Here is a 60,948-nt window from a genome sequence, read left to right as displayed (position 1 = left end):
GACCTGCTGCCTTCCGTCCAAAACCTACGACTGTGCCCCTTTGCTTGTCCAGAACTCTTGCTTGGCTCCTCTCTTATTAAAACCAGGCGACATCTGAGTAACTGAGGGTCCTCCCGAGGCCAAAGGTGTCTGCTACAGGCAGAAGCGGAGCCGTGACCCTAGCACTTGTTCTGGATTTAGGGAGCCGAACGTGACACACACCTACTTCCTTTCAATATAATTAGCATTCCTCGTTAACTCAACTGTACATGTAGTAAAATGTAAAGTAAATCCTCCATTTCAGCAGAATATGTTTCACCTTGAATCAAATCAATGGTGAAGACTATTTTTTATTCTATATTACATACAGTATCTACTTTTTAACAGTTTGTTCCTCTGCAATGTTTTTTATATGTAATCATAGTGAATTATGCTAACAAGGCTAATCATTACAACTAAAAAAATGATACTTTAATTTACAGGTACATTATTATCAGATCCATGGCATATTTACTTTCAATTCATTCAAAGGAGCAGCATGAAATGAGAAGGAACTACAATTTCTAGTTGCAAATAGAACTGTTAAATCCCAGTCTCCTAAAGACACTCAAGCTTTAATACCTTTGTAAGTGGATTACTCATATTTAGTCTTTCAACTTCTGTTCTTCCCAAAACCACACTTGTACAGACTCTTCCTGACAGCACAGGTATGTAAATGTGCTTTCATACATCATAGATTTCTTTATAGATTTTTGGGAGATTATAAATGAATTTAACAGAGCAGAGATGTTTGCTTGGACTTTGGTTGTATCTATGCATTGTAATGCTTAGCACCTAGTTACACCCAAAAAGTACATAATGTTTGTCCTTTGTTGTTTGGTGAGTGTACCTATATGTTATCATATATCTATATTGGATAATATATACCTCAAAGTGGACATGCAAGATACTAGTTACAAGTGATGTGCGGGCCGACCCGATACCCGCGGGACCTGTGGGCTTACCCGCGGGTTGGGTGGGCACGGTCCGACCTCGCACTCTTCTTCGCGGGTGGCCACCGTCAAATGGCGGCTTCCGAGTTTATAGAGACTGCACCTGCTCGCCCACCCCTTTTATGACATCATCGGTGGGGTAGGCGGCACTGGTATATAAAAGGAACCCGGAAGTCGGGCTCGGGCGTGGGTGGAGCGAGGGCGGGTGGCGGGCGGGTGCAGGTCGGGGGAAATACCAACCCTCACATCACTATTAGTTACTATACCACATAGATAAGATGACTAGAGAAAAGGAAAAGATACATTTAGGGGATTATTTATCAAAATCCGAAAACATCTCATTATTTTCTGAAATCTACTCCGAGCAAATCCGCACGGGTTATTTCCCCTTATTTATCAATACATTTTCCTGAAAATTTCCTGTGCGGGAAAAATATTCAAATAAAATCTTAAAAAGCTTGAACCGTACAAATTTTTCTCATTTTCTGCCCTAAAACTCAGATTTTTTCATATTTTTGCCCAAAAACTACAAAATCTGATTATTATATGAAACTCAGCGCAGATCAGGATATCTTAGGGACCTCTCCCAATGACTTATATACAACCTCAGCAGGTTTGAGATGCTGGATTTTTGGATTCTCATTTTTTCCATCCACAGGGTATAATAAATTGTGAAAAATTCTAGGTTTTTTTTTCACTAAAAATTTGGATTCTATAGTCAAAACAACTCCAATTTTTCAAGTTTTTGGCATTCAGACTTTAATAAATAACCCCCATAGTCTGTTTGTATACATTCCAAGTTCCCTTTAACAGATTTTCAAGCCCTCTGTGGCCTAAGCACATATCAACACCTATATGAAATGTTTCAACAAGTTTTAATCTGAACATGAATTTCTATTACCATCGAATAGAATGCATTAAATCTGGGAGAGAGGGCAACATATGTACAAATATTGGTTTCAAGTTCTTCCGCAGCTGCTAGTGTAACTTCCCCTTTTATGTATTACTATAAGTTTTGGTTTATGGAAGAAATACTGGTATTTTTATGTGTTTATTATGGTAGAGTCCCAGTCGTTATCCTGAAATGCGAATTCTGGTTTTATTATCTATTCTTTATGTACGGTATCTATGCAGTTTACTGTGTATGGTCTTTCCATTGGCAGCAGGGCAATGGGGATTATCTAGGAGGGAGCTTTATGTTGCCTGCAGCTCTGTGATTATGGCTTCCAAGTCATTAGCTGCTATGGAAATAGAAGGTGGGATTATATTCTCTCTGTCTCTCTCTCTCTCTCTCTCTCTCTCTCTCTGTTCCAGCTGACCATAAGCCTCCAGGATGTGCGATCAAACTTTTTTATCTGTACTATTTGGGCCATGTGCCAAATGCAAGAGAGAAAGACCCTTGAGGACAATTTACGTCAAAGCGGAGCCAGTAACGTACTGTTCACTATGCGTGGAACTGGTAATGTCTGAGAGCTTATCATGCAATGTAATAAGCATTGCATGATAACAGATGTAAAAGAATATGTATTTGCTAAAGAGGTTAAGATGTATGAAACAAAAGAGATCTATGGCATCAGCTTTGCACACACACTAGCACATTCACATCTAATATTAATGACCCTGCAGTGCACACTATTACATTTAGGGGAAGATTCATCAAGAGAAACTCACTCACTTTCTATTCCACTCCTTTTCAGAATCGTAATAATCAATCGAGTTCACCATTTGATAAATATGCTTTTGAAAATCCCATAAGGATGAATAGAAAGAATTCAACTGCATTAATGCTTTAAAAGCATTTTGGTCATATCTCCTTTATTCGAAAAGAATGCATAATCTCTCTTTGAATAAACGATACCCCATTTTGGGTAATGTAATCATTTTGCATGAGGTGGTCTCCTTGCTCTTTGGCAGATGTAATACTGCTGCAAAATTATTCATATTTTATGGCTGGTTTACTGCTTCTTCTTGACTTGAAGCAATCTTACACAAGGAGAGTACTGTATGGGTCATTCCTGCTTAAATTGTCCATAAAGTCCATAACCAAGCTATGGGTCAAATGTTAGTATATGGAAAGTTACAAACACATTTAATAAAACATGCCTATGCATAGGCTATACAAGGACAGTTGTCTATTCCAGTTACAATGAGATGTATTTTTATAATTCCTCAACTGACATCAGTATCTATAAAAGAAATAACATTTCATACAATTACAATTCCATTGTTCGTTCAACCCTTAGGATCGACCATATCTAGAGCCAATAACCAGTAGGCTTTCTATCTTTGTAATACTTTTTACATTTCCAATCCTTCTGGTTTATTTACCACCTCCAATATCTGCCACCTAAGTCAATGAGTCAAAGTATAGTGTGTATGACTCCTGTAGTTTACAAATTAAACAATAATTTAAGGTAAGACTAGTAAATACCACAAGGGATTTCTGGTTCAAGGAACTCTTCTGTGCATCTTCCAGTCTTACCCGTCTTTCCCCAACATGTTGGAATGGTAGTTTAAATGGGGTTAAACCCCATGGGGTTTAAAAAGGGAAAGCCATTCTCTAGACAAATAACTCAATACATCTAGTCAGAGCTGTTCAGATCTGCAGAACTCCATTCAGCAAATTATAGTAAGGTGGCCTTGTCTACATAGAGATGGTAGCTGTTAGTTTGGAATTTGCCAAACCTCCACCCAAAACATTTTCAGACATTTTAGGCTCTATGCACATTTAAAATTCACAAAGCAATAACAGTTACCAGTGCCAGCAATCCAGGCAGCTACCTCGCCTCCCCCTTAGTACATGCATGTGAACGTGTGTGCGCATGTGTGGAATAGAGCATTCACATTCTGATGATCGCATTGATGTAAGAGCTGTCGAGCTGGGGGGGACACAAGAGCCTGAACTAAGTGAAGTTGGTAAAAGAGGTATGTGCCTGGCTGGCACCCTAGGTACGTGCCTCTTCTGCCTACCCTTAGTTCTGTCCCTGACAGTCCCAATCACACCTCAACCTCTGCATCTGAGGCTGATAACCAGATATCTGGCAACTGGAGCTCCCTAGCTTTTTTACATGCATAGTGTCGGCGAACCCTTCTGCGGTAGACAGCTTGAGAAGAATTTAATGCAGTTCAGTGCGATTTTACTAGTTAAGTAGCTGTACAACCATTCATTTGAGATTATGCATGTAAATTACGAAAATGCTTGATTTGTACCCAGCATTATGTTTGATGATTTTTCTGGTCTGTGAAGGTGAACCACACCTTTAAATAAAAAAAAACCTAACTAATGAAATACCCTAACTTGTGTATTAGGATGTGACCAGAATTCACAAAAAAAGGTACAACCATTCATTTGAGATTATGCATGTAAATTACTTAAATGCTTGATTTGTGCCCAGCATTATGTTTGATGATTTTTCTGTGAAGGTGAACCACACCTTTAAATAAAAAAAAAACCTAACTAATGAAATACCCTAACTTGTATATTAGGATGTGACCAGAATTCACAAAAAAAGGTCTCATTAAGTTAGCCAATATCAGACTTTTAGGATTTGGTTCTGAAGATTTGCCCAAATGCAAACTGAATCTTGGATTTGTATGGAAAACGTAAAGGGTCGCTATCACATAAATTTGCCCTTTTATTTTGAAAAATAAAACAAAAACAACAGTAAGGCCTGCAGAACACAGGGCATAGTCTCAGTAAGCATTTTTTTATCCAACAGACTGAAAAATGTAATTTAAATGAATGGTATTTACCTGGATTTTGCCCACAAAAAATTAAGCTGCTGTATATTCTAGCACTGTCAAGCCTGTTCTGCAGATACACTGGCAGCAGGGCCAGGGTGGATTTGAGTGGGCAGCAGAACAATTGCAATTGCCACGTGCCATCGCATAGCTCCCAACTTTCCCGTTTTCTGTGGGACAGTCCCGATTTTGAAAAGTCCAGAGTTTCTCTTTGATCTCCTGCACTAACGCCAGAAAAAGAAAACGTTTCTGAAAACGTTTCTGAAACTTAATTAAAATAAGAGGCTTTTGGCAGAGATCCCAGAACACTGAGAAGCTGCATGAGAAGCTGATGCATTTGTAACAATTTAATATACAAAGATAAAGCAAAGATACAATTGTAACTAATGTCGCCAAATGAGCGGATCTCCCTCCAATATGCCCACCTTGAGGGGGGCAATATCGGGCTGAACCGATCGTGGGCCCTAGGGGCGGTCGGATCGCAGGACCGCATCAACGAATAGATGCGACGCGATCTGACGGGATTTTTTGTCCCATCCGATTGAGATCTGGCCGACTTTCGGGCAGATCTCGATCGGTGAAGCCCCTCGGGGGGGCCCCATACACGGGCCAATAAGCTGCCGACATGGTCTGTCGGCAGCTTTTATCGGCCCGTTTATGGCCACCTTAACTTAATTGACTTTTATACATAAAATCTGTGGTTTCCATGCAGAGATTTTCAGAGCTTTATCAAGTCATGTAAAGGTTTATGTGGCAAATCATTGCCTTGAAAAGTGACATTTGTGTCACTTGATGGCTGACTCATGGGTTTTGTCTTCCTGAATAACACAAACACATGTATCATTGTCTGGAGTATTAACCTCTGTTTATTTTATCTAACCACCAGTGTTGCCATCTGGCCAGTGTTTACACACACACACATACACACCAGTCCCCGCACACACACATCACGTATAAGGGTTAGTTATGTTATTTGAATTGCATAAATACATTTTTGTTAGATCGGTGCATTCTGTTATGTATAAAATGCTGCTGTTTGCTGCTAAATAAAGCTGTCCTTGTTTATGTAGGAAAAAAAGGCTTTCTGGTTGCGCTTCAGTCAGATAGTGAGCGGTGCAGCAGCATCCCTGATTGTGCAGCCATCCCATCATCATAGGCTGATCCACTCCCACCTCCCAGTCCTGCTTCAACCTCTGTTTCTCTCTGTCTCATTCTCTGTCATTTCTCTCAAGATGGCAACCGAAGGGCTGCAAGAGAATGAAACCTTGGCAACTCTCAAGAATGAAGCAGAAAGCCTGAAGGAGAAGCTGGAGGAAGAGAGGGCTAAACTGCATGATGTGGAATGTGAGTATTTGTGTGTATGTGTGTGTAGATCTGGAGAGGGGCCACAGCTGGGGAGGGAGCGGATATCAGCTGGGGAGGAGGGAGGATTCACTTGTAAACAAACCTGCAGCTGCCCTCGGCTGTGCAACCTTATTTCCATCATATTTAGTATTAGCCTCTATCAGTATTATTATTATAAACAGCTATTTATACAGCAGCAACATATTTAACAACACAATACAATAGGTGGGTGTATACAGCAAACATAAAAATGACATACAAATATTGATCCATACAGGAGACAAAGAGGGCCCTGCTCGCTGGAGCTCAAAAGCTTTGCCATTTATGTGTACCTTTCTGGCTATAAGCACCTGCCAGGGTATGCCATCAGTTCCACATACATTCACATTAACTAGGTTTAATGTACTCTAAAGGGACTATACATAGTGAAAAAACAATAATTCCTTCCTATTATATTTTGCTATATTAATAACATTGGCATGATGTATTTTCTATACCAACCACACTAGTAACATATTGGCTAGGTGGCAACCACTAACCATGCAGTGCTAAATAGGTTGCTGTTTGTTCTGGAAAGCTGTGAGCTGCCCTGTGTCTTTCAGAACTATACACAGGTATGGGACCTTCTATCCAAAAAGCTTTGGAAATGGAGTTTTCGAGATAAATGATCTTTCTGTAATTTGGATCTTCACACCACTATAAAATCATGCAAACATTTAACAAACCCAATAGGCTGGCTTTGCTTCCAATAATTACTGTATATCTTGGTTTGGATCAAGTACAAGGTACTGTTTTATTATTACAGAGAAAACTGAAATAATTTTTAAGTAATGGAGTCTATGGGAGATGGCCTTTCCATAATTGGGAAATTTCTGGTTAACTTAACAGATTTCCTGATAATGGAATAACATCCTCACGTTATTTTACACTTTTTGGAATGTAGAAAACAGACAACTGGGAACCGTAAATAGGTTACATGATTATATGATGAGAGCATGGACAAACAACTTTGGATTTGCAGTCAGACCTTAGGGCTCATTTGCTACTGCAAGCACACCTGGAAAGCACTACTTTTGCATGCAACACCACAAGTACCAACACCAATGTAGCGTGTGGTTATAAATTGGGCACAACTCTGTGCATGGATGCTACCAGATTCTGGAAGTACTGCTAGCCTAGACCTGCCAGTAATCCCAATGTTCTCCTAGCAGGTTTCATCCATGGTCTCAACTAAATTGTGCTTAGCAAATTGGGTGACATGGATGTTAATAATACTGCACTAACATTGTAATCCCCACTACTAGAATGCTGGGGGGGGAAACGCTGTATTGCACAAGAAAAAAACTAGCTGTAAAGGAGACATATAGGATAAATGGAAACCCACCTAATTTTGTAGTCAATACTGTATAATATATGGTATTGATTTTACTTTTAGTTGTAAATTTAATTGTCTTCTTTATTAGAGCTCCCCATAGATGTTCTCTGGTCTCTGTCCGAGTTTCAAATAAGGGGTGGGCGTGTCCTAACGGTACCTGCCAGAAGCACAGTAGGAGAGGGGCAGCCAATCAGAGGCCTGCAGTCACACAAAGACCGGCTTCAGTTCCCTACAGGCCCAGGCCAAACCAGCCGGGCGCCCAAGGCAACCTGACCGGCTGCTTTGCCCCCTTGCTGGCACGGCCTCGAGTGCACATGCGTACCCGTCCAGAAATGTGCACGCGCACCTAATATTTCAGTTCATGGAGGGGGAAGAGAGCATGCACAGAAGCTCGCTGGAGAGTGCCGGTGGGATAGAAAGGGTCTGGACCAGGCGTAGGCTGAAAGCAGATGTACGTGCTTGTGCCCCAACTTCGTTGTGCCCTAGGCACGTGCCTCCCATAGTTCTGGCCCTGGTTCCCTATCAGGTCCTGCTAGCTGCTGATTGGTTCCTATCCTACAGTGCAGTGAGCCGAGTCCCGCCGACTCCCTGCACAGCCAGAGAATTCAGGGAGCAGGAAGTGGAAGAGAAGGGAGGGATTATTAGGGTTTAAGTAGAAATATTCAATAAATCAGCTTGAAACACTACTTTTTAAAGCACATTCTTTCTATATTTAAAAGAGTTTAATGCACTTCTTACATTCTTACATTCTTGTTTTGTACACAAAATGTCTCTTGTAATGATTCAGTTTCACTTTCATAATGTAACTTTTAGGGTTATAAAAGAACTTTGCTGGGTCAGGAAAAACCCAACCCACACTCAGCCCTAACATGCAAAACCTTAACCCACACGCGACACTAACCCACAAAATGTTGCCATTGAAGTACCTGTGCCAACCCTTTCGCGTCTTCTCACGCTGTTCGCTACTTTTGTGTGTACCTCTGGTTTAAAAACAGGGAATCTTTCGGAGTGTACTTCCCCAGTCTGACTCATACCCAACCCTAACCTACAATGGTTGGCCAAATTTATACCAGAACCCACCCAACCGGTGGTTAACCCACAGGTCACCATGGGTTTCGGGGTCAACCCCACACATCAGTAATGTACAACTAGTATTGGATTGTTACAGCATTTCAGTATCATGTAATGTAATGTAAAAAGAGTGTTTTTATTTGTGTTGCTGCAAATACAAAAATAAACAAAATTGTTCTGGGTATAAAACCCTTATATTCTAAATGTGGATGTATATGAGCAGCCGTATTAGTTGCTGTGCTGGGGTAAAATCAATTACCTTAGAAACTATAAAACAAATGTTCTGCTTTAATCAAACTGTTATTAGAAGAATGCTTGCCTAGTTTTGTGAATAGTTAAACTAATACTAATACTATAAGAGCATGTCTCCAACACATGGAAGTAGCCTTGTTTTATTCAGGATAAAGAAACGTGCAGTCATCATATTTTTATATACAGCTTGTGGCCTGCTGGGAATTTTGAATTTCAACAATTGCCAGTGGGCCAGCGGCAGCACATCCATGACCTAGAAAAAGAGAAAAAAATTAGGTCAGCACTTCCATACAGAGACGCAGCAGCCATTGAAGTCAAATGTGCTTGCAGAAGATGATAAAAGCAAATCCGAGGCCCAGATTTAGTCCAATAGCTGCAGGAGGCACTGCTCTTCCCAAATCCCTGCTGAATTGGTCACAGGATGAGTCAGTGCTACCAGTCAGTGCATGAACTGAAATGGTCCTGGATTTAATTGATATAATTTGTGTACTATAAAAGGATACCAAAAATAAAACCTCATATACACATTGTTTTTTATAGGAAAGGGTTTCTTAGCAATTAATTCATTCTCATGATTATGGAAATGGTAAAAGCAGAATCTGCAGACACCTGCAGTTTTATTTACTAAATGGGGTTTTATTTACTAAAAACACAAAGGTTATTGACCTAGAGATTAGACTGGATAATTGAGCCATTTCAAATCTGGGTTCCCAGTTACAGTGGGAAGATATTCCCATGTATCTACCTAAATTTAATTTGCATTCATTTCTCCAGTTGCACAAGACCACCATTAGCAACCCCCAAACTATTTACTCAAAGGGGCTGGGATTATTAGCTCACTGTCCACACTCACCCCAGGGTCAAGGGCCCTGACAACTAAGTGAAATGGTGCCCCATTAAAAAAAAAAAAAAAAAAAAAATTGTCTAAATAGACCATATCTCCAATCACCTTGTACATCTGTTCTACTGAATACGGCCAGACACCAAGGGGTATATTTATCAAAGAGTGAAGTTAATAGTGAAGTTCCGCCACTAGAGTGAAATTCCGCCACTTTCCATTCATTTCTATGGGATTTTAAAAGGCGTATTTATCAAAGGGTGAACTTTCACTTTCACCCATTGATAAATATGCCTTTCAAAATCCCATAGAAATGAATTGTGAGCTGCGGAATTTCACTCTAGCGGCGGAACTTCGTTCTTTGATAAATTTACCCCCAAGGGGCAGATTTATCAAGGCTTCAATTGAAAATTCGAATTTAAATTTTTATTTTAGTGTAATTCGACTAGGGAATAGTCCAAATTCGATTTGAGTTTAAAAAAAATTCTAAATTCAAATTACGAAATTTATCATGTACTGTCCCTTTAAGAATTTGTATTCAACTATTCGCCATCAAAATCCTGCTGAATTGGTGTTTTAGCCTATGGGGGACCTCTTACAATCAATTTGGAGTGGTTTGGTGGGCTTTTGATAATCAATTTTGAAAATCACACTTTTTAAAAAAAAAAAATCGAATCAAATTAGATTTGAGATTGCGGGTCGATCCTATTCTCCCGAATTTAAAAAATTTAATTTTTTCAATGTTGGTCAATTGGTCTTTTTTTTTTAATTTTGAGTTTATGGGAGTTTTTATAAACTCCCATAAACTCTAAATTCGACCCTTGATAAATATGCCCCCAAGTCTCTGATACTATAGAAATAAATCTCTTTATATTTGCAGTGCATCAAGTTGCTGAGCGTGTGGAGTCACTTGGCCAATTTGTGATGAAGACAAGAAGAACTTTAAAAGGTCACGGCAATAAAGTCCTCTGCATGGACTGGTGCAAAGACAAAAGAAGGATTGTCAGCTCATCCCAAGTAGGTGAAATGCATTCCTCTCCCACCAGAGACTATGGCTCCATGTGCAAAAAAGAACAAATTATGTAATTTCCACATACAGGTCTGTTAATTAGCTGGCTACTGGAATATTGTCTAAGGGTTAGTCCATACTAGCAGATTCGGGGAGATTTAGTCGCCTAACGACTAATCGCTTCTTCTTCTGGGCGACAATATCCCCGAACTGCCTGTGCGTGTCTTCCGTCCACTATAATGAAAAGTCGCCTGCACTAAAGCACACGCAGCACTTTGTTTTCTGAAGTCGCCAGGCGACTAAATCTCCCCGAATCTACTCGCGTCGACTAACCCTAAGTATTCAGAATCATCAGTGCAGAGAGTAGCAATGGGGAGATATATTCTGCATTCACTTGCACTTTATATTTAAATAATTAAACAATTCTAATGAAAATATATTGGAAAGTTGATTAGAAGTATAGTTTCTTTCAATAGGCAACATTTCTATTTTGGTTTACAACCTCTTTAAAGTAATTGTTCAGTGTAAAAATAAAAACTGGCTAAATAGTTAGGCTGTGCAAAATAAAAATGTTTATAATATAGTTAGTGAGCCAAAAATGTAATGTATAAAGGCTGGAGTGATTTGATGTATAACATGTCAGTCAGATCGCTACTTCCTGCTTTTCAGCTCTCTTGGTTTACACTGACTGGTTACCCTGGCTACCAGGCAGTAACCAATCAGAGACTTGAGGGGGGGCACATGGTCATTTCTGGTGCTTTTGAATCTGAGCTGAATGCTGAGGATCAATTACAAACTCACTGAACAGAAATGTACCATGTGGCTCCCCTTCAAGTCGCTGACTAACTCAGAGTTATAGAGCTGAAAAGCAGGAAGTTGGATTCTGGCTGTTTTATTAGACATCTGTTCACTCCAGCCTTTATATATTACATATTTGGCTAACTAACTATATTAGAAACATTTTTTATTTTGCACAGCCTATCTATTTACCCAGTTTTTATTTTCACACTGAACTGTTCCTTTAAAGTCAGGAGCAAATTGAGAAAAGTCTAATTCTTTAATACACATCTGCAGCAAGATCACCTTCCAATAGCTGCCCATAGTTGTTCTGTTTTCTACACTCATTCAATCAGTTCTTTGTAAATAGATCTGGGTAGGTTAGAAAAGATGGAGTTGCGTTCCAAAGTGAAACATTAGCTCTGCACTCCATTTTTAACCAGTGTCGGACTGGGACACCAGGGGCCCACCCAAAAGCCATTGACTAGGGGCCCACCAATTAATCCTAGACCAGGGACCCACTCTTAGTACTATTATTCTTCCTCTCCTCACTCAACCTCTATTCTCCTAGTCTCTTTTCTTTACATACTATAATACTATAACCTGTTATTCCATCTATTTAGCCACTTTGTTCTCGTAAAAATAAGGAATGGCCATGAAATGGGCCAAATGTTTAGCAGTATGAGGGCCCACTGACGCCTTGGCCCACCGGGACTTTTCCTGGTATCATGGTGGGCCAGTCCGACACTGTTTGGAACAGATCAACATTGTTATTTGTCAGATCTTTAACCCAATTATTTCCCAATGTTGGAGGTTTGGCAGTGGTTCTCAACTGATACTCAATTTCCATACCTCTATGTGTGACCTGGGGGCAGACAACGAAACCAATACTTTTTCAGTACAGCATGGGCTACACTGACTTTGTTCCTACAGGCAGGCTTCTCAGCAATGATACAGCAAATCTGTGGTTTTGTCTGTGCTACCAGTAGAGGAGCTGACATCGGGGCTAATGTATATTTCACATTTACAATACTACTTGACACAATTTTCTGCTAATAGTATCTAATGATGATATGTTGTTCTTCTAAAACTTGATCTGTGGGCCGTTTAAGTACTTAAATGGAGGAAAGTACAAAGAACAGGGCTCATTCATATCTCCCAGAAGATATATATATATATATATATATATATATATACATATAATCACTACAGAAAATCAGACAGCAAAAACATAATGTGATGTAAAATTCTACTGTACAATAATATGTGCACAGTGTTACAAAAAGAGGTAAAAATTATAGAACTGCATTGTCTCTCAAAACTGAAGATACAAATAGTCCTCTTACTCTCAGGGGAAAACTAGAAGTTTTCTGGGATCCATCTGAAAGAATTGAATGTTATTTCCATTATGTCAGAAAAGCTCATTTCTGTGCCAGTGAGCTATTTGTACATTTTTTAATGACAAACTCTACAAGCGCAATTTACAAAAGTGGAGGAAGCATTTTTTGGAGTAAAAGTGATGTTAAAACTAGTGTAAATATAATCTCCATATTCACAAACTTCGCTCATTGGAGTCTATGAGTGTACTAGTACACAGCCCACCCAACCCCTCATGCCCAGAACTACAGAGCCGCCCAGTAGTGTTGGCCCCACATTTAGCTGTGTCACTTCTGTTCCCAGCAGCCACCATTTTGATCAGTGAGCAGTCATAAACACTGGAAGCTAAACTGGGATCTTGCATTACTGCACATGTTCCTAGATGAGATAAATAAAGGCAACGGATATGTGATAAAGCGTGTATTCTGCCATATTGAATGTCAGTGAATCTCTCCTCGGAAGGGCACAATCATTAGTATGAGGCAAATTTACAGCTGAGAGGCACCTAATAACAGACTGGTAGGTTTAGGAAGAGCTAAAGGCAAATTTTAAAAAATTCAGTAAAATGTTGCTTGAAATGTCATGTGAAAGGCAAAATCTGTTAACTGTTCTGCTTAAAAGACAGCTATCAAAGTGGCATTAAATCTAATTTACATTCTTAATGACATACAGTATCTCCCAAATTGGCAGGTCCTTGATTTTAATCAGATTGACTATCTCTATAACATGAGGAATTAAGATTGTAGAGCAGAGAACCACACATTGATCTTGGGAGGACTCACTTGGCAGACTACACTACTTAATATCCTGTTGCTGCCCATCTAGTCAATAGCCAACAAAAAACATTAAGTATTTCTCCAGTTAGAGCATAATGTAACTTAGCAAACATTGCCTGCAATATTTACCAGCAAATGCCTAATCTGAATTCACTGACTGATCTACAGCCTTGTACTACCTTTTACCTTGCAGATGGGACCTTCAATGTGTAAAAGATAAAGGCAGATTTTCTGATCATTGACTGTGGTGCTAAAGCTTTTATTTAAAATCATGTTTACTCTTTAAATACACCAGACACATGTTTCATACTCTTTCTTTTACTCTTGCAGGATGGAAAAGTGATTGTCTGGGACGCTTTTACCACCAACAAGGTATGCAACATCTCCACATTTTATTGATTTCCATTATAATTTCTCATCAGAAGTTAAAAACATGTTAACAAAAGATAATCTATGAAATAAGCAGAAGCTGCATGTCCATGATGATGCCATAACTATGGTGCTGACTTTCAGAAGGCAGGTAGCTGTACTTTAGTTACTGTTGGATGCTCGATTCAAGACTGAGAAGAGTAGTGTTTAAGCTTTTTTATGCTGAGTAACAATGATATATATATATATATATATATATATATATATATATTGCCTAGGAAAAAAATCATTTATAGAGTTTACTCACAGATATGGACCATGTTGTTCCTTGTAATGTTGCCTCTGACATTTATCTCCACTTAATGAATATACATAGTTATATATGGTCACTTACTTTACAAAATATACTTCCAGATAGAAGTTACATTAGAAATGTATTACAAGCTTAGACATGATACATATTCATTTGCAAGTAGAGCTTGGATGGGATTGGTCATTTGGGAGTTGTTGGGAATGTTTTATAGTGCTAAATGTTTTATGCTTCATTCCAGGAACATGCTGTTACCATGCCTTGTACCTGGGTAATGGCCTGTGCTTACGCTCCATCTGGATGTGCAATTGCATGTGGGTAAGTGCTACATGTTAAAGGCTATATGCTTTTTTCCCCGACTGTATATATTTGAGCACAGTTTACCCTTTGATACCAGCCCTGTTCAAAAATCCTGTTCAGATAAGCAGAGACCTGTGTTGTTCCCTTTCTGTCTAACAGTGGTTGTACAGTTGCACAGGGGTGGTCTAACAGCCCCACGTAAGAAGTTATGGGGGGTTGGACATGTTAGTCCACCGGCAACTGTGCCATGCAAATGTTTTATTGTTCTTTTATGTGCTTCACTCTTGTTCCACTTGCTTGTTCTCTACAGGGGTTTAGACAATAAATGTTCAGTATACCCTTTGACATTTGATAAGAATGAAAACATGGCTGCAAAGAAAAAGTCTGTGGCGATGCACACCAACTACCTCTCTGCCTGCAGCTTCACTAACTCTGACATGCAGGTAAGATATTCAGGGAGTAGAATAGAGAAAGTAATAAGAGCAGTGACTCCTAAATTGTGAGCAGTGGAAAGCAAATTAGGGGTACATTTTTAGGCAATCTTACACTGGACAACCAAGTATAGTATTCAACTGACTGACCCATAATTCAACTGGATGGATACTTACAAAGGGCCATACAAAACAGGGACACATTATTTTGTTCTACTTGTTCCAAGCAATAGGAACAGCAGAAGTGAAGAGGAGCTGTGGCTCTTCTTCAATTCCACTCTTGCCAATGCCCCATACACTAGAAGATATAATTCAATGATAGATATGATACTTTCACCTAAAGCTGCTGCTTGCATTTTAGCATAGTTGCACTCAGTGCCACTGGTCCCTTCCCATGTCTTCTTGTGCATTACACATAGTTCACCTATTCATGCATGAATTAGATACAGCAATTAAAGTAATTACACTTGTTTTAAAAACAATGATTACACTATACAAGTACTTTAGAGGACATTATAGACAAATAGCAGGGCACCTTTTTACCCATAAAGAGGATCACCGCATCAGAGGCCATCCCTTCAGACTAGAAGAAAAGAACTGTGGTTTGCATGATTTCTTATACAAGCATAATATCAAAGGCTATTGTGATACTAAACTCTATAGTTAGTATAGATATGGGTATATATCATTTATGTGAAGGTATGGAGGGGTGTATGTATGGATGCTGGGTTTTCATTTGGAGGGTTTGAACTTGATGGACTTCGTCTTTTTTCAACCCGATTTAACTATGTAACTATTTAATCAGTTTTAGACTGGTGGGCCCGGGCCCACCAGGCCTGCAGCCTCAGGGCCCCCCCACACTGTTCCCCGTGCCCCCCAGTTGCAAACTATTCTGTGCCACCGATACCTCCTGCACCACCTCTACATGCGCACGCTCGTAAGTTTTTCCGGCGTTGTAGCGGATAGAAGAGGGAGTGCAGGATTGGGTCCGGGCTGGGCCTGGTGATCGAGAATGCTGCAGTACGCTTAACAGAAAGCAGCTCAGCCAAACCTCTACTGATGCATATGTGCTGGGGAACATGCAGATGGGGAGCATTACGTGCATATTCAGGCACGTAACATACACAGGCAGGCAAGCCATCGGCGTCAAACATCTACACCAACACCACCACTCTGCTCTTCAATGAGTACAGTCAGGACTGGCGGGTAGTGTCCTGTTGCAAGTTCCTACACTACTTGAGCGATGTGGGTGCTGGTGGGTCAACTGCCCAAATCATCGCTCACTTGTACTAATATAGGTAGAGGGCCCTGGGGGCCCACCAAAGCCGGGGACCCACCGGGTTTTTACGTAATACCCTAGCAGGCCAGTCTGACCCTGTATTTAACTATCTGCCATTGCGTCAGGTGCATCACTATGTTGAGGCCACCATTATAATGGAATTAAGGGGAAATACTGTATTGTGGATACAAAAACATGGCACTATGCACACTGCAGTAGTGTTTGTAACTAACCCGTCATACTGTGTGAACTAAACATGAATCCAAGTAAACCCATTAATATTTCAAGGTAGTAATAACTATAAAGCAGTTATGTGTTTCAAATGCATAGCAAATGTGTTGGCAAAGACACATAATATTGTCAAGATATCAACTGACCCCAGTAGTGCTGCTACCAGACACCAGCACATTTGCCCTGAACAGGTGCACCTGTTCATTTTCGGGCCAAAATCCACCTGTTCAGACTTATTTCCATTTTAATGAATGACAGGTGGGTTACGGCTGCAGTCAGGCATTTACCAAAAGGAGAGAAGATGCCACGTGTACTGTGAGCCTTAGAGCCATAGCACACAAGTCTTTTTGATGGCTGTTATGCTCATAGGAACTGCAGTTAACAAATCAACTTCCCCACAGAACATTCTCATTTATAAAGTATATAGATGAGTAACTTCCTTTGCCTAAGGCGTTCTTCAGAAAGTTCAATATCACCATTTGTTAATAGCCTTGGAAAATTATGCGTCATTCTGAAAGAGTTACAGGTGTTAATGGTTGGTGTTTGTGAGGCATGGGGCTTGAGTTGAAGTATTTGTGCCCTAAATCTGAACATCAACAGTAGGAACACATTAGGGACTATGGTTTGGACAATTTGGAATTAGGATTTGCTTGCTAGAAAAAAACCCACAAGGGGGCAGTGCAGGGTCTCCAAATTTTCTGTTGAAAATGTATTTGTATTTCCTTAAAAAATATATTTTCTAACTGTAGACAAACCTACATCATGGGGCATATTTATCAAGTGTCAAATTTAGAGTTTATGGGAGTTTATAAAAACTCCCATAAACTCGAAATTATGTAAAAAATTTGAATATTTAAAATCGGGTGAATAGGATTGACCCGCAAACTCAAATCAGAGTTCTTATCCCCCCCCAAAAAAAAAACAATTTAAAAAACCAAATGATTCCAAATTGATTGTAGGCTAAAACACCAATTCGGCAGGTTTTAGAAGGCGAATAGTCGACTTCGAATTCTTAAAGGGACAGTACATGATAAACTTCAAAATTCGAATTTCGAATTTTTTTTAAACTCAAATTGAATTTGGACTATTACCTAGTCGGATTACACTAAAATAAACTCGAAATTCAAATTTAAAAATTTCAACCCTTGATAAGTCTGCCCCTATATGTTTGTTTTAATACTAAAAAGAAAATCAAGTAAGAGGAAGATTAACTACAGTTTCTGTGTTTTTCAAATTAGATCCTGACAGCCAGTGGAGATGGTACATGTGCTCTGTGGGATGTGGAGAGTGGACAGCTACTCCAGAGCTTTCATGGACACGGTGCTGATGTTTTGTGCCTGGATCTGGCACCTTCTGAAACAGGAAATACCTTTGTGTCTGGGGTAAGGGCTGGAAACCTTTCAGTTCCATGACATCACATAGGAATTAACCAGAGTACAAATGCAGAATTGGAAACTTAAAGTGGGATGAGGGAACTTAAATGCATGTGTCTCAGTTAACCTCTTTCATTTTTGAAGGGCCTACAAAGTCTGTGTAAATAGATTTTACTTACAATAATATTGCTTTTTTTAGGGATGCACCAAGTCGACTATTTTAGGATTCGACTGAATCCTTTACAAAAGATTCGGCCGAATACTGAAGCGAATCCAAATCCAAATTTGTATATGCAAAAAAAGCAGGCAATATATATGTATATGGAAAAAAGGGGCAAATGGAATCCCACATGCAGCGCACAACTTTTACTTGTGTGACGAAAAGTCACATGCTTTTTAGGATTTGGATTTGGTTCAGCCAGGCAGTGAAAATCTGAATCCCGAATCGAATCCTGGATTTGGTGCATCCCACTTTTTTTATTTATAAAGCAGCAGCATGTTGCATAGTTCACTGCAAAACAGCACTGAATGGTAAAGTACATAAAGGTGTAAGCAAAACATGATCTCTTTCATGCTGCGGCATATTTACTAAAAGGCTAAATTTAGATTGGGTACATTTTGGCCAAAAATGAAAATTCACCATCTGCATTGCGACTACCACCAGTTTACACTGTCGCACGTTTCCAAGTAAATTTCTTTAAAGACATTACTTAATGTGAAAAGTGTAAATTCACGAGCAGAGTTTCCCTACTAGAACTGTATGGGGAAATTCACTTGAATTTTTGCAGAGGATTTACACCCACAAAATTCCTCTTTCAACACATTCCTCTTTCAATGGCGTACGATTTTAAATAGGCTGAGTTATAGAGTATAGTTCAATAACTTCAGGAGATTCCAGTAATCAATTTAATGATAATGCTCACCATGAAAAACACAAAAAGATAAATGTTTAAAAAGCACTGAAAATTCATCAGTGAGTAAAGTACATAGAATAAGTTCAGAGGTATTTGACATAGTTATTCAAAAGGCTGAACGAGTGACTGAGGTCAGGAGAATAAAGTGGGTCATATCTGGTGTTCCATCTTTTGATGATCAATAGGTTTACAATTGTTTCTGAATGTGTAGCACCATATAGGCAGAGAGTGCTTCATTCAGGGGAAGAGTTTGTGCCTTACCCCATAGGAACCACTAAGGGGCACATTTACTTAGCTAGAGTGAAGGAATAGAATAAAAAATACTTCGAATTTCTAAGTATTTTTTTGGCTACTTCGACCATCGAATTGGCTACTTCGACTTTTGACTACGACTTCGAAGTACAAACGACTCGAAGTAAAAATCGTTCGACTATTCGACCATTCGATAGTCGAAGTACTGTCTCTTTAAAAAAAAAATTCGACCACCTACTTCGCCACCTAAAACCTACCGAGCATCAATGTTAGCCTATGGGGAAGGTCCTTTCTAGCCAATTTCTGATCGAAGGAAAATCGTTCGATCGATGGATTAAAATCCTTCGAATCGTTCGATTTGAAGGATTTAATCGTTCGATCAAACGATTATTCCTTAGATCGAACGAATAGCGCCAAATCCTTCGACTTCGATATTCAAAGTCGAAGGATTTAACTTCGACGGTCGAATAGCGAGGGTTAATTAACCCTCGATATTCGACCCTAAGTAAATGTGCCCCTTAGTATTTGTGTTGCCTTAAAGCATCTGATTGTTTGCAATGTGTTACTTTGGCTGACTTTATATTATCACATGCTTATCTGAACATATTCAGAAGTGCCTTCTTCTCACAAGGGCACCACTGGGCACATTTGCCAAGTAGCAGTAACCCATGACAACCAACCAAAAACGGTTGCTTTTATTTAATTTTACCTTCAGCTGTCTGAAAATGCAAAACACTGATTGGTTGCTATGGGTTACTGCCCACAGACAAATTTGCCCAATGTTGATACATGAACCCCTGTGTGCCACTGGACTATCCACATATGCTTGTGATACTTATTTACCTGTCTCCCTTTGCCATTACATGTTAAAATAATTGTTCAGTGTAAAAATAAAAACTGGGTAAATAGATAGGCTGTGCAAAATTAAAAATGTTTCTATTATAAATGTAATGCATAAAGGCTGGAAGCTACACTCTCTGATTAATATCTTATCCAGGCCTCTTCAGTAAGGGCTATAATGCTAGGTATTTATTGTTAAACATAATATGTATTAATATATTCTGCCTATTTTCTGGTTTCAATATTCCTATTTCTTTGCTATTTATGTACCTGTTGGTTTAAACAGGTCTTATTTCAACAGAATCAAAGGAATATAAGAAAAACTGGCTAGTGTACCTTTAAACAACAAAATTTATTTCTCAGTTAATTCTGTTTCTGTGACTCGCCACCCTGTCATTGTTCTCTAATCTATAATTTTGCTTTTTATTAAGTTTCACCGAGCCCAGACAGTCTTCCCTCTCACAGTGGGAATATTCCCCCCTTATTTTTAGACTGGGAAAAAGTTTCTGTTTTTGTAGTAATTAGTATAGTTAGCCTTCTATGTGGAAACTGGAGGCAAATGAATTCCTGTAATATGTTATTTGCTATAAACCTAGTGTAGCAGATGTTCTCCACAAATATCAACCTAAATTATCTTCATGTTGGTCCTTCTCTAATATCTAGAAGATCAAATACATATCCTCCCCAAATCTTAATGAAACTGACCTTCAGGCTGGGCCTCCTTGCTACTTGCCAGCCACAGTTTAGTTACCACTATGTTAACGGCACTAAATCCCATATTAATGTATATAATAGGGTATAGAATCTATGAACTCTGGCTTTCAGATAGAATAATGGGCTTCATATATTTTTTAGTTTAAAAAACAAAAACAAAAGAAAACATTGCTGTGGCAAATCAGCAAAAATCCATAAATATGAAGCAACTGTGATTTTGTTCCATTCAAACCATAATTGTCCACTGTGGTCACATCTGCAAAATATTCACTTGACATTTATTTACTCTGTCCTAGATGTAAAAAAATGGTTTATTTTTTTCTTTTTAAACATATTTTGTAAAAAAATGTGCACAAATGTTCAATGGGTAGAGGGGAGGTGCCTGAAACATCCCACAAGGCTACTAGTTCAGTGGTATGAAAACCCCTCTTCTGTTACTGTTCTAAGGAGAACATCTTGGCCAACGTCATACTGTACTGCAGCTCTGTAGCAATGTACTTGTATCATGTCTCGGGGGAAAGTCTACTTATAAATATGGTATGTTTGTCCATTAGTGTGTTTCCCCTGGGGTTGTGTGAATGTTCATGTCAGTACGTCCGTCAGTGAAGAGGTGTTGGCGTTCCTGTTACAGAACAGCACTTGGAGACTGGATCCAGATGATTTTTCTCTTTACAGTTGTTTGTGTGTCCTTTTCTATTTAGGGCTGTGACAAAAAGGCAATGGTATGGGACATGCGGACAGGGCAGTGCATCCAATCGTTTGAAACCCACGAGTCTGACATAAACAGTGTCAGGTCAGTCCTTAACCATGCTCTGTGTTTGCTTTGTCTAAGTATAAATTCAGCTTATTCCTGCTATACATAGTTTCAGGTATCAGAACAGGTTTCTGCTATACATTTATCATACAGAGGGGAAAGTACCACGAAGCTATTTCCCCTTAAGCACACAATCAGTTAGTAAGGCATAGTTTATGTCATGCTGGGTATGTGCATACTTCTCTTTCTTTGCATTTACACATGAGTGGGAGATTCCATGTCACTCACCTAAATACAAACACATGGAGGATTATTTAATAAAGTTCAGATTTTAGTGGCATTCAGTGGTTTTTGAAACCATGATGAAACTCACATACTCTAAAACCACAACTGTGTTTGAATGTATTAAAAGATCCAAATATAAAAAGTGCGCAGGAAACAAAATAAAATACAAATAACTCGAAATCCTCTAAAATTTTGGTTTTTCGGACCATTCCTATCCAAAAACCTCTAAGAGGCTGATTTTGATTTAAAGCCGTCCAATAAGATCAGCGCATCTCCCATCGACTTCTATACAACCTCGACAACTTTAACTTGGTCGAAGCTTTCTATTAGAGGTTTTCGTGATTTCTACACCTAATAAATCTAAATTTTTAGAGCTTTTTAGAAATATAGGAAAAATTGCAATTTCGGCTGTTAGTAAATCGGCCCCATGTTGTTGCAACATAGCTACATGTTATATCAATGGAAATACTGTGTACACATAACCCTATTACTACTCATAGGCAAGGAGAATGACAAATTTAAAATCCAGCTTGTTTGTGTTATAACCCTTTTAATATCTAATAAACTAATCAAAAGCAGATATCCCAGCAGACAGCAGTCAATTAGAAATGGAGGTACAGGTATGGGATTCGCTATCCGGAAAACCGTTATCCAGAAAGTTCCGAATTACGGAAAGGCTGTCTCCCATATACTCCATTATAATCAAATAATCCAGATTTTTTAAAAATGGTTTCCTTTTTCTCTGTAATAATAAAACAGTAGCGTGTACTTTATCCAAACTAAGATATAATTAATCTTTATTTGAAGCAAAACCATCTTATTGGATTTATTTAATGTTTAATGTTTTTTTTTAATGTTATAATGATTTTTAGTGTTGGGCACCCCGCTAAATTCACGAAACGGTCAAAAATATGCGAAACGTATTGAAGTCAATGGGCATCAAAATTATTTTGGCGCATGGACAATTTTTATACGTGTAACTGTTTGGTCCAAATGCATTAAAGTCAATGGCAGTCCGAATAATTATGATGCACGAAAACTTTTTTGTGGCGGATTTTTTGCCGCAAATTCGTGTCTATGATTTTCTAGTTGGTATGAAGATCCAAATCAAAGATCTGTTATCCAGAAAACCCCAGGTCCGAAGCATTCTTGATAACAGGTCCCATACCTGTAGTAATCGTAGTATGGTTGTATTCTTGCAGGAAATAAGCTATATTGGATAAACAAGACCCATTCTATCATGTGGCACAAGGCTCCACTATAAAACTGGGTTTAGGACAGTGTGTGTAACTTGGCTTTGATGCTAAATAGATTATTTAACAGCAATATGTTCTATATTCCTTCTATAATGTATATCACTTTATGGACCATGAATGAATACGTATGATTGATTAGTCATTTGAAAACAGAAGTATAAGGGCTCTTACACACAAGCGTTTGTTGTGCAGTCCCTATGCCGGATCTACTGCAGGGGAATGCAGAAAGAACCCCTTGTGTTTACAGGAGAAGGAAAGTCATCTTGCACTTGGGGGGGCACCCCAAGTGATTGTATTTACTTACCTGAAACCCCGGGCCGGTGCTCCTATCAGCAGAAAACTGCACCGGCCCTGGGTTCTTCCAGCGAGCACCACGGAGCGATCCTCTTCAGGCTTCTTCAGCTTTAGAAATGTGTGCCATTGTGTTTATGGACAGGGATCCAAATGTGCAGCTAGTAAAGCACAAGATGGGTTCATTAAAATCCTATGTCTCCATGCTATGGTTACTATCAAAGTATGCAGTCTGATCAGATGGCATTGATACTAAGCTCTATAAAGATCTTGTACTGCTTTCTTAAATGAATTCTTAATGACTAATAATATTTGCTCTTTCTGCCCAGATACTACCCAAGTGGAGATGCATTTGCTTCTGGTTCAGATGATGCCTCGGTAGGTTCCAACATCTCTACAGTGCTTAATATGTTGGTATTAGGGTTGTGTCCATATGGGGGCCAATTTCATAACATTTAGTAATTTTTAGAGAATAGTAATGATGGTTACAGCGCTGTTTAAAATTATAAAACGTTTTGTTAGGTTTAACAATCTTTTTTTTCTGGAACGATTCTTTGATTTTTAAGCTCATTCTTGAAATTTGCATTGGGGATTGATGATTGAGTGAGGTTGTTTTACTGCGCTAGGCCACACAATTTGTTCAAGGTAAAGGTGGTGATCTGTACAGCTGAAGAGGAATTGAATGTTCTGCTTCCAATTAAGTTGCTCTGTGCCAACAACTCAACTGTAAATCAAAATAATAATAAAGGAAGATACCCTTTATCAAGTGTACAAAGACCATTACCATGTCTTCGCAATGCTTCCACTGCAGGCAGATATTTGTCCACTTTATTACTTTTGTAATATGCATTACTTGTGTCAGAAGCATCTGAATAGTCACGCTAGCTGAACTCCGGCCAAGGATTGCAAAGAAGTACATGATAATAGGCAGTGGGAGATTAAAAGATGAGGAAATAGGGGTGGCAGAAGGAAATTATAATACAGTAAAGTAAAGGTGGGGGACAAGAAGAAGCCACTGATGCAAAGGGATAAGGTTATTATTTTCATGCAGAGGCCTCAAAGAACACAATTCATCCAGTTCTCCATAACAGGTACATTTTCATCTCTCCTGTTGCCACTCCACTGTGCAGAAGGAGACATTGCTCTTCTTATAGACTCCCCTTTCCCCATCCAATTCTACTGGAGATTTCACAAACACCCACTGTAACCTTTAGCTGCCTATGGAACAGATTTTTTTTATCTTATGTCATCTCTGTGATAAAATGAAGAAACTAAATGACAGGGATGGATCCGATTACTGGAAGAAAGTAGGCAGGAGGGGATGCTTATTTCCGTTCAGTTGCAGATGACCTTTGCACCTATGTCCTATACTGTATTTGCTCTCATTTCCACAGACTCGGATCTGACGCTTTACACAGTTATTCTTGCAATTGTATAAAATATGGTTTTATTGGTTAAATTGCAATTCCAAAGGAAAAAAAATAAAGCTGTCACAGGGTGACTGATAAATGGATATGGTCATGTTTGATTAAAAATAATGAGTGGTAATTCAAAATGATGAATTTTGCTGAGTAGTTTAACATTAGGGAAAACAATAGGTTAAAAAACTGCGCTCAGTCCGAAGTAGCTGTAAAACTAAGAGCTGCACCAGTATTCACAAAGTGGATCCACTTGTCCACATCTCACAAGAAATCAGGAGGGTAGGAAGGTGCGCTGAATGAGGTTCCTATAGGTAAAAAGAAAGGCTCGCTGGTGTATTAACCTTAATACAGGGTTCTGGTAAATAGCGTCGGATCTACTCACAATTGTAGGTGTCAATCGTGTTTTGCAAAGTGTAGTCCTGAAAATCGTCTAATCACGGTCACCCTTATGCCTGTTGGAGGTATTGCGCTTACCTGGTGATAGAATATAATTGCTGTTAGATGCAGTGGTCTTCTTCACAATGCCGGTCTCCGTAGAAGCGGCTCCTTTTGTGGTAAAAGCCGGTTTGTGCAGAGAGGTCTCTACGGGTGCAAATCTGCGTCGGTATTGGTGTGGCCCCTCTTCACGTTCTCGACTGGATTTTCTTGGTACTCCAAACAGTCGGCGTGTTTCTCCTCATGGTAAGCAGCCGTGGGTGGACACGGTTCCTTATTCGTTCACAACAGGCTAAATTCGCAAATGTAACAATTGCTATAGAGAAACTTGCTCTCTGCTGTTGACAGACCTTGAGGAGTGGACTTTGCCAGATGTCAGAATAGTTATTTATATCAGTCACATATTTCTAACTTCCCTAACCACAAATGTAAGTGCTAGATACTGTAATTAAGCAGTTAATAAACATTGTTATGCAAAACTCTTTTTAAAAGACTGGGCCAGACTGGCTGCTTCTTAGTCAATCTGGCCCAATACTGAGGTCAGTCAGAGGTTCCGGCATCATATGGAAGTCTCTAGAAGTGTGCAACTAGAGGGAGTTTAGCAATGAAAATATGGGGACCCGCCCCTACCTGCTCCCTGGACCCAAATCTGTTGCTTCTATAACTAGCTCCTAAGAGGACATAATCATTGTTGCTATATTTGGCAGTGCTAAAAGATTTGACCCTCACAAGACTGCCTACTTCATAACAGGACAGTTGCAAGGGAGATAGTGAGGTCATAAATCAACAACAATAATGGTGCATCTTTTAGGCAACTATGACTAGCATGAATGTGTGATAAGCTATGGGTGCTTTCCCAGTAAATGCAGACTGCTCAATGTGGGCAACATCAGATTGGCTTACTAATATTCACATTTCACATTGTGGTAGATTGTTGGACTTTAGGGCATGGTTTCTCCAGACCTTGGTGACTGCACACAGGCCAAGCTTTAAAAGAGATTTTAAAATGCAAGTTCACATGTAGTTTGATGCCACTAAAGTGAAAAGCAAAAATGAACAAAGTGAACAACAATCCACTGCAGAGCATGCAGGTACAGTTTCTGTGTAGTTTATGTAGAGATGCATTACACTGATGCAACACTGAAGAACCATTGCCTGAATTCTGTAAGGCAGCTTAAAGTTCAATGTTTGTATGTAACTTGCCACAGAAAAGTTGTCCAGTAAACAAGTATTCTTACAGGGTAGACAGAACAGTAGGTGAATTGCTGAGACTATAATGTTGCTTAATGGTGTTGTACTTGCAGTGCCGACTGTACGATCTTCGGGCTGATAGAGAAGTGGCCATTTATTCCAAAGAAAGCATCATTTTTGGAGCATCCAGCGTTGATTTCTCTCTTAGTGGTAAGTCAAAAGTGTTATGTCAATAACATAATATGTTCAACCTGCATCCCTCACACTGTTGTTGGACACAGATCCATACCTTTTGGCTATTGATGAATGGTGGAAGTTGTAGTTTAACAGCAGTATAAGAGACACAATGTATGGTGTTCAATATCATGTCTGTAATTCACACGAGTACTTTTAGTATACCATTACATTAATGTCATCTTGTTGTTCTCCCTATACAGACTTTTTACTTTTCATGTGTTAACTACTCAGTAATTAAAAACATGATAATATGTAGAATAGCCCTGTTTGTACCAGAGAACACACTACAGGGAACCCAGTGCCATTTCTGTTAGTAACAGTGCTTCCCCTGTATAAATTGGAATGTGCAAGCTCTTTAATTTGCTCTGCTTGAAACTGACAACAGCAATTAAGCTTTATTTGTCAGCACAGTCTGCTGTGCCACGGCTTGTTTTGCCATATTCCTGCCCACTTGACTTTTCTGCTTTGAGATCATCACTCAGTAAACCTAACCTTAGTATTTGCTGCCAGTCAGCACTTCTGCTCCAGATATGAAAACAGCTGTCAACAGGACTGCTCCTAAAGTAATGTAGCCACAGCATGGGCAGCACCCTGTATACACTGCTTTAAACTCACTGTCACCTCATGGACATATCTCAGAGCTGCTTACACTTTGTCTATCACTCTGCTTAAACATCATTAAAGGGAAAATATACTATCTGCAACAGGGCACCGTTCATTAAATGGCTGAAATATTCCCTCTCTGCATACTTCCCATTGTACAAATGAGTGGGCACTGCCATATTTCTAATATTCACAGAGGCTCTAATAAAAAAAGTAAATTTTTCATGATCGCAGCGAGTATTAAAGTTATTGCAGCAATATGGCTCATGTATAGATCTGAAAAGAAGGGGTGCACTTTCACACTGCTGGCTATTCCCTTATGCTCTTAGTCTAAAACAAATAGATTTAAATGAGACCCATCATTTCAAGGCACTGTATAAACCCTTGGCATTGTCAAAAACTTCAATGTAACTGTATGTCATTGGTGATTATAGATGCGTGAGCTAACCCAATAATGGGCTGAAGCCTACGCATTACACCTAGAGGTTGGGTGTGGTGGGGTGTTGCTTCTCAGTTTTCAGGAGAAAGTCTATTTTCTCTGCAAAATACACCAAAAAGCCTGGCTTGAAGGTCAGTTAGGGTAAGATTTGGTGTGAAAATGTATTTGCCATCCTTATATTCTTGGAATTATCGCTGCATTTTCCTGTAAAGATGTGCAAGTTAGAGCCGGACAGGAGGAAGATGTGGGAACGACTATGTGCCTACCCCTCCCTTGTCCCTCTTAAATTGTGCAGTCAGCACTCAATCCGCAGGGCATGGCTCGCTGGTCTCTACACTGTAAAAAAGCCTACACAAAAAAATGCTTACAGCCAGGGGAGCTGCTGCCAAGAAGTGAGAAGAGAAATTCAAGTTCGGAATATCAGTTTAGAATTTCAGCTCTGCACTTGCTTTTGTGCTCTCTGCACGCTTGGAAAGGTAAGCACGGGGTTTGGGTAGGGCAGTATAGAAAGGCTGCCTCTGGGTGGCCCTGTGCCTAGAAACGCCTCTGCCTGCAGAAAGTTACAAAATGCAGGACACAGCCTAATTGCAGCCTTTTTTTGCATTTTGCAGACTGCCTCTTGCATTGTAAATGATGACACATCTTAATCATGAAGAAGAATAGGAATTAAATGATCGTTATCTCCCTAATGACATAGTGTTAAGCTGGCCATACACATACAGATCCGCTTGTTTTGGCGATTTCGCTAAATGATCAGATCTCTCCCTGATATGCCCACCTTGAGGTGGCTGATATTGGGCTGATCCCTAGGGCCCAACGATCATCGGATCATAAGGGTGGTCAGATCCGACCTGAATTTTTACCCCCAGACCGACTTTCGGCCAGATATTGATCGGGGAAGGCCATCGAAGGGCCCCACACACGGGTCAATAAGCTGCCGACTCGGTCTGTCGGCAGCTTTTATCAGCCCGTGTGTGGTCACCTTAAGTTGACATCTTTGCACTGATACATGCAGCCTTTGTGCTGATGTGCATTAAAGATTGTGCCTTGTTATAAACATTGCAACTGCATCATTTTAGTTCATGATCCCCTAGTGAATGATGCAATTACTGAAGTAATTATAACCCACAGCAAGTTAACTGCAATTAGCCATGTTCAGTGAATATAGAGGTATAAAAGCAGAAGTCTCATTTTGGATTAAAATTTACAGCTGTTTTTAATTCCACCATCTAAAGTGGAGAGAAGGGGATTATTGCTGTATTATTGAATCATGGGAACAGTAAACTTCACAGGCTATTATTAAATGAAAATGGATCTGTATAGTCTATAATAAAATTCTTTCCGACCTACCTCACCCAGTGTAACCATGCCATCATCATATTTCCATGCTGTATGTGATTTGGACAATAGCAGGAAGAAGTAATTCCTTATTTGCCAGGATTTTTTTTTTCTTGGAATTCTTTAATATTTTGTTTCAGTGAACTTTTTTTTTTTTTGAAAGCAGAAGTGAGAATGACTTAAATGATTTAAATATAAATATTGAGTCATAATGTTTTAATAATTAATACATCAAATTGCATTTGGGTAGTCTCTCAACATTTAAAGGGGAATTAAAGACACAGGAAACATTCTATTGGAATTGTGATCCAAATATTGGAAAGCACCACATCTAGAGTACTGTACTCCATCATCAATAACAAGTGTAGACCACAAACCTGCACCCCCTGTAGCTCCACTCTGGAAATACTCCATCCAGGGTGCAGATGCTCAGACAGATAAGGTCACAAAAAATGTAATTTTCACAGAGATTAAGATAGATGTGGCAGCTGTATCTATAAAACACTATAGTGGTTTCTAAGGTTTGGGCTCTCAAAGAAGGTAGAAGTCATGCAGCAAGAACTTGTTTGTATTGAAATTATGCAGTGAACACTTACTACTTTCTTCGATTTTTTTCAGGCCGTTTGCTGTTTGCGGGATATAATGATTACACAATAAATGTGTGGGACGTTCTTAAAGGAACACGAGTGTCTATTTTATTTGGCCATGAAAACAGAGTAAGCACCTTGCGTGTGTCACCAGATGGAACTGCTTTCTGTTCAGGATCATGGGATCATACTTTAAGGGTAAGTGAGAAAATATATAATCTGAATGAATGCTCCTACCTGTCTACCCCAATCTGAATAGTGATCAGAGAGCAGTAACATGTCCAGTAACCAGTGAACACTATTCGCTCATTGCCAACAGTTAAAGGGAGGTCTATGCATTGGGATTAAAACTGGGGCAGTGGAGGTTTAGTTCTATCTTACGACTACCATTGCAATATTACTTTACGCCTATTTTATGAATCACCCCCTGAACTAACATGTTATAGTAGAATCTTGCTTATACAGCAGTACTTAGAATCAAGCCTTTCAATTATAGGAAATCACCTGGATGAGATAAGTTCCACCCACAGTCACATCAATAACCTCCAATGTTATATAAGTATTTATCAAAATTGGCAGTGGTATGCTCTCTTAAAGGAACAGTTCAGTGTAAAAATAAAAACTGTATAAAATAAAAAATGTTTCTAATATAGTTAGTTAGCCAAAAATGTAATCTATAAAGCAGGGATCTCCAACCTTTTTTTTACCTGTGAGCAACATTCAGGTGTAAAAGGATTTTGGGAGCAACAGAAGTGTGAAAAAAGTCCTGGGGGTGCCAAATAAGGGCTGTGATTGGCCATTAGGTGGTGCTTATGTAGAACGGCAGCCTACAGGAGACTCTGTTTGGCAGAAAACCAATTATTAAAATGAGTGGTTGTTTTTTTGCACAAAATACATTGAACTCATTGGATGTTTTAATTGATGTGTCTATTTCCACACAAAATGTAGTTTGGATGTTTTTTTTACAGCATCTTTTTTGCGCTGTGTTTTTTTTCTGTGTTTTTCCACCACAAATAAATGCCTGTCAAAAAAATGTTTTCATCACAAACAGGAAATCATAGCAGAAGGCTAGTAATAATAAACTAACCGACTAACTAAGCTTGAAGATAAAGGATGTTCAAATTTTCAGGGGTTCTTTTTCTAGTTTCAGTGATTTTAAGCTTGGGGCAGATAGTACATAGTGTACATACATAGCAATGCGGATACACATGCATGTGAAATAAGGTCTATTTTGATAGTAAAAAATGTAAAGTATGTCAGGAAGGTAATACAATGGGTACAGGTGTTCTCACTATGGGAAAGCAATGATGCAATGATGAATTATGCAGTTCAGGTAACAAAATAATGAATGTTATCCTTACATGTAAAGCCTGTGGTCAACAAACTGTTTCTGTAAGTGATTTCTCTGTGTGGGCATGCCTGATTTACAAGGGCCATTTACTTGCAGTTCAGCCCTCACTGTTCGCAATTTGGTTACTTGTTCCCAATAATTAATAAGGATCGAACAAGTGATAGAAGGCATTCAGAATGACATCTTGGACAGGTGGCATCCACACTCTATGTAAGATGTAAAACTGAATGGTGTGTCCCCTTACATATGGGGAAGCAAAAACTTATGTTTGTTTGCACGAGACCTATAGAGTGCTGTACTTGGAATATACTTGGGACTATATATATATATATATATATATATATATATATATACTGACTGAGCAACCAAAAAACTGAATGACTACAAGACTTAATTTTAACTGTTATTCTCTTTTATGGCTTACATACAATTTTCCTGTAACAAACTCACCTGCCCATATGCTATGTGAATATTCTCATTTTATAGTGCAATAAATTATCCTTTCAGGATGTTCTGCCATGTGTGCTAGATAAGAACCATGAAAAGCGGTGGGAAAGTGCATTTTCTACTGGACATAAAAAAATAAACTTACAATTGTCCATTACTGCTAGCAGGATTTATAAATGGGCTGTTGTGGGTTAATACTCTGTTGCTGTCCAGCAGTGAAAGTGGAAATACGGGTAGGTTGTGTAAGAAAACTTACCTGGCGTCCCAAGATGGCGTGTCCCAATAAGGCGGCATCTTCCATGTGGTTCCTCCTGATCGCAGCTCGTGACATCACGCCAGCGTCAAACTCAGCGCCGAAGTGTCAGCGTCAGAATTGACGCCTGCGGCGAAAATGCATTCGTGAGGATGCCATTGTCATGACGTCACTGCGTCTAATTTTGCCGCCAAAGGAGGCCTATAAAAGACGCTGAGACACTGCTCACCTTGTCCTACAATAGGTTCTTCCTTGTGAGTTCCTGGGTGCGCTTCTAGTGTTATAGTCTTGATTCTGTGTCTTGAACCTTGCCTGTTCCTGTTTACTGAACCCTTGCTGCCTGAACCAACCATATTGCCTGAACTTGATCACTCTTATTCTAAATCCTTTCCTGTACCTCGAACTGTTGCACTGGTGCTTCCTCCTAGGTCCACTACTCCTGTCTGAGCCTTCGGGCCCCTTACAGTTTGAAACTTAGAGGGAGGCATAGAAACACTCAGAGATGCAGACATGTATAGGAAATAAGCACTGTATTCAACTCCCCATTTCTTAACAATAAATTGTGTGTGTTTTTTATTATCTCTACAGATCTGGGCTTGAGCCTCGTGACCTCGTTCACAAGAAGCAAAACACAAAGGATGTGATATATTTATTGCTGTAGATTATATACACTGTCAAGGCAAATATACTGCAGGGCACAGATGATGAAATGCTGCTGGTTTCTCTAACATATGAGCTTGGTATCTCTGTCGTAAAATACAATTGTTGCAATACTACCTACTAACATTTAATTACAGATGGCAGGAGATTGGTTTGTCCCTTTTGAACCAAAAATTAATTTACTGGGCATTTGTTTTGTCTGTCTCAAAGTGTTACCATTTTCCAACCTTTTTGCAGCGGGCAGTTATTAGCTCTACTCCAGACTGTATATAGAGTGACACTTGTACTTTCTTTACATTTCTGTGTCATTTTCAAAGGTAAATACATATATGTGATTCTAATGTGTATAAGATGTGTGATATGGCTTAGCATAGCGAGCTACATTGCTATAGTTTATAGTATGAATACACACAGAACATGTTAGTGATGGAAAGTTTGAACATTGTACTGTGAATGTAGTGAAGAAGCTCAGCAGTACAACATGTTGCTACATCTGTAATAAGAAGAGCCAGACTCATAAACAAATGAATGGCTCTCCAGATTCTCTAGTAGGCTCTAGTTCTGTTATGGGTCTGTTATCAGTGTTATTGATAGCAGCCATTAAAGCAGAGATGTCAGACTTGGAGTTATATTGGTCATGCCCATAAAATATTAAATATATTTATTCCCATGCACTTAATTACTATCTGTACATACTTGCCCTTCTTTAACCGCAAAATACACTGTGTCTGTGGGGTCCACAGCATTTCATGTCATGCATTATGACACAACACAATCGGCTAATAGACATGCTCAGTGAACCACTGCACTTAATTCTTTTCTTAACACACATAAGACCCATGGCTGATTGTTCAGGCTCAATGTTTATATAAAGCACACCAAGCTCTGCACACTGCATTTTCTTTATCATCCCTATTTCAAGTTGAATGGTTAAAGGTATGGTGTCAGTCATCAGAATTGCATGATTTAAGATATTGTAATAATTCTGACAAGTAAAGAGCTGCTGACAGTGCCCCCTGTGCAAATGTTCTCTATTAAGGGTACTGCTCCGTAGCATAACTAAGCTGTACTGAGCCCTCATTTTTTCTTGCAGCCTTGAAACGTCTATCCTATTATCATTATTTTTATTATGACTCTGCTCTATAACGTTAGTGCAAAGAGTGAAGGCCTGGGATGCAAGTATCTGCAAGGGTCTGTTTTCAACCCCTAGACTTGAATAGCCAGTTATATATACATTTTACTCTAAGGAGAGATAATGGAACTCAGGAGTGACTGGAGTGCATTACTGCCTTTACAATTAGAAAGTAACTTAACAGCTACATTTGCACTAGACTGAACTCTTAAGTTGTTTTTTTTTCTTTCTTTCGTCTCACCACTGTTGTATAAAGTAGGGATGCACCAAATCCACTTTTTTGGATTTGGCCGAACCCCCGAATCCTTCATGAAAAATTCGGCCGAATACCGAACCGAACCATAATTTGCATATGCAAATCAGCGAGGGGTAGGGGAAAATAGTGCCACTCACGAAGTGCGCAGCTAAAAAAAATTTTACTTCCATCATTTGTGACAAAAAGTCACATGATTTTAAGGATTTGGATTCGGTTCGGCCAGGCTCAAGGATTTGGCTGAATCCGAATCCTGCTGAAAATGGCCGAATCTTGGCTGAATACCGAAGCGAATCCTGGATTCAGAGCATCCCTAGTATAAAGTAGGTCTTTGGGATATATTGATTCATTCTGATATTTATTTTAAAGCTATTATATGTTATGCTAGATGGAGAAATGTACAAATAAATATTTTACAACAGTGAGTAGATGTGGTTGCATCTTTTAAATCAATCTGATTTTTATGCTGGAGAGAAAGTTCAAGAACTGCTCAAAGGTAACAGGTCGACCCACTTGTCCTAGGAGTATGTGTCATACAGACAGCCTATGTTTCCTGACAATTGTTTTCTAAGCAATACCTTGCATAGGAACTTTAGAATCTGAATTTCAAGCAAAATATGCTTATCACCAACACTGCATAATCATAGCCAAAGTACCTCACATTATGCTCAACATGGTGACCCCAATACCTTGGCTTTGTAATCATACTTTATAATGAACAAGCACTGCCCAAAGGTACATCAAAGTACACTGTATAGCCAAAAGTGCCACCAAAGATGCGTAACATATATCACTGCTCTGAAGCATACGTTGTTTAGTACCAAATGTACACACATTGTTTTACACTTAAATATATTTTTCATCAACGTTTCAGTTTGTGGTCCAAAACCTTTCACAAGATGCATTACCATACAAAATTATTAACAATAAAGTTACAAAATGTAAAATCATCATTGGCTGGCCTCACTGGTGACCTCATTTCTCCTCAACTACCCAGGCACAGTACCGCTGCCATAGCAACCAGCCATACCTGGGTTCAAGAGGAAAATTACCTAGGACTTTGTAAAAAAGGTAAATAATGAACTCACAAATATTTCTAAATTCAAACGTCAAAATGCTTCACATGCTGATTCAGCCCTTATCTAAATAGCAGCAAAATGATGAAAAAAGTAATGAAAATATCATGTACTGTTGCCCTGCACTGGTAAAACTGGTGTGTTTGCTTCAGAAACATTACTATAGTTCATATAAACAAGCTGCTGTGTAGCTATGGCAGAAATTGAAAAATGGCTATATAGCACAGGTTAAATAGTGGATAACAGATAACATTATGTTCTACAGAGCTTATCTGCTATCTGCTGTGTAACCTGAGCCTTTTCTCCTTTGAATGGCTGCCCCCATTGCTACACAGCAGCTTATTTACATAAACAATAGTAGTGTTTCTAAAGCAAACGCAGCAGTTTTACCAGTGCAGGGCAACACTGCATTATATTTTTATTATTTTAAAAAAATTTCATTTTGTGATGTTACTGGTCCTTTAATTGCAGGAGTCTGGCTAATGAACCTCCATAGACTGATATAGAACAGTACCAGTGTCGCCCAGTGGGGGGCAGTTGGATAAGTTGCAGGGTATAACCAATGCAGAGTTGCCAGGTTGTCCGTTTTCCAGCCAAATTGGGCTACTAGTTTAAAGCACAGGCTGGTTTGTAAACTTTGGAAACCAGCCAAATGTTTTCCTTGCCTTAATGTGCCTAGCCTATGTCTCCCAATGCATGTTGGGAAATGTAGTTTCTGTTTAACAATTTGTCAAGCTTAATGTAATACTACAATACCCAGCATGCAATGGGACTGACTTGTGTAGAAGTTGGGAGTTACCAGATTTTGGGCTCTGTACCCCAGTCTCCCGTCCCATTCTTGCATTTTCCAGTGACTTTCCTAAATTTTGGGGCAAAAATCTGTTGGCCACCAAAATGTCCAGAGGTTGACCTGTTTTACCAATATTTATGGAAATCGTATATGTATTAGGGCCTTAGGGTCAGGCCACACGAGCAGATTCAGGGAGATTAGTCGCCCCAGCAACAAATCTCTTCTTCGGGCGACAATTTCCACGAACTGCCTTCCTCCTACACTCTAAAATGAAAATCACCTGGAGGAAGGCACATGCGGTGCTTTGTTTTTTTGAAGTCGCCCAAAGTTGCTTCATGAGGAAACTTCGGGCGAATTTGGAAAACGAAGCGCCGCGTGTGCCTTCCCCCAGGTGATTCTCATTCTGGGCGACTAATCTCCCCGAATCTGCTCGTGTGGCCTGACCCTTATGGGTCCCCTATACCTCCAGGACCCACCTCTGTAGTTACTTCTGTGATGACGGGCGAATCTGGCTTCATGGAAAAATTTGCAAAACAGTGAAAATTTGAAAAAGGCAACCCTTTTTTACTTTTTTTTGTAAGTCCTTCAAATAAATAGGCGGTGTGACAGCTGTGCATTAGAGCCGTTACTGCTCCTATAATCAGAGTAGTGGTAATAACGCAGCCCTCACTTTCTTATAAGCCTTTGGGCTGGTACAACATCTCACTGTGGGGGGGGGGGGGGTTGTACTGTTCTCTCAACTGGGGTGACGTCAGCAAAACGAAGGGAAGCACCGAGAGTACAACCGGTCCCCTACGGAGGATCAGGGCACTTCCCTCAGCAGATGATAGAAATCGGACATTCCAGTGGGCGCGCCATTAAAGAGGAAATGAGTGCGCGAGATAAGACGCTGGGCTGAGCGGATCACAGCACAAGAGCACAGGGATCGCACGAGGAGAGACGAGGAGCAGCTTTTCCTTCCAATCGCTGTGTCCCTGTGTCAGACACGATCCCCAGCAGGGGCGGTGCCTGTTGTACAGTATATGTATGGAGAGATGCCATTGAGTTCTTCTCAGCATGTCTGAGCAGCTGGAAGAGGAGACCCGTGCGCTGCTGGAGGAATATCTCCAACACTGTGTCAGTCCGCACGATGAGACGGCGCTCAGCCCCGCGGCACAGACCCTGCTGAGGGCGGTCAACGAGCTCATGGAGCCTTCTCGGTCCCTCATTGAAAGTCGCTGCGATCGGATCACTGCAAATCCTGCCATTGTTCTACGGACTGTAGCGGCGCAGATGCTTCTGGACGGAGGACTGAACTGTGGCCGAGCGGTGGCTCTGATTTGCTTCGCCGGGTTCTTGACGCAGCAGAGAGGGAAGCGCAGGGCTGGGACCCCTGAGGAGCTGACCGAGGTGCTGACCCACTTCCTGGCAGTGGAGCACAGGGACTGGCTGCAGAGTAGCGGAGGCTGGGTAATGACCGATTCATCTCTCATCCTGACTGATGATGATGAGGGTGAAGAGCATAAGGATTTGGGGGGTGCAGAGAATTGCAGATGTTGTAAGGCTAATGAATGGCTTATTCCACTTCTGGAATAACTTCTGCCTTATTCCACTTTATTGAAGTGACCAGGCACCTTTCATTTCCTACATATGACCATTCATCCTCTAGTTATTCAAATTCATCCATCAGTAATTCTCAGAATGACAAATCAGGATTGTGGTGCTGCCCTACCAGTGTCGGACTGGGACACCAGGGGCCCACCAAAAAACCTTAGACCAGGGGCCTACTGTCAGTACTATTTTCTTCCTCTCCTCACTCAACCTCTATTCTCCTAGTCTCTTTTTCTTTACATACTTTAATCTATTATTCCATCTATTTATCCACTTTGTTCTCATAGAAATAGTGAAAGGCCATGAAATAGGCCAAACGTTTAGCAGCATGAGGGCCCCCTGACACCTGGGCCCACCGGGAGTTTTCGTGGTACCCGGTGGGCCAGTCCGACACTGTGCCCTACTGCATCCCATGGGGGCAGAGCAAGGGGATGAATGAGGGGGGCACTGGCACTTCAATAGCACTGTCCTAGAAGCAGCCAGCACAAATAACTGCTGCCTCTGTTCATCAGATATATGTCAGTGATTGGCAGTGTGCAATTCATATACAGCTGTGTGTCTACAGGCACGTTATCTGGATTCTTTCTTCATTGATTAGATTAGATATTGTTTAATCTGTATAAATGTGACTTTCCCACTAAAGGCTGGGAAAGTACAGTATTTTGTCACAGACCAATAGTGTAAAATTTCCATGCCATAGAGAGTGGGTGAAAGATACAGGTGCCTGGTTCTGCTCTATGCGGCTGGGTTTTGACATGTAGTAGCCCACAGAGCAGGGAAGTGACTAATACAGGGCATGAGTCACATGACTTCCAGCTCTTTCCAGACTTTAACATAATGCTGAGCTCTCTGCTCTTAGTTCAGTGGAACACAAAATAAAAACAAAGAGCTTGGGAGAAAATTGCTCATTGTGTGTCCATAGTAACCATACAAAAACATTTGGGTGTATTTAGTACTGGAAAAAATGTACAGCCAGACAAAGAGAATGCTAACAGCTATTTTATATTAGGAGCCTTTCAATCTATGCTAATGTAATAGCAATTAAATTCCATTCCGTCCTTGCACGTCCTACTAGTTCTCAAAGAAGCTCTGTGTAGTTCTGCAATCTTGGGATATTTAATGTATTATCATATGATAATGATAACAATGTAAAATCCTTTACTAGAAATGGAAAATTTTACTTTGAGCAGCCAACAAAAATTCCCTTTCTCTGTTTTCTCTGAACTACAATTTCCATGGTTCTTGGGGGCTGTAGATCAGTTTCAGAATGAGATCCTTGACTTAAAGGGCCAATATGGTGCCTAAACTCTAGCAGCATTAAAGTATAAATCAATATGCCTTTTTATTTTTTATGGGTTTTGTACTCAGGTCATAACTTTATTAATTTCAAACCAGTGGTTCTGAGACAGGACAATTATGCCTGCATTCAGAGTTGCAGATAAACATGAGCTAGAGTGTCAGTTCCTAAAGCTAAACCTTTTTAGTACTAAATAGCAATAGGGTTGTGCACCCTAAAATGAATTCTAATATGATGCACACACATGAATTCTAAAAAAAAATGTGATTGGTCGAACATTTTGGTTTTGTTTTTTGTAGTTTTTCATTGTTAGCACTTTGTTGTGCTGTTGTCAAAATTCAAATTTATATCTGGTTGCTTGGGGTTAGTTATCCTTGAACCCGAGAAAGAGTGTTGCAATTGAAAGATGAATAGCAGAGCAATGAGGGAAAAAAGGCTTCACAGTCCCTGTTTTTTGGTTGCCAGGGTTAGTTACCAGACAGCTACGACCAGACAGCAAGACTAATAATTAGAAAAAATATACAAAATGAATAATAAAGGCAATGGAAAATATGTTTAAATATCCATCCATCTGCAGCATACTAAAAGTTAATCTAAAAATTAACTTCTCCTTTCATTTTGTGATTTTTTAATACAACATATGATTTGGCATATACTTTCCCACACACGTTCCCTTATGCAGAATTCTAGTTTGCCACCAGTCTCACAATCCATGAACTGTGCAGCATAAACTGTGTCCAGACCTCCTAAGATTGGTTTAGGGGGCTATATATCCACTGAGGAACGAGGGACTACCATTTTCCCTTGCCCGAGAGGTCCAAATTCATGCCCATCAGTGACTGCTGAGCCAGAACAGAAGGTCAGGTGAAAGTTTCAATGAAACTTCAGTTGCACTACAAAGTGACCATCCCAACTAGTGCTCTGTTTACAGTTTTTGCTAAAATACAAGGCTGCATATGAAAATATATGTAAGGAGGTATTTGCTTCCCAGTTTGGTAAGGAAGCAGTTAAACTGCCAGGCATGAAATGTATGTTTGCACAAATAATTGTAAAGAGCAGGGTTCCGGAAGGTATTGAGGGTATAAATATGTTTGCACAGTCATCTGGCAAGCCAATTTAAACATAGCCATCTGGAGCCGGCATCATTCATAGCTGATTCTGCTAAACTGAGATCTGCTACAACTTCAGCACTTTTTATTCAGTGCAGTAAGCTAAAGCAGGGATGTCTAAACTTGCAGCCCTCCGACTCCATCGCTTTTCTAAAATCAGCCTCGTTTTTACAGATATTGCCTGAAATGTTGCCTAATGAAAGAAAACATAATTCAAAGCAGTATCTGAATCCTTGCTTTTCTCTGCATTCACTGCTGGTTCTGACTATTGAATAACATAGTAGAACTGCGTGTTGATGTTGTCTCAACAGAAAATCCATCTCTTAATTTGGAATACATTTTAAAATTACTCTCTGGTGTTCAAGATATTAGGTTAGCCATGACTGAAATATCTTAGCCATGTCTGACTATTGCTTTAATAAATTATTTAGCCTTAAAAGATGAAAGTTTAAGGGATACTGTCATGGGAAAAAACATTTTTTTCAAAATGAATCAGTTAATAGTGCTGCTCCAGCAGAATTTTGCACTGAAATCCATTTCTCAAAAGAGCAAACAGATTTTTTTTATATTCAATTTTGAAATCTGACATGGGGCTAGACATATTGTCAATTTCCCAGCTGCCCCAAGTCATGTGACTTGTGCTCTGATAAACTTCAATCACTCTTTACTGCTGTACTGCAAGTTAGAGTGAAATCACCCCCCTCCCTTCCCCCCCCCCCCAGCAGGCAAACAAAAGAACAATGGGAAGGTAACCAGATAACAGCTCCCTAACACAAGATAACAGCTGCCTGGTAGATCTAAAAACAACACTCAGTAAAAACCAATGTCCCACTGAGACACATTCAGTTACATTGAGAAGGAAAAACAGCAGCCTGCCAGAAAGCATTTCTCTCCTAAAGTGCAGGCACAAGTCACATGACTGGGGGCAGCTGGGAAATTGACAAAATGTCTAGCCCCATGTCAAATTTCAAAATTGAATATAAAAAAATCTGTTTGCTCTTTTGAGAAATGGATTTCAGTGCAGAATTCTGCTGGAGTAGCACTATTAACTGATGCGTTTTGAAAAAAAAATATATGTTTTCCGATGACAGGATCCCTTTAAGGAAATTTCATTGTGTAATGTTCCCTATAAAATATCCAGTACACAGTGTTGGGCTGCCGATTTCATCACAGCCCTGCACAATGTATTTATTCCTTAGAATCCATACTGAAAAGGGGATGTTGGCAGGCACTGAACGTTTTATCATAGCACCCTTATCCATTTGTTTTCATTGTGTTCTATATTTTGTTTTATAATTGTAAAATATGATGTTAAAATGAATATCCCTCTATTCTATAGGACGGTTTCTTCAAAAACTTTTCTAAAAAGAGGACTCAGCGGGCACAGGAGAACAGTACCATTTCCAATGCTTTAATGGCAGCAGCTGGCTTTGGCCTTGCAGGATTAGCCTTCATCTTGTCTGTACGGTGAAGACTGAACTAAAGACGGAATGAATTTCATTGTGGACTTTTATCCATGAGCAGCTGTAAATGACAGACACATCAAGTGGAAAGTTACTTAAGAACACTGTCATATTCCTTGTAATAGTGTCCCTGTGTTCTTTTATTAAATATAAAAAAAAACCCAGAATTCATGGTTCTAAAAAGACAAACCAATGAACTGTTTTTCTAGATCGACATCAAACACAACTCATACCAGTAATAGGTGTAGTTACCAAAGACTCTAGAGTTCAATGGAGAAAGAGAAGTTTCCTTGCACTGCCTGGGAAGTAGGTAGGTCTGTAGGTGGGTCATAAATGGCCTCCGGCAGGTCTCTATCCGTCAAATAGAAGGAAAAAAATTATCAAACTTGGTTAATGTCAAAAAGTTAGTTGAAGGCCAGGGTTTTTGCCTCAATGAAGGAAACAGACAGAGTTATGTATAACTATTTGCATCCTCCCATCACTAATATCATGCTCAGTTGATTATATACACCATATTTTGGTACAGAGCAGGCTGGTTTTGAGAGGAGAAGGAACATTTAAAAGTTAACACAATAGGGTTTACCCCACCAATGAATGCCACAGTTTGGAGATATTATAGTTATGGAGTTATTTAATATTTTAAATTAATCCTTGTGGTCCTGATTTGTTCATAGCCAATAGGAGAGGGTAAGTAGGACATTTCCTACTTATACAAAGAAGGGTGAAATGACGGGAAAAAAGTGAAACTCTAACATAAACAGACTTTTATAATGGGACGCAATGCATACGTTGCATTCAATGCCAAAAAGCCAATGCTTTATTTATTTTTTTTTAAACTTCTCTGTCTAAATATTAGACTCTAATCAGGATGAGTTTAAGCCAAAATTTTGTCCTTTGCTTTAGTTTACTCTTAAGTACTATTTTGTGGGAACGACAGAAAGAGAATTTGCATCTCAACCTGATTTATTTTAATTTTGTTTCTACTGAAGTATTCCAGTGTCTACATCCCTTACCCTACTATTATGGCACCGCTGTTGCACATTCACTACCCTATTATTTTCCAATCAACATCAAAATGCCCGTGTGCAGACTCTGACTTAAACGTGAACAAGTTGATGTTTTTGAGAAATGTTTCTATTGTTCACTTGTATTCATAATTCTATAAATACACTATGCATTGACAAAAAAAGTATTTATACTTAGTGGCACACCATAGAGGTCTGGCATTTCTATTGGTAAGCATTTGAACTATTTTTTTCTAAATAATATATTTACAATGTTTAGCTTTTTTGTTTGATTTAAAATATATAGCCAATCATAAATTGTCTGTGTATTGTCTTTATTACTTAAAGAATGCCTTTAGGACAAAATTATTATTTTAATAATTATGAACAATACCACTTTCTTCAGTGAGAAATCAGAAATAAGTTGCAGGAAAGCAACTGTCTCTCTGTATTTCGGTCCATTAATGCATAGTTGCACATCAATGCTCACAGAAAACAGGGCAAATTTGGCCTTTACTCTGCTGCTGGAGAAAACTCATGTGCAATATAAGATAAAAAGATGGAACAAATGTGTACACATCACATACAAAATAAATAGCGCACTAACCATTTAAAGGTAAATGTATATAACAAAGTATGTGAGCATGGCTCTTTGTCTGTGTGAATAATAGTAATAACACTGAAGAATGGAAACCTAACACAAGTCAATAAAAGATGGGTCACTTTGTGCTTGCAATTACATAGATCCAAGTAAGCAGGGGATTGTGTAGGGCCCTATCTGATCTGAACCCAATTGAGCATGTATTTCACTTGTTGAAGACTAAACTTCGGACAGAAAGGCCCACAAACAAACAGCAACTGAAAGCCGCTGCAGTAAAGGCCTGGCAGAGCATTTAAAAGGAGGAAACCCAGAATCTGGTAATGTCCATGAGTTCAAGACTTTAGGCTGTCATTGCCAGCAAAGGGTTTTCAACCAAATATTAGAAAATCATTTTATTTTCAGTTTTTCAATTTGTCCAATTGCCTTTGAGCCCCTGAAGTGATTGTGTTAATAAAGGCTTTAGTTCCTCACATTTTTATGCAATATTTTTGTTCAACCCACTGAATTAAAGCTGAAAGTCTGCAGTTCAACTGCATCTGAGTTGTTTCATTTAAAATTCATTGTGGTAATGTACAGAACCAAAATTAGGAAAAAGTTGTCTCTGTCCAAAGATTTATGGGCCTAACTGTATCTCTCATTCAAGCCACTGCTTGGTTGATCGGTAAATTGGACCCTAGCAACCAGATAGCTGCTGAAATTTCAAATTGGGGAACTGCTGAACAAAAAGCTAAATAATTTAAAAAAAAAAAATTAAGACCAATTGTAAATACAACATACCGTATATACTCGAGTATAAGCCAAGTTTTTCAGCACCCAAAATGTGCTGAAAAAGTTAACCTTGGCTTATACTCGAGTCAATGACGCCAATGGCTACGATTCAGCAGAACACACACTCCTGCGTGTGCACCATTAACTTACTTTCCCGACCCGCATCTCCCCGGTACCTCTGCAGTCCTGCGGCATCTACGGGGACTTGCGCTAGAGGCGAGCTGTTGCCAAGTAAGTGGCTTGTGTTATGGGCCAGGGATAGGTGGCAGGCTTCTGGAGATCAAGATGCTCCAACGCAGAGGCAGGTTTATCCCTCCGCTCGCATGTGGAGTGGGCTGAGCCTGTGAGGGAGCGAGCTTGGGAATGTCTCATAGCCTTACCTGGCTGCGTATGGTGCAGCACTTGCCCGACCCTTGCTGTTATACTCGAGTCAATACGTTTTACAAGTTATTGTAGGTAAAATTAGGTACCTCGGCTTATACTCGGGTCGGTTTATACTTGAGTATATACGGTAAGTTAATATTGAACTATCTCAATAAGACCAAAAAGTCAATTGAAGAATAGAACAGAATTCAATGTGCAGCATCATTTATTCTTCTTTATATATTAGACGCGGTTTGTTTTGACTTTTTAACACAAATACAGCATTACTGGGTTAAGAACTGTTCACCCCAGTATTCTGAAACACACGAAGACAGAACCACAAGAACAATAATTAGCTTGGCTCCTAGTACACTGAAGTGGATGCCAAAGCATTCCATACATTTTGTGGTCTGACCACAATGTCTTTTCAGCCAGATCACAACGTAGCCACTGCAAAAAAGAAGTAGTTCTAGATGTGTTATATTTCTATTCTCGTGTTAGACCCACATGCCCCCATCCACTGGTAAATATACTCCCCAGCAACTTCAGCTAGCTGGTCATTTATAACAGCTGGGGACATACAGGGTTCATACTGCTGTTCTGTTATGATTGGTGCATGGTTGATACATACAGTACATACAGTATTGGCATGATGAAAAAAGTGAAAGGCTAAAATATGAGAGAGAGAGAGAGAGAGAGAGAGAGAGAGAGAGAGAGCTTATAAATGGAAGTATGCAACGTTTTTCTAACAGACATTGGCTACTAGAACAGAAGAAGCTGAATAAACTATAGTGGTAATTTATGACACCATAAGTATGCCCCTAAGTGCTCATTCAGATGCCAGATAAAAAAAATCCTGTGCTCAGGATGCACAGCTAGCAGGGACCACACGCGAAGAGAGTATCCTGCTGCTCCTACCTTGAACATCAGAATGACTAAGGCTGGGTAGTGGGCAGGAGGGAAGAACACCTAATTAATGAAAAAACAACTTCAAGTCTTACAAATGCTTTACACACAAAATGTAATATAATGGCATAAGTAAAACTATGGAATACCATTTTTTGTGCTTACATTTGCATTTCTTTGTGTGCCATTAGCTTTTATTACATTTCCTAACAACGTTATTATTTTAAACGGTCATTTACGACTGAAAGAGTCATATGGAATGTGCAATTGTGGATGTAACTCACCATGTTTTTTCTTACCAAAAATGCAGCATTTGATTTATGAAACCCAAGTCAGATGCTATATGTACTGATTTCTGTAATTCATATATTGTCCCATAATTGAGCCCCTGAGTTTCTTTGCCCACTAGCCCATTCAGTCTTCTAGTAATACAGGGCACGGGTGGGGGGCCCCTGAGACAGTAGCCCCTGTGGGTCCCCCAGTCTGACCCTGAAAGTAGCATTTTTTTAAGAAGAAGGGAATGACTTGATACCCTGGTTAGTGCTCCTCTTAGCAGAAAACTGTGCCAACCCGGGGTACTTCGAAGTAAGTGCTCCTCTTCCTCCCTTCTTCACTCTTTAAAGTCCAGCAGCCAATGCATTAGCACATGAAGGAAGAGGTAAGGAAGAGGATTGCTTGTCGCCTTGCAAGTCCCCCGGGCCGGTGTACTACTAACAGGAGCACCATCCTGGGGTTTCAGGTAAATCAATACAATCCATTAGTGGTACCCTAACATTTGGCACCCCCCTTGGATTGGGGCTTTCCTTCTACTTTACGGAATAAGGATAAAAAACAATTGCAAAGAAATATGCCTAAATATGTGAATCAAGATTGCGGTTAGCAAGAAGGACAAACTTCAAAGGAGTGGAAAGCAGAAATTGTTGCACCTATGAATATCAAGGCTAGCACTGTGGATTGATTCAGAAAGATTGTAGTGTAACCCTGGGCTGGCAACAGTCTCCTGAAAATACACTGCTTGACAATTTCTTTTCGCATATAATCTGCCCTCAAAACAAAACATTTGTGTACAATGGAGACTCATCAGAAGTGATAAAGAACGCAACATACTTATATCGGCGGAATGTCAAATCTTTGACATTCAGGAGCAGCAAACTCAAAAGATCTTATTCATTAACAGGTAGCACATGATTAAGCAAAACATTGATATAAAAGACATATGTTTTGTTCCATGGGAAACTAAAGAGATCACTCATTAGAGTAATAGATACAGTTGAGCGGTATCCAGGGTGAGAGCAAATACCATGATAAATGCTGAGCTCTACACATGTAAATATGCAACTTTCTAGGAAACTTTCCTCCCTAAGGACATGGCATACAACTGCTGTTTACTCCATCTATTTTCTCAAATGTTGTAGTAAACTGCACAGCATCGAACTAATACTGGACTAATAAAAGTTTGCCAAATTGTTCCTAGATAAAAAGTGATGAAGAACATCTTGTACCAAAGTGTTAATTTAATTGTTAACCATCTGTGTGTGTTTCCCCCTTAATCCATTTACAGCTTCGGTGGAAATATTTCTTTGATCTTCCCAAACTCACCAGGCAATATTAGAGACTTTGGTCCCAGATACAAACATATATTTAGGTAGAATCTTATTTGCACAAGACATCAAATAATTGAGAAATTACATTATGCAATTTAAGCTAAATAACTGATGGGCGAATTTATTCGCCAGGAGCGAATTCGCGATGAATTTGCGCGATTCGCTGCCAGCGAATAAATTCGCAAAACTTTTTCGCATCAAAAACGGGCGCCGGCGTCAAAAACTAGCAAATTCGCCCATCACTATAAATAAGTACAGTTTAAACACCAAGCTTGTAGCATTTACTGGGTACCAGCAGGTCACAGACACATAACAGTAGGTCACAGTGATCAGTAACCTCTCTTGTATCATCTAGTTTGTAAAAGAACTTGTATCACATGCTACTGCGATTGCTTCCAAATTCCAGTATTGCATTATGTGCCTTCCTCTGCTTGGTTGCTGCCAATATACAGTGTGTGGGGATAGGGGGGGTTACCTCTGCCTCTAGGTAAATGCAATATAATGACATAGGCGAAAAACAACCGTGACTACAATATTCAAGTTTATCTTTAAGGTAAACTGAGACAATAAAACAATTTTAATCTGTTTAACAGAAATATTTTTGTTTCTAAAATCACTGATTTGTAGATGAAATGGGCATATTGAACTACATCACCTCCCATTAGCACAATAACACATCCAATTCCACCTCTCAGTCCACTTCTGCAATTGGTATGTTTCAGCAGGTGAGAGCTCAGCACTAATAGACCAGGAGTTGGCACGTAGATGAGCATGACACCCATTTAATCATAGGCTTTGAGAGCTTTGAGTCACCTAGCCAGGCCCTGACTGGCAATCTATAGATTCTGGCAAATGCCAGAGGGACTGTTGTAAGATTCCATATTGATTCATGGCAGGAAGCTGTCATTCTTCCACTGTATAGAGCACTGGTAAGGCCCCATCTAGAATATGCCGTACAGTTTTGATCTCCATCACTCAAACAGGACATTATTGTATTAGAGAGGGTACAGAGAAGGGCAACTAAGCTGGTAAAAGGTATGGGAAATCTTAGCTATGAGGGAAGACTGGCCAAATTGGGGATGTTCACGCTGGAGAAGAGGCACTTAAGGGGAGATATGATAACTATGTATAAATATATAAGGGGATCATATAATAATCTCTCTAATGCTTTATTTACCAGTAGGTCTTTCCAGCTGACACAAGGTCACCCATTCTGATTAGAAGAAAAGAGGTACCGCCTAAATATTCGGAAGCGTTTTTTTACAGTGAGAGCTGTGAAGATGTGGAATTCTCTCCCTGAATCAGTTGTACAGGCTGTTAGATTAGATATCTGTAAAAAGGGATTGGGTGGCTTTTTAGCAACTGAGGGAATACAGGGTTATGGAAGTTAGTTCATAGTACAAGTTGATCCAGGGACTAGTCAGATTGCATTTTGGAGTCAGAAAGGAATTTTCCCCCTCTGAAGCAAATTGGAGAGGCTTCAGGTGGGTTTTTTTTGCCTTCCTCTGGATCAACTAGCAGTAAGCCAGGTTAAAATAAAGTCAAAAGGTTGAACTTGATGGACGTGTGTCATTTTTCAACCTACCTTACTATGTTACTATGTTATTAGAGTCACTATTAAACCTAAGGGAGGCTGTTTTGGCCTCTGTGTACTTTAATTAAAGTCCTGTGCGGGTCCAGTTGTCCCTCGACCCATTAACTGAACCTTGACCTGCTATTAAGTGCCCAGTCCCCACTACCGGAACCTAACCACACTGCCCTAAGTTTCAGCCCAACCTGGAACTGCCAAAAACTGGAAGTGACGTCACTCAGGAGGCGGATCAACCAGGTCAGGATGAAAAGGCTAGTTTTAAGCTTAAGTGCAATTGGCCCGTGTACCCAGGCAGGATACCCTCAGACGTCCACATGGTCAGGGAACTGGGTTTTATCTGTCCAAAACCCGACCACTTTGCAGGTATTCTGAGGGTACCCGCAAGTACTTAACCTGATGTAGGATTCAAACTTGAATCCCTTCAACCTACAATTTCTCTGAGATGTTTAAAGCATTTCACTGCAATTCCACTGCCATTAAAAATATCTAAACCAAATGTGTAAAAACACAAAAGTGCCCTGAAATATAAATGGGAGATGAGGCACATAGAATTGCTTAATTTCTCAAGAAGTGTAAACCATGTGGTTATGAGTAATATACACAAGTTGGGCAACTTGTAACAGCTGAGTAAAACATGACTGGGGCAGCGTCTGCTTCACAAAGGGCACGCACGTCTTATTATTCTGATGAAGACAAAAAATCACGTAAAGGAATATCAGTGAAGGTTACCATGTAGCGAATATAAAAAGGGGACCTTCAATAAGCCCTTGCCCCCTTACTACTTCTCTCAATCAGTCCTGAATAAAAGAGTGTAAAAAGCATTTAATCAGAATTCTGCATGTCTGTGAGCAAATTCGATCTTGATTTTGAGAAACATCACACAGTAAGATTTGTTGCTTGCGGTAAAACTGCACGGGTGACACATCTCCCACAAATTGCACCCCCTCCACTAATATTAGAATTCTTTGCATTCTCTCAGGATAAAGCAAAAAACAATGTCATTTACGTGCAGAGTCTAATGTTAGCGAAGCGGATGGCATTTTCAGGGAGTTGAGTGACAAGTCTCCCCATGTGCCATTACCTTTAGAGTAAGACCAGATAACAGTTTCAAATTAACAGATTCTAATGAACATAATTATTAACAGGTACTGGACTACAGGATAATTAATAATTTGTCATCAAGCTCGCAGCCGCTCCTTTATATTTATAGACTACTGAGCAACTGCATTTCCTGCTGCCCATCCTTATTACACAGAAACCTACATATACAATTCTTCATCATTTTAAGGGGAAAGAAACTATACACTAGTAAAATCAATTACGATACGGCTCTCTGCTCTGTGTTCTTGCAATGTAACTCACAAGCACCTCTTTTACACACCCACTGCACATCATATGTAGGCAATAAAACAGGGTTGGGCCTGTCATTCAGATATGAGAAATCATCAGGGAATGTCTGTCTAATAACATCATCATGCTTTATTCATACTGCCTGACACATGTACGTAGGGCTTTAAAGAGACTGACATTCAGATCAGTTCCTGCCCCAGTGGAGCTTACAGTCTAAAGTCCCGGTCAGTTCATACAGTCAGTTAACAGTTAACAGCTTCTATTGGTGATTGGTTAATGACTGGTTGCTGTAGGTAACTGTTAGTAAACAAGTATCACTGCCTGTTTGTAATAGAGAGCACTGGATTTGGTGAGGCTGAGAAATGAATAGAGACACCAAACCTGATGGTACAAAATTAGTTGTGCTTTCATAAGTTATGTACTGACATGTTCTACCACCACAGTATATTTCAGTCTATACATGTTAAAATATATAAACATATTTGATGCTTTAAAAGGCACTGACACTCGCATTGAGTAAACGATGGATAAAGGAAAATTATGACTTGGATGACTTTGCAGAAATACTGGAGCAAAAGTAATTTTTTTAAATAACTGGTGTCACCCTGGTCCCAAAATATGTAAGATCCCTACCTTTTCTTAATTTATATTACATATCTATCAGAGGCACTAAATAAAATAATAAAGTTTAAAATGAGCATCTCACTATTTTAAAAGGATCTTCAGTTTCAGACACTTTAGAAGCACCATTGCCAGCTGGGAAAGCTTAAACTTGTAGTTGAACAATGAGTGCCGGCCCTAGGTCAATTGAAACTATGGGGCTGCAGGCCTGTAACATTGGGATCCGTATGCAGTGGCAAACGTTTCAGCGCCAGCTGCCCAACTTCAGAGTGTTTGTCACAGTCTTATAGATATTTTGGGCCTCCACACTCAGAAATGATTTAAATATTCACACAGTGGTATTTGTAAAAATAATTCTTTATACATAATATATTGTCAATGCATAAAAAAGAGGTGGACAGGCAGCATTACAGCAGCAGCATCCAGCTGCATTCAATAGGAGAGAGGGAGAGGAAGAAACCATTTGCCTTCCCAGTCCTAGAACCCCAGTGGCTTGCCACCCATCTACACCCATTCTAAGGGGCCCCACCAAAATGTTTTGGGCACCGCAGTAGATAAAATCATCTCAGTGCATTTTACAGGCTCTCCATAGCTGTACCTGTAATCTGTATTTATGGGACTATAGGTAAGTAAGTTAGTTTGACATGGCCCAGGCGCTGGTTCATTAAAGCCTGCACATTTGCTCAGAAGTCAAAGTTCTTGTGAGGAGTCATTTATATGTGAGTGCCAAAATAAAAAAAAAACCAATAAAACAAGCAAAACAAAAACAGTATACATCCTTTTCAACACCCTTTTGCTTGTTGTTTTAAATACTGTAAGACATATCTATGGTTTCTGTTATTTCTGGCACTAAACAAGAATAAGACGCCAGTTTTACTTTAGCATTTTCTTTCACCTGCTCCCAGAGAACTTTCAAAGGAGTTGCTAAAACTAATTACCAGTCCACTGAGAAGCCCCTGAAAATTAGCTGCTTCAAGGCTGCTGTTAGAGAAGGGATGTAGACGAGTAAGCTCAGAACAAATTGCCTTGTTTGTAAAGGAAGGGGGAGGTGAGTTCAGTGAAAATAGCCCCTCTTATATAGCGCTTTATAATGGCAATAATAGGTAAATGTTAAAACAATAGGCAGAATGCAATTTCAACACACATTCTATTTATTGTACTTTTTTTTTTTTTAGCAAACATGTTTTAGGTGTATACTGTCCCTTTAAATATAATCAGGTATTTCCATCAAAACATACTCTGACATTGCACCTTGCATCAAAAGCAGGTTAACTGCACTTTGCTTAATAAAATGCATAGTGAAGGTACACAGCTGCAAAAGAGCTAAGGATAAAACCCCTGGATTGAGGAGGTGTTAGCTTCTTTTGTATGTTGCCCCTACACATGTACCTTTCTTGTGTCTAGTGAATCACTTACCATGATCATCTCAGAATAATGCAATTTACATACACAACAGAACAGTATGAATGCTACATAGATGCAGTATATGGTTGTATTAATAAACGTGTGTTCCAATTGCAGCAGACTCTCACTATTATGCTGGAAAGCATTTTAAGTGCACCCTGTGTTGAGTACATTGAACTTCTGTTTATAAATTACATTTTTGCGGTTTAATTAAATGAAATTCTAACCAGTCAAATTTTATAGATTCAGCAATTCACAGCCAGTTCTCCCAGTTTGGCAGGCATTCTTATAACAAGGATCAGCAGCTTTTGGAATTTTCTAGATACACCATACAATGCAGCAAAACTTTGGTGTTATACACTGACAACCATCTGACTAGAGATGGAACTGGTATCTTGGGTTCAGAGTAAATACTTATGCCTACCCACCTACAGTCATCAGCCACTGGTCTTACAGAGCAATGTCCATGAGGAGACTTCATCAAGCTACAGTCACAGAATAAAGCACAGAAAGATCCAAATTCATGGGAACATTAAAAAAATCTGAGGCATAGGTTATTTAGATTAGAATCTTTTGAAATTGGGGCCCAACTCTACAGAGTTTGTAGAACAAAAACGAATGACAAGAAGCAAAATATATAGTAACATAACATAGTAAGTAAGGTTGAAAAAAGACACATGCCCATCAAGTTCAACTGCCAGTTGATCCAGAGGAATTTGCCTTAGAGGGGGAAAAAATTCCTTCCTGACTCCAAAATGGCAACCGGTCTAGTCCCTGGATCAACTTGTACTATGAGCTATCTCCCATAACTCTGTATTCACTCACTTGCTAAAAAGCCATCCAACCCCTTCTTAATTATCTAATGTATCAGCCAGTACAACTGATTCAGGGAGAGAATTCCACATCTTCACAGCTCTCACTTCCGAATATTTAGGCGGAACCTCTTTTCTTCTAAACGGAATGGGTGACCTTGTGTCAGCTGGAAAGACCTACTGGTAAATAAAGCATTAGAGAGATTATTATATGATCCCCGTATATATTTATACATAGTTATCATATCACCCCTTAAGCGCCTCTTCTCCAGCGTGAACATCCTCTGCATTCAATAGGTAAATATCAAAAGTGAGTGAACCCTTCTACAAATACGCAAATAAATACAAAGACAAACAACCCTGATTTAGAAGTCCCCAAGAACATGAACACTGCACAAATATAGCTGGAATGAATCACTTGTTCAGAACATATTATGTGAGCCAAGCAAAGTCCACCTTTGATTAAAAAAATCTATATGTAGTACTAAGAGCATCATTTGATCTTGCAGTTTAACATCAATATGTCTCCCAAGACTAATAACCCAGAGCCTACCCTACCTGATGGGGGGGGCTGTCGCTCCTAAAGGTTTTTATTTACAATAGCTTGTTGCGGAGCTCACACATAATAACTCTGTTGTCCTTCAAAGTCTCAGATGCACCATAAACCAATTCCATGTTACTGGCCAATCACAAAGGTCCAGCTAATTATTTTTGCTGCCAGGTCCTTCTTTAGGCTGCAGCAGATATGATGGTTTGTCGTCTGTGATTCTTTTCCCGGCTTGGAGATTAAGCACAGTTGACAAATTGTCCCATCTGCCATAGCCCTTACAGAAATATGCATGACTGGCTATATAGGCCTCTATAAAATCATTCCCCAAGCTTTAGTGTTGTTTATTTAGATAATTTAGATAATTAAAGGAAGATAAACAGAAGATAGATTGGCACTGTCATAGGTAATTATGTTTAAGTATAGTGTATATGTTTGTTTTGCATTCTACATTGGAGAGCCATGTGCCAAATAATTGCTGTAATTGACACAGTAAATTCTAAGCATGTCCTTAGCTAAATATTCCATTTAATTATTGAATGGCATGGAATCCCATTTTGTATAATGACAAAGACACAATTTTACCTTGCGTTGTCACATTTGCATACATATTTCTCTTTAGTGTTGTCTCCAATGCATTAAATCTGATACGTGTGCATCCGGTTGATACTGGACCCCTTTTTGTCTTGATAATCAGCATATACTAACAGTTCACAGTGATCTTATATTAAGTATGTAGTAACGTGTAGGAGTTTTGGGAAGAACCTACATCTCTTTAGCTGTAGAAGGGGCAAACCTATTAAAGGATCATGCTGAGCATGTGGCACATAGAATATTTAAATATGGCCCCTAACATCTAGCCTATATTTTTTGCAGTAGTGGCCACCCTATTTAACTACAGCCTGAGCCTACCATAAATTCATACAGCCATTACTTGGATGTATCTATTACTAAAGTATGTACCTAGTTTTGAAATGTGGACAGCAACACAGAATACATAATTACACTATGTATAGGTAGCAGTTTCATATCAATATTATTTTGGTGGCATGCAGAGCTTACCTCTGAGCAATTCCTAATCAAAGGTAGTTTAGACTAAAAGACCAGACATGGGATGAGACTTTATGGAAATTGGCAGGTTGGAATAGAAAAATGTCTACTTTAAATATATTTGTTTGGTATGGCAGGTGGCAAGACACGTTTCAGAAAAATGCCAGGCCTATTCCTGTGCTGTGCTGATGCCGCCATGTTTTCTAGCTTTTCTTGGTATAGACAGATTAAGTCAATAATATTTTAAGTCAGTAAATCTTGTTTAGCAATCTGCTACAAAGAAATATAAGAGGGAGGAAAACAGAAACAATTCTTTAAAAGTATGTTTCATACTGAAATATATTTATTCTGGAGCAACACTCCATCTTGTTTATAAGCTTAGAAGCAACTGAAAAATCAGGAAAATTAAGTCGTTTGGAAATCACATAGCCCTGAATGGCTCCTATCTATGTAGATTGCAAGCTTGTTGAACACAGGGATTGTCCCAGAAAATTGTATTCCTGTGCTGGTCCACAGTGTCCTTTACCATACTTATTTGCTTTTAAATAATGTTCTGTAGCACTATACTGTAATAGCAAAATACAAATCCATGTAAGTTAAACTGGTGCATACAGAATCCATGTAAGTTACACTGGTGCATACAGATGAGTGGGCTACAGTTTCGAGTAGAATCCAAAGAAGGCAGGATTAATGCAGCCTATGAATCCAGGTAAGTACTTTTTCTTATTCAAAATGTTCAAGGAAGCAAAATAAAGGCAAAAGAGATCCTCTATTGTCCTATACATGAGCCCACCCTAAAACAAATGGGGCATGCCCCACAAATAGTTAAACAAAAAATGTTAAAACAAAAAATGTTTTAATCATTTTTATAACTTTTCAACATACAGGATATGATGTCACTGACATAAGATTGAGGAGGATGTAGCTTCATCTTGCAGAGAAGGAAACTCTGGTGAAAGGGGTAAAGTTATGGAAAATTTGCACTTTAATGAATTTGCAGAATAATGATCGTTCGCCTAAATGAAAATTCAACTGGCGAAAGGACACGAAACTTCATTACTCGTTGGATAATCTTTCGCTAGCTAATTGTCTCCTACACCTTTTAGTAAATTGCCAATCTCCCTGTGGATTGGATGTCTGGAAAATTTTAGTTAGTGACGCCTTTAGTAAATCTGCCACTAGTCTAAAGCTGGCCATAGATGTTGAGATTTTTAAAAGATCAGATCCTCTTCGTGAGACCACGATCTTCTCAGAACGATTGTACGAATTTACCATCAACTAAAAAGACCAATTTGCCAGGAAAACAAATGGGAGCTGCCTGCTTGGCCCTGCAAACATAGATAGATTGCACTGGGACCGACAAAGATTTTTTGACCTGGCCAATCAATTTCCTGGCCGAAAAATCGTAAGATGTACGATTGTTCGAATCCCACTAACCGCATAATAATTTTGAAGGATTGGTCGGACTTCCCTAAAATCGGTTGTTCGCCAAGAAGAATCGTTGCGTCTATGGGGAGCTTTAGAGAAACAAACCAATTCCAATTTGCTTTTCATAGATAAGGAGGGTTATGTAATATAAAGAACAATGTTTGCCCAGGAGCAGTGACTCATAGAAACCAATCAGCAGGTAGGATTTACTGGTCACCTGATTAAAAGAAAACATCTTATTGGTTGCTACGGGTTACGGCTCCTGGGCAAACTAAGTGATTTTTATTACATTTGGGATTTATAGCCTTGATTCTGGGACACAGATACATTACAAATGCCTTTAGAAAGCTTAGCACAATTCTATCCAACTGAAACCCCTGAACCATGAGCTGTATAGGCCCTACCAAATGGTTTTTATGAACCTCAGACCATCCTTAGAGATCCACAGACACCTTTATATCAATACAGTTCGGCCCATTACATGAAACAAGCTGAATAGCAGTCCCCCAGTATCTATGACTTATGGTTAAGCAAAGAAATATGTGAGGTTATGATGCCTATGTTATGTTATAGCTAAGTTATTGTGCAACATAAGTGGTGTTGGAGACAAATATAACTATACATTTTGCTAAGTGTGGTCACACATTTGTTAAAGGTGTCACGGATGCTTCTGGTTTTGTTAGATTAACATTATTTTTTTTTTTTAAAAAAAAGCCTGAACTGGAAGCCAAGATCTGCCATATGAGGTGCAAAGCATTTGTACTTTTGCACAATGTGGTATTTTATTTATTACTAAGCGGATGGTATTGTCAGTAACATCATATTCTAATTTCTCCATCAGATGCAAAACAATAGCTCTGTTCAGAGAAAGCAGCAGGAAACTACATACAGTCAGCAAATTGGGGCACTGACATAATGAAAAAATGTAAAGCTCATACTGGAAAGGAAACGGTTCATTTGCTATGCAGTTGCTGGCCTCAGGTTTAAGAATATCTAGTTTGCAGGCTTTGAATCTTTTTCTAACTGTGCACTATGGACGAAGCTCTAAACCCTGATCATTAGGCCTTTAGGGATAAGGCTATAGTTAGGGTTAGGAAAACTGTAAATACATGCATGAGGGATGAATCTCACAATGAGAGAATCACAGTAGAGAATCTTTCTCCTAATAAATAAGCTTCTTTCCCAGGCAGATGAGTGTGAATGCCACTGTATGTGTTTGTGTGTGTCAATGCCAGTGTATGTGTGTGTGTGTATCTATATTAATATGTATTTATAAGGGCAACTGTGTTTTAAGAAGGACTGATAGACTGTGTGTGTGAGTTATAGAGACTATAATGAACCTGTGTATAGCGGGCTGTGTAACTACATTCACTATTCAATCTTATAGGTACATGTTGGCTGTGGGTTTTGCCTACAAACATTCTCCCAGTGCATTTGCCACAATGCACATTAACCCCACAGTTTCTTGCCCACTGCTCCATTGAATTCCCCACCTATCCATGGCCTCTATTCATTGTCCTCTTTTACCCCTTCCCTTCTCATTCTGATGAGTTACCCCCACACTCACCTCTCAGTTTCTTATAACCCTCTGCCTCACTCTATTCATTGTCCTTGTTTACCCTTTCCCTTCTTATTCTCGCCCCCTCTCCTGCTCATGTCCTGTATCCACCTCATTGTTTATTTTAAGATTATCTTTTAACCCTCCTGCTACTTTGAGAACAAAGCAGCTTTCCCCTAGAATGAAATAGAATGTATATAGAATAAGCAGCCCCCCAAGATTTTATCATATGGATCTGCTTATTGTAGCTTCCGACTGTGAGCAGGGGGAGAGGTAGGTTTACTATATTTACTGTATATATTTAAGCTGATCACTTAGCTCCCTTGCACAATGCTAGAATTCATTTTCATAGAGCCTAGTTTCGGTTTTCTGGGTGGAAAGCTGTTCCCCCATTGTCAATATAACATTTATTGATCACCTGGGGGGGGCAATTGAGGAGTAAGGGTACAAGCAAGTGAAAAACTAATAGCCTCCATCCCAGTCACAATATGATTATCAGTTATTTCTTTCTGTGGCTAGTTGTCACTACACTGACTACTGGGCCCTTATGATCTAGGCTTGTGCCGTTGGAGGGAGGTTTCTATGCAGAGGATGGGCTGCTATGGAAACAGCATGGTAGAGTGGTTGAGTGGTTGGGTGACCTTACTCTCTGAGACAGATGGTACAACTAGAGACAGGTCTTCATAGAGTTGATTAGCTGCTATGGAAGCAGTATAGTAGAGTGGTCAGTTGGCCTTACCCTCTGAGCTAGGTCTCCACGACGTGTAAGGGCTGCTATGGAAGCAGTATAGTAGAGAGGCCAGTTGGCCTTACCCTCTGAGCTGGACTTTCTGAGCTAGGTCTCTATAGTGTGGTTGGCCTGCTAAGGAAGCAGCAAAACAGTGTGGCTCGTTGGTCTTACCCTCTGAGCTGGACACTTTGAGCCGAGTGGTTGGTTGACCTTACCCTCTGAGCCAGGAATGTACTGATGGAGGGGGGTCTCTACAGAGTGGATGGGCCACTACTGAAGAAGCATGTTAAGTGGTAGGTTGACCTTACCCTAGGAGCTGGACCAGGGCAGCTCTAAGGTCCCCCAGAGCATATGGGCAGGCTAATCTGCACTCCATTATTATTAAAAGAAGGGTACGTTTGGTATCCAGGATGGCGTCATTGCCAAAATAATTGTAATTTTTAGCAATTTGTAGCAAAATAATGCCATGATTTCTTAGGTCAAGTCTCCTGGCTAAAGGAATGTTCTAGTGGTTTTGGTGTTTGTGCTCATCCAGTTCTCTAGCAGTGAACTATTTGGACTGACAGGCAACCTAGTGGTAAATTCACCTTTCTGTAATCTGTCCAACAATTATACATCCACAGGGGGTAGCTGGCAATTGCACACGGGCATAGATTATTTAAAGGCATTTCAATAAAGAATGTATTTATTTATGTTTTGCATACATATAATATTTAAAAAAATCTATATGTATATATTCCATAAGTCTACTGACCAATTTTATTGTTGTATCACGTGGTACAGATGTGTGATATAAAGGAAAGGATGTGTGATATAAAGGAAATGTGTTATATAAAGGAAATGTTTTGTATATATTGTTACTATTACATTTTTATTCTCTTTCTATGTTTTATTAACTAATAACCAATAATTATAAAGTTATGGTGGGGACAAACCCAACTGAAGGTTTTCAGTTGGGCTTGTTGTGGCGGTAGGACCTTGCCAGAGTAATGCACAGGTAAATTTAGAAGAGGGAGAAAGGAGGGTCTCTCCTGTGACTGCACAGTGGGTTGATTGATACAGACGCTACTATTGCTTGTGCTAGGTGACAGCCTGCTTGGATTTCCTATCATCAACACACTGCAGAGGCAGGACCAACAGCAGGGCTGCTGAACTTCTCTAATGGTGGGAGATGCAGCTCCTGCTCATAGCAGAGTTTGAGGCCATCCTATCTATAGATAGTAGCAGCCTAATACTCAGTGGTGGATATATAGTGAATAAAGTACCCCCCTCTTGTAAAATAAAGATATTATAAGTTACCGAGGAGTTTCATGACCATATAAAAACAAGAGGCCGAAGGCCGAGTGTTTTTATACAGGCCATGGAACAACGAGGTAACTTCTAATATCCTCATATTTTGCAACTGTAATTTTATTTATTATAATACACAAGTTTCAGTGAGTCATGTGATAGAAATGGCATCAGAACTCACCGTTTATAACTGATGAAATCAGAACTCACTGTTTATAAGGATATCATTTACAAGGTATTCATGGCTCTTCTGTATTATAATGACATAGTACTGCTCTCAATTGAGGAACGGCAGATCATAGTAGTGATCTCTTATAGAATTCTGGCTTTGAATATCGCCTTGGGGTGAGTCTGGCAAGGTCCTATTTATTTGGTAAAATGTAAATAAATGTGGACATTTTACACCATTTCTGGCTCCTTGCGTTTCATTAAGGTACTGTATGTAACAATGGGTTCAGTGGGATGGCTGAAAGCAAAGGGTCATTTGAGGAGACCCCTTGTCAAGACTCAATACTTAAAACAGGGCAGTAATAGTTAGGGTGAGTGACTACTGTTGTTGTTAGTACTTATGTGCTATGCTCTTTATTATTAAAATAAAGTGAATTATTGTTTACCGCAGGTTTTTATCTCCATCTCCTGAACCTATTAGCTTCCTATATCACTGCAGTATCCCTGGATTAATTTATGCAGGTAGATATCGGCCAGTAAGAGTGCAACACTAAGCAGAATACACTGCTAGAGTTAAAAGTGATTTTGAGTTCTCCAGGTTTTTGTAGCACTATATAGGGATGCTGAGAGGACATGTATGTCATCTTCAACCTGTGCAAAGCAGTCTCTGTTACAAAAGTTGTCAATTTAACATCTGCATGCTAGGGTAGGCAAGTAGGGTATTCACTCATTTTCTCTGACAAAAGGCATATAAGGTGTCTAAGCCATTCCCTAATCAGTACTCCCAGTTTATCGCTCAGTTCTTGTTCTTACAATAATGTTATAAAGTAAGAGGGATAAAGACTGATCCAGTTCAGTAAACTTTAATAGGTTACACCAAAGAATGTTAACCAATTATTGTAGGATATCAGACTGGGGAAAACTTTAAGTGAGGAAAGTGGTTTATTAATACTTGAACTTGTTGCTTAACTACAGCTATAGAATAATGTACTCAGCAATAGTTTTTGAACTGACAATCCCTGGTTAAGAGTTGCCATATAGATACACAATCCACAAGAGTTCAAGGCACACAGGGACCACTTATTCATAGTATTTACTTTGATCTGTTCTGGTTTGATATAACATTGAGCCCAGTAATCTTCAAATTTAGTTAAGCAAGAGCTAAAGGACCAAACAATGACTGAATCACCCTTGAATTCTTGTTCTTGGCATAGAAAAAAACTTTACATACAATTGTGTCTCATGAGTAAAAGAAGCATAGAGTTGCCAAGAAATTAAATTTGAAAGTGATGACTCAGAACTTACAGTTATTGCAGTTTATTTTAATTAAGTTACATTAAAAAGAAAACTTGATGTTCATGCCACAGCTGGAGCTGGCAAAATATTAAAACTGTGTGGGGTAGGTGCGTGGGTGTGATTCCAGTAAGTAGGTTATATTATATTATCATATGGTCTTTTATATGCAAACATTTGATGTTTTCACTGTAGTCAGAATTTTCTTAGATTTTGCTGACAATGTTCTGTTTTATATTGAAAATGTAATAGTAAAGCACTCGGTGGGTCCAGGCTTCTGTGGACCTATACCATTCACATTCGATTTTCCTACATTAGATGGGGAAGATAAAGGGAAGGAAGAAGATGATGATGCCAGAAGAGAAGATATCTTCTTTAAAAAAGATAAAGAAAGGGAAAACAAGTAGAAAATAGTTCAGAAGAAGAGTGGAAGGGTAAAGACAGAAAAAACAAGAATAGAGAACAAGGGAACAAGGGAAAGAGTATGGAAGAAGAGTGAAGGGAGAGCCCTTGATAGTTTAATTCTGGGATCCCCAACCTTTTGAACCCGTGAGCAACATTTAGAAGTAAAAGGAATTGGGGAGCAACACCAGCATGAAAAATGTTCTTGGGGTTCCAAATAAGTGCTGTGATTGGCCATTTGGTAGCCCCTATGTGCAGTGCCGATCCTGGGGCTACTGCAGCCTGAGGCAGCAGGCCAGATGCCGCCCTCCCTCGCTCGATCTGCGCTTAAAAATCAGCGTCGGAGTGGGTCAAAAGGGCACAGCATCGCTAGTGCATTGAGTGCAATTGTGCTCTTTGCACTAGCAGAGCCGAATTTCCGGTTTAAAACCTGGAAATTCGGCTCTTAAAGTTACAAGAGGCAGCTTTTTGCCGCCCCTTGTAACTGGCTGCTCAATGCTGCCTGAGGCAAGGTACTCACCTTGCCTCATGGCAGGAGTGGCCCTGCCTATGTGAATTGTCAACCTTCATTGAGGCTTTGTTTGGCAGTGTGCCTGGATTTTATACAACCAAAACGTGTAAACCAAAACTTATTGAAAAATAAACACCTGCTTTAA

General features: G+C 39.5%; 2 protein-coding genes across 2 annotated transcripts; both read left to right on the top strand.

The window, feature by feature from the left end:
- The first annotated feature begins 631 nt into the window (after positions 1–631).
- On the top strand, positions 632–33,902 carry gnb5.S (guanine nucleotide binding protein (G protein), beta 5 S homeolog). The gene is made up of 13 exons (XM_018255440.2): positions 632–686; positions 2,286–2,430; positions 5,945–6,056; positions 10,473–10,609; positions 13,862–13,903; positions 14,452–14,528; positions 14,821–14,953; positions 17,690–17,833; positions 21,246–21,337; positions 23,460–23,508; positions 26,291–26,387; positions 29,413–29,579; positions 32,021–33,902. The coding sequence occupies exons 2-13, from the start codon at positions 2,305–2,307 to the stop codon at positions 32,030–32,032; spliced, it is 1,188 nt and encodes a 395-aa protein (XP_018110929.1). The 5' UTR covers positions 632–686; positions 2,286–2,304; the 3' UTR covers positions 32,033–33,902.
- Positions 33,903–36,098: 2,196 nt separating this feature from the next.
- Positions 36,099–42,124, top strand: bcl2l10.S (BCL2 like 10 S homeolog). Its single transcript, XM_018255438.2, has 2 exons — positions 36,099–36,792; positions 40,679–42,124. The coding sequence occupies exons 1-2, from the start codon at positions 36,400–36,402 to the stop codon at positions 40,808–40,810; spliced, it is 525 nt and encodes a 174-aa protein (XP_018110927.1). The 5' UTR covers positions 36,099–36,399; the 3' UTR covers positions 40,811–42,124.
- Positions 42,125–60,948: the final 18,824 nt, after the last annotated feature.

This window comes from Xenopus laevis, chromosome 3S (assembly GCF_017654675.1).
Source record: "Xenopus laevis strain J_2021 chromosome 3S, Xenopus_laevis_v10.1, whole genome shotgun sequence".
NCBI classification, from domain to species: domain Eukaryota; kingdom Metazoa; phylum Chordata; class Amphibia; order Anura; family Pipidae; genus Xenopus; species Xenopus laevis.
The sequence above is the reverse complement of the archived record's forward strand: the minus strand, read 5'-3'. Positions and strand labels throughout refer to the sequence as shown.

Bases quoted from the DNA above. Each gene is read 5' to 3' on its own strand.
- bcl2l10.S (XM_018255438.2), top strand. From the start codon at position 36,400: ATGTCTGAGCAGCTGGAAGAGGAGACCCGTGCGCTGCTGGAGGAATAT. The intron at 36,793-40,678 runs GTAATGACCGAT...TCTATTCTATAG, and splicing joins TGCAGAGTAGCGGAGGCTGG to GACGGTTTCTTCAAAAACTT.
- gnb5.S (XM_018255440.2), top strand. From the start codon at position 2,305: ATGTGCGATCAAACTTTTTTATCTGTACTATTTGGGCCATGTGCCAAA. The intron at 6,057-10,472 runs GTGAGTATTTGT...TTATATTTGCAG, and splicing joins TAAACTGCATGATGTGGAAT to TGCATCAAGTTGCTGAGCGT. The intron at 17,834-21,245 runs GTAAGGGCTGGA...TTTTCTATTTAG, and splicing joins GAAATACCTTTGTGTCTGGG to GGCTGTGACAAAAAGGCAAT.